At 31.7% G+C, this 60,948-nt stretch overlaps 4 protein-coding genes and 4 long non-coding RNA genes across 13 annotated transcripts; 2 read left to right on the plus strand and 6 right to left on the minus strand.

The window, feature by feature from the left end:
* Positions 1–5,166: 5,166 nt before the first annotated feature.
* On the minus strand, positions 5,167–6,983 carry LOC121129537 (uncharacterized). Its single transcript, XR_005868441.2, has 2 exons — positions 5,406–6,983; positions 5,167–5,333 (listed from the first exon to the last, which is right to left on the minus strand). It is a non-coding gene; the product is annotated as an uncharacterized lncRNA (long non-coding RNA).
* Positions 6,984–15,483: 8,500 nt separating this feature from the next.
* On the minus strand, positions 15,484–16,614 carry LOC139907237 (uncharacterized). Its single transcript, XR_011783685.1, has 2 exons — positions 16,541–16,614; positions 15,484–16,128 (listed from the first exon to the last, which is right to left on the minus strand). It is a non-coding gene; the product is annotated as an uncharacterized lncRNA (long non-coding RNA).
* Positions 16,615–23,429: 6,815 nt separating this feature from the next.
* LOC121128929 (high affinity cGMP-specific 3',5'-cyclic phosphodiesterase 9A) lies at positions 23,430–37,959 on the plus strand. 5 transcript variants are annotated; one of them, XM_040724548.2, is made up of 11 exons: positions 23,430–23,623; positions 31,403–31,629; positions 31,711–31,859; positions 31,941–31,981; positions 34,258–34,380; positions 36,064–36,172; positions 36,237–36,405; positions 36,487–36,918; positions 36,985–37,206; positions 37,267–37,395; positions 37,526–37,959. In XM_040724548.2, exons 2-11 carry the CDS (start codon positions 31,540–31,542, stop codon positions 37,640–37,642), a joined length of 1,581 nt encoding a protein of 526 aa, XP_040580482.1. In that variant the 5' UTR covers positions 23,430–23,623; positions 31,403–31,539; the 3' UTR covers positions 37,643–37,959. The 5 variants fall into 5 exon arrangements, with proteins under 5 accessions (XP_040580482.1, XP_071749511.1, XP_071749509.1 ...); XM_071893410.1 differs by having other exon boundaries at positions 23,473–23,623; positions 31,390–31,629; XM_071893408.1 differs by lacking the exon at positions 23,430–23,623 and having other exon boundaries at positions 31,408–31,629; positions 36,237–36,918.
* Positions 32,569–37,435, minus strand: LOC139907179 (uncharacterized). Of its 2 annotated transcripts, XR_011783618.1 has the most exons (3): positions 37,295–37,435; positions 35,687–35,759; positions 32,569–33,015 (listed from the first exon to the last, which is right to left on the minus strand). It is a non-coding gene; the product is annotated as an uncharacterized lncRNA (long non-coding RNA). The 2 variants fall into 2 exon arrangements; XR_011783617.1 differs by lacking the exon at positions 37,295–37,435 and having other exon boundaries at positions 35,687–35,826.
* Positions 37,960–38,171: 212 nt separating the features above from the next.
* Positions 38,172–41,003, minus strand: UbcE2H (ubiquitin conjugating enzyme E2H). Its single transcript, XM_040724549.2, has 4 exons — positions 39,872–41,003; positions 39,631–39,809; positions 39,036–39,168; positions 38,172–38,961 (listed from the first exon to the last, which is right to left on the minus strand). The coding sequence occupies exons 1-4, from the start codon at positions 40,085–40,087 to the stop codon at positions 38,947–38,949; spliced, it is 543 nt and encodes a 180-aa protein (XP_040580483.1). The 5' UTR covers positions 40,088–41,003; the 3' UTR covers positions 38,172–38,946.
* Positions 41,004–41,115: 112 nt separating this feature from the next.
* Positions 41,116–45,520, minus strand: PAN3 (Poly(A) specific ribonuclease subunit PAN3). Its single transcript, XM_040725229.2, has 5 exons — positions 44,856–45,520; positions 43,164–43,750; positions 42,607–43,109; positions 41,920–42,134; positions 41,116–41,860 (listed from the first exon to the last, which is right to left on the minus strand). Exons 1-5 carry the CDS (start codon positions 45,021–45,023, stop codon positions 41,648–41,650), a joined length of 1,686 nt encoding a protein of 561 aa, XP_040581163.2. The 5' UTR covers positions 45,024–45,520; the 3' UTR covers positions 41,116–41,647.
* A 1,304-nt stretch (positions 45,521–46,824) lies between these two features.
* Positions 46,825–48,271, plus strand: LOC121128931 (uncharacterized). Its single transcript, XR_005868302.2, has 2 exons — positions 46,825–47,231; positions 47,313–48,271. It is a non-coding gene; the product is annotated as an uncharacterized lncRNA (long non-coding RNA).
* Positions 48,272–49,779: 1,508 nt separating this feature from the next.
* On the minus strand, positions 49,780–52,623 carry LOC139904750 (interference hedgehog-like). The gene has a single exon (XM_071893285.1). The coding sequence runs from the start codon at positions 52,309–52,311 to the stop codon at positions 49,957–49,959; it is 2,355 nt and encodes a 784-aa protein (XP_071749386.1). The 5' UTR covers positions 52,312–52,623; the 3' UTR covers positions 49,780–49,956.
* Between the last annotated feature and the right edge of the window lie 8,325 nt (positions 52,624–60,948).

The following is a 60,948-nucleotide window of genomic DNA, read 5'->3' on the forward strand; positions in this document are numbered from 1 at the left end:
TCCATCTATATTTGACATAATTTTTTCTCATCTGAAATGAAGAAGACAAAATCTTTCACAGGGGTCTTTTATTTATTTATTTTTTGTAATGTTTCTTTAATTAGTTAGATTGAGTTGCACTGATTAAGTATAAGTAAATTTTTTGGAAAAAATATCCCAGAAAAATGCTCCCCCCCCCCCCGCTCGGCAAATATAATCTTGCGGACACCCTTGCTCTATTATAAACTTAACGAATAAATGACTTTTTGTAGATAATGTAAAAAAAAAAAATAATGTCTGTCAATAAATCCTATTAATATAATGTAATTTGAATAAAGTAACCAAATAGTATTAGAGACTATATTTCATCAACATGATATGTAAGGTTCGACGGGAAAATAAAGAATCTCCAAGTGGGTAAAGATAAGGAGAAATGGAGGAGACGACCCTCTGAAAAAAACCTGGGATGTGAAATTTGAGTATCTTATACATTATGTGCTACAAAGATTTATGAATTATAAGTAAGTGCGTACTTTTCATTATATTGGGTACAAGTTAGAGTGGTTTGATTTTCAACTTTTTTCAAATTTCGATAACGGCTAGTGCAGAAACCTTGTAGGTCGCACATCTCGATCAAATGATGAAAAAAGACAAAAACTCTTTACTTAGTGGATATACATTCTATCAAAAAAGTACTGGGAATTGTTAATTTAAATATCCCGCGCTGAAGGGATTTCCTAGGTTTGAGTAGGAGAACAGTTTGCTTGCAACAGCTAAATAAGATAAGTCTACTTACTTATACTCAACGATTTTACAATACAATTTTTTTCCTTCCATTCTAATGATTGTTGGGTTGTTTGCGTGTCATACCTGGCGACCCACGTCTCATCACCAGTTATGATGGGTTCCATGAACGTTGGGTCGGAATTTGCATAATCAAGCATGTCCCAAAAGACTTGCTCACGGTACTGATCGTAGTGCTGTCGATCTAAAAAAAAAGATGTTAATTAAATCCCTTCAGCGTGGGCAATTTAAATTAACAATTTCCTGGTACTTTATTCACAGAATGTAGATACTACCAAGACAATTTTAGTTATTCGGCATAAAAAAAAATTGATAGACTTTTTTCTGAACCTATATAAAGTGTTGCAAAAGTTTTTTTTGTTTTTTTTCTAAAATTGTACTATGGAACAAAGTTAGGAAAATTTGATGATCCACGTATAGCCCGCCTCCTTTTTTTTACATTTTTAGTAAGGAACGATAAAATTTTCTTATGCTATTTTCTCTTTTTGCTTCGTAGAGCAGCTTTAGAAAAAAAAACCTCAATAATTTTGATTGACATTATTCTAATCTATAACAAACAATCAATTTATGGAAAATAATGATTAATGCTGTATTTTAATCTTGATTGACGAATCAAATAACTTTTGCCTCCTTTCAAAATTTGACCAAGTTGTGCTAACTAAAGATGAAAAGGAAAGGCAATGAAAACTTACACAGTTTATTTTCTTACCACATCACAACTTTTCTAAACTAGCCGCAATCAAAATTTGGAAAAAAAGTTGAAAAACAAACCACCCTAACGCACATACATATAAAATAACAGACACATGGAAGGACAGGAAATATACATATTCAAATTTGTGTATTAAAAAAAATGGAAAACAATTTGGCTTGACACTTTTCTTTTTCAAATATTGATTTACAAATATAAAAACAATCTAAATGAAAGAGTTAAAACTCGTTTTGTGCTCTATGCAGTTATATCTTTTTGGAGTGGTTTTAAAATGATTTTGGGATCACATAGAGTTTTGAATATTCTTTGTACTCATCAATTGTTCTTTTGCTAATTTCTTCTTTTTCTTACTTATATTAGTTTATTTACAGGCAATTAATTTGTCTAGTAGCAAAATAATACAACTCTCAGAATGGTAATATTATTTGTCAATTCATAATTATATTATGGCCGCAAGAAAAACAAATGAAAAAGAAATAGCCTTGTGAATTTTTTTATGTAGCGTCCCTAAACTACTTATACGTATTTACCTTTATTAGCTCACGCAACCTTTCCTTCAAAAGAAACAGAAATAAGGTTCCAAATCATCCAGTAGTTAGGCAAATACGTCAATCATACCAACTGCTATTTATCTATTAAGTACTTCCAGACTATTACTTTCATATTAATTCTTCACAATTTTTAAAATAAATTAAATATATACATATTTTTGTAATTTTAAAAACCTACATATTATTTTATTCGATACTGTATTTCCATATTGCTTAGTAATTTTGTATTGAAAGTGTAGCCATACATTTTTATTTGTGTATGATAACCAAAATTTCTTCATAGAAATAATAAAATGTATATTTTATGTATTATACCGTGCACAGAAAACTACCCTAGAGAAAATTGTCAGTTAGGAAAATGGCCCGTATTTTGTTCTAGTTTCATATTGAGTAACAACACATTATAAATTAGTTTAGGGTCTCTTAGAATATAGTTGAATAATCTCCACCCTTTAGTATTTGGGGGTTCTTTGGGTGTATGTGATGATTTGGTGGTGGTTTTTAAGGATCCAGGAGTCCACCAAGTACCCAGTGCAACCCGAGACCTTGCAACTATTTTTTGGTATTATATGGGTTCCTTAAATGTATTGGTTGAATTGGCGTTGGTTTTTAACAATCCTACTCTACCACCGGACCAATCCGAGGGTGGATGGTATTTAACCATATTTTAGGAGGCCCTAAGATATTTATTCCTCCCTCCCTTCTTCCAATCCTCTCTATCTATTTCTTAGAAGATTGGATTGAATTTAAAAAAAATGCAAGGAAATTACTCCACTTGAAGTTAATCCCTTGGAGGATGGAACAAACAAATATATTCAGATATTTGTCATTAATAATATTAAGCGAAGTTATATTGTGTTATTAGTCATCATGAAGTTTGAACAGAATACGGGTAATTTTCTTCCATGGCAATTTCCAGTTGCAGTTTTCCTAGTACCGTATTATGTGTATGTCAAGGGATCAACAAAAAATGTTATTCCTGTTCTTTTGGAAACGGAGCATAAGTATATAATGACGTATCACTTTGTTTATTTATCAAAAAGAATAATTTATGAAATAGCCATGACGTATCAAGTGAGACGAGATAACAACTAACAAAAAAATATATTAATATAGGGTATTTTTGTGTTAGGGAGGTAACGCCGTGCATACTGTCACATCACCCGGCAGATAATACATATATTTAGTTTATTCATGCCAAATTCAAACAATAATATTAAAAAGAATATTGCGAATTAGAGAAAAAATAAACAATAGGACACTAGCGTTGTTTTCTTATGTTAGTTAATAAATAAGGTAATAGGTAACTCCCTGAATGATAATGATCACTATCACATAGAACAGACACCAGCGCCCTCAAGTAAACTATATTTATATTAGCCCAGGCTACAGAAAGTCACAGGCCCTTGCAGATAATATATATGTTTTAGTTTGCTCATGCCCTATAGATATAATCCTATCAAATTCTTTAAATATTTTTGATTTTGAAATGACCTTTTCAAAAATATATTTCCCATTCCATTCAGCCCTATAAATATTGGACCTAATATGAAGTCTGAAAACTCTAGTTGGGTCTGGTCCTGTGTGAGCGAATGCGGCACCCACTTTGAAATCAACTAACATATATTCAAAAAAGGTAACATAATTTTAATTGAAAAATCACTTATTTTTTAAAACATGGATCCTTTTAATTCATGCCTTTGTTGAAACTAGAAGTTCTCTACTAGTCTGCAACAGAGGCCGTGGTACAAGATATATTTTCATTACTTAGAAAATGAACGGATGGAACTATCAGCAGACTGCAGCCTGCAAGTTTGCACACACAACTGGATATGGATGCTGGCTGTCAGTCAATATATGGTGTCTGTTCATTTGAGCAACGTTAATTTTAACGAGTGTCATCTTAGCAAAATCCATTTGAGGATATATTTATTTGGACGATCTTCTTTTCAGCGTAGTTCATTTCAGCGACATTTTCATATAGTAAACAAAATAAGATGAAAGACGTCATTATTAACCGTAATCACTCACCAGAGCGGTGTTTAAAATCAAATAGAATAAATCTAGGTGGAGCAACTGAGGTTCTTATTAGGATTTCGTCTCAAGTATACAAGCTTCTGTGGAGGGATTTATTTAAAAAAAATATATATAATGCGTGGGACGGTATATCAATACTTGTAGAGTAGGATCTTTAAAAAAGGATGTGCATTCTTTGATCATTTTTGTTGTCAAATGTTATGATAGTAAACCCAGGATTCATGAACCATTTTTTTCTTTGTTCTAAAGTATAAATATATTTTTCTTTTTAGCAAAAGTCTTCAAAATAGTTGAGACGGACCTTTTTGGGGTATTCCTTTATCCCTACTTTCTGGAAAAAAAATTCTAAAAGTTCACAACTGTTTCCATTTTTTTTTTTTTTTTCCAGTTCTGAAAAAAATTCAAAAATTGAATTTCCAATATTCAATTTTAAAAATTTCAAAAATTCACAATTATTCACAAAACAATTAAAAAAAAAATCATAGCTATTTCCAAAAATTGTTTTTTTTTTTTAAATCGACAGCCGTTAACAAAAAATTTCAAAAATTAAAATGAAATAAAAAATTATTACAAGTTTTTGGAAAAAATCAAAACTCAATAGCTATTCACAAAAAGGAAAAAAAAATTGGATAAAAGATTAAAAAAATATATTTCAAAAATTAAAATTTTTGAAAAAAAATCAAATATTTGAAAAAAAAATTCAAAAAACCATAGCTATTCCCAAAAAAGTAATTATTTTTGGAACAATTTTTTTTATATTAAATTTTTTCGAAAAAAAATTCAAAAATCCAAAGCTATTCAAAAAAAATTAAATTTAAATGATTTGCTTTGGTGTATACATTGCTCGAATGAGTGAGAAAAAAAATGTAGTAAAAAGCATTTTTTTTTGGGGGGGAGGGGGCTTCAACCCCTCTTGCCCATCCTTACTGACTTACTTATATATTTATTAAACCGTTGGAAAAAAGATATCAATTAAAGAATTGAGAAAAATGATTTAACACTGATATAGAAGAAATCAAGAGAAATAAACAAATGAAAGATTTCATTTGATTATAAAAACAATAAAAAAAAACTATAGCAACGAAGATTATAAAGATTATTTAGAAGGATTATAATTATAAGGTCATGCAGGTACATTATATTGGTATTCATATAACTATGGAAGGCAGGCAAGCAATCAGAAGAGAAGCTCGGGTATAGAAAGTCATTTTTGTTGAAGGTCAATCATATCCAACGTTATAACTTGAGGCCTTGAATAGAAAAAGAAAAAAGATGTTACTATATCTTGGAATATATATATATATATATGTAATAACTCGTACCAACAAATTGTTCTAAGTAAAGTTTCATTAAGATTGTACGTGTAGAGGTAATGCGGAAGGAGAAGAAATGATCAAATTTGAAAAATCAATCATGATTATCATATTATTTAATAATAAGTCATAATTATAATCCGGGAATGAGGGAATTAGTGTTGTGCCCGTCCTTATTTATCCAGTCCGGTCCAGTTATAGGACCAACCTTAAGATAATCAGTACGAGAACTGATTAAAATAAGAAGTAAAGTTGAGCAGGGGCGTCCGCCGGGTTATATTTTTGGAAATTTAAAAAGAAATATTAAAAAAATCAAAAATTGATAGCTATTCCCAAAAAATTTAAAATTTGAGAAAAAATTTGAAAGATTTTTTCAAAAATCCATAGCTATTCACAAAAAATTAAATTTTTTAAAAATTTGAAAGAGTAAATTTTTTAGAAAAAAAATTAAAAGATTAAACTTTGAATTTTTTTTTTTTTTTATAAATGAAATTTCAAGTTTTTTTTTCAAGATTGAATAGTTAGAAAAAAAATCAAAAATGAAATGTGAAAGATTAAATTGTTTGGAGAGAAAAACTTATAAAATCAAATTTCAAGTATTAAATGTTTTCGAAAAAAAAGTCAAAAATCTACAGCTATTTACGAGGAATTAAATTTTTGGGCAAAAAAATCATAGCTATTCACAAAAAAATTAAATTCGTTGGAAAAACATTTTTACCCCTATTTTTGGTTAAAATTTTTTCATCCAGTCCAAAAAAAAATCTGTTTAGAACCAGAAATTCCTTAATTTGAGGAGGTACTACAGCCCCTCAAGCCCACGCCCTGCAGATGCCCCTCTTGAGTGACGTCATCATCTTTATAATCTTTATATGATATACAGGACCGAACTGGATCGGACCAAGACTGAACTGGACAGTACTGTATTCTTCAGTCCTAAATAGGAACTAACACAGCACCAATGTTAGCATACACAAATGTATGCATGTACGACGTTAGATCTATGTTAGTAGGAACGTAAAAAAAAAAAAGAGTTGAGGAGTGGCTCCTACGCTTTGATTGGCTCTGAAAGAAGAGGAGGGGGAAATTCGTGTGTTAATGGTTTATGTATTTAATAGAAACACACGTTTCTGACTAAGATATCATCATCCATATTTAAGTATGTATGAGTAGGTATCTTATGTACTCTGATGCTTAAGAAGGCAGAATGTAATTCTAGGTAGGTGAAAAATTATTCACATGATTCAAATGTTTCAATGGAGTGGCTCTAGTTTAATGGGTTTATTGGAATGGAGAAATCATTCTTTTCAACTCAATCTGCGTATGTTCGATACTCGATAATATGTATACATTTTGTCAATGAATACTAAAACAACACCTGTCAATATATTATTGTTGTTCATACGGAATTCAAAAACAATTCCTGGGTCAGGTGGAGTATTTGTAGTACTATAATTAATAGTTATACTTATAGAAGGGATATGGGTAAAGAAAAGACTAAGTTTAACGATTAGAAAAGGAAAAACAGTTGATGCATGTTCTCTTTCTTCTTTTTTGTTCATAATTTAATGAGTTGTGTGTGGGTAAACATCTCTCTCTAAAGCGAGCATTCTCACCTATCTTTTGTCTAAATTGATTTAAAGATAAATATAAATGAATTTCAATATAATTATAATGTTTTCACTGCACTAATCCTAGTTAAAATGTTGAAGGTTTTCCTATGTGCAATAGTAATTCATATTTCTACCCCAAAAAACATATAAAAGACAGCTGATATTAACAAATGCCACATTGATTAAATATACACAAGTCTTAACAATTAAATGATTTTTTTTAAATGTTTCATGAAATGGATTTACGACTATTGTTAAAAATATGTATAGCTTACGCCGTTCAATAATTATGTATATGATATCCCAACTATTGAATAAAAAATTATTCAACAGCTGACAAAATGACGTAATTACTCATTTATTAACAACGGTTTTTCCTTCCACAAAATGTTATGAGACGAAAATACTTTTTTTTAAATTAGATTTTTTCTTCTTCCTTTGAATAATGTTAGGGTCGATCCTTAACACGAGACTTAAAATTGCCTCTGTCCCTCTTGAAAATTTCCTACATTTAAAACCGCCTTTTTACAACGTATCATTATCACAAATATTACATTTCAGTACCAACATTAGTTTAACAATTGAATACACTTAGTAAAATCTCAAGTATCTTCCATCAGGTTACCAGACCTCTATCCATAGAGGGGCACTCCAAATTCTAAGAAGAGCTATTTTTTTTGGTAGATTAACTGGCATGAGATGATATTTTTATTTATTTATTCTTGATTATGTTTAATAACCTTCTTTTTATATCTCAAAAATTAATATTTTTTTAAAGAAAAGACGATAAATAACATTTATGTGATCATTACGCCCGGTAGTAGTCATATGCCTGGGTAGTAGTATATTTAAAACTAGAAGGAGCAGTCAATAGAGCGCAAACCTCCGTCTATTGTCATTTTTCCTAAATGAAATGTCGTCAAGTTTTTTCTTTGAACTTTAATACTCACCTTAGATTTTACTATATGAAGCATATTTATTAAACCTACAACAAGACACCAATTTGAGCTCTGTAATTCAATATGTTCCAAAGTAATGGTCAATTATGTATTTTGGACGTTTTGTGCTACCTTGTGACCTCTCAAAATTTAATGGCCTCTTACTGTCACCATAAATAATCTTCCTACCAAGTTAGATTAAAATCGATCAGTAACTTTTTCCGTAATTCTGGTGATAAAACTAACAAACAGAAATAAAACCATAGCTTCTTTGCGGAGAGGTAATGAACGATTGAGTAGTCATAATTACGCACTTCTATTTGATTCAAATTCAAATTGTATTTTTAGTCAATTTAACATTTCTGAGTGTTTTCCGCTAGATATCTATAGTCAGCTATTTCTCCCGATATAGATGTCGCGTCACAAAAATTATAAAGTATGCTCAAAGGTTAAGCATACATTTAAAAAAAAGTTTATTTACACTTTTGTCGAAACGGTGGTTCCAACGATTCCGTTCTGGTAATATGGACTTCGAGCATGTCGATAAAATAATGGAAATAGTCGATTTTGACCGGCTTGTGTGGACTTTTTCCATTGTCCAAGAACTGAAATTTAGCCAGAAAACTGTTTGGAACCATCTAAATTGGATAATCCTAACTATGTTAATTTTATTGTCAAAATAAAGCGAAGAACGCTCTGAACGTTTTACTTCCACTATTATTTATTTTTTAGTAGGATGGATAGGCTACGATAATAATTTACCCCTATTCTTAATTTAGCCTGAATTCTGTTAAGTATTTATTATTCTTATAGACATTGTGTGTTAATAATAACTCCAAGAGAGACGAAATAAATCAATGATGACGTCGTTTTGCAAAGATTGTTTCTTGAAACGACTTGGAAAAAAAATGGAATCAATTGACGAATTCGTTGTAAATGGCACGGATCCCTCCTTGGAATCCGCGCCGGGGCGACAACATAACAATTGCTCAAACTCTGGGACTCAGTGAGACATTCGTTTTCAAGGTTAGGGAGGACTTTGAGGCCTCTATAGGACTCAACTCCCTGCCTCACCTCAAAAAAAAAGTTTCAAACGGCTCCAAAACAATTATTACAACTTCATCTTTCTCGTATTTTGGCTTCAAAACTCGCTGGATCTGAATCTGATGGATTTTTTTTTTTTTTTTGTGGGTGAGATCGAATAACAAACCAACCGAAACTCCTACGTCAACGTCAAATACGAACTTATTAGTACAATTAAAAAAGAGTTCAAGGATTTGCCAAGGGAACAATAGGTGAAGGACTGTTTGCCCTTTCGGCCTCGTTTACAGGCTTTAATTGAAGATGAGGGTAATTTTATTGAATAAAATAAATCATAATCAGTCAAGGTTTCAGATTTTTTTTTTTTTTGTCTGTTATTTTTATTTATTTATTTCACACCAATATCACCAGTAAATGATTATTGGAGGTAAATATACAATCAACAATCTACACACATAAATTAATTAAAGTCCGTTAAAACAAATAAAAACCACACAAGGAATAATAAAATATCATATTTTACTTTTTAAATCTGATAACTGGTTTGAGAGAAAATAGTTTTAGAAAAAAAATCATTTTCCGGGCCCTGATAGCTTTTACACCCTGTATTTTTTCTACTATCGTTGGGATTGTCAATTCAGAGTTAACTATAATACTTCATTGTATATTCAGACAATATTAGAATGTACTTTTTTTAAAAGGAATGCCCCTCTTCATAGAGAAGTTCCTCTAGGAATTGAAATCATCATGAAAAATCTATTCTAAGTTAAATATAATAATTTCAAGAAAATGTATTTAAAAAAATACTAATCACAAATATTCGGACCAAATTTGAATATCCCCGAAAATGAAACTCTACTACACCGAAGCTACTATTAAATAAACAGTTGTGAAGTATGAGGCAATATTGGCGAATTACAAACTGATTTGTAGCCTTTTTTTTTTTTTCCTTTTTTGCAAATAAAATTGCCTTATAGTGCGTTTTAAAAGGAGTATTAATTATATTGTCGTTCGTTGTAAGGTGCATCTGCGTGAATCTAGTTCACCTTGTTGCAAACAACTACTTGATTTTTTTTTAACTTTTCCCATGCGGAACAAGAGAAAAATAAGCAACTTGACTTGAATACTTTATATTATTATAAAGGAGTTAGCCCAATCCATATTTACACATTGAAAATATTCATCAGTTGATTTGATTGAATCTATTTACGTCCAGTTTTTTAATAATCTTGCAACCACGACTATCTAAATGAAAAAGACAAATTTACAAAAAAAAAACACATTTTGTAGCCTTCTGTATCTTTATTGGTGCAAACTATTAATGATTAAATATATTGAATTGATATTCAACAAATGTTTACCCATGGATTGAAATGGTGATTTCCTGATTCCCCTTACCTCAAAAAACATAGTAATGGCCTATATATAACCTCATATTTTTGTTTTTGTGGTGGTCTAGAGTGAGGAACATTTCATATAATATGTACTATCAATAAACCTTGATGGTTTCATAATTATACAAAAATATTTCTACAAGCAAGCAATCATAAATAACTTTAAAAATACTATTTCTTTAAAGTGTTGTTTCTATAAACATGAAGTTGTATGTCTTCACTTTTTTTAAATGAATTTATTAGACATCCAAAGTAAGGGTATATATTTATACTTTGAAGATATTTCTCCGAATCAAAAAACATTTATAAAAATACTTAAATTATATTTTCAAAATCGGAAACATGTATCTACAAACTATATTTCATTGTTTTTTTCTTGTATATGTATCTTTTCAATGCTTAATAAGATTATATAATGTAAATTTAGACAAAAGATTTGTTCAAAAAAGCACTCTGTAGGATACAAAAACAGAAATTTCGACCTATAACGGGGGATTTCCTATTTGTGAAGGTAAAATTAGTCTAAAAGACATATCAAATGTCAATACGGGGGGGGGGACATTTTGTTGACTCGTGTAATTTTATTAATTGTATTAGAAATACCACGAATTCTAGACAAAGGCCCTTGATTTGTATAAATTAAATTAATATAAAATCAAAATAATCCTATTAATAAGGCAAAGTTTGTCTGTCTTTCTGTCTGTACAAATATATGACAAGTCACCGGGGGCACTGTCTATAGTGCTTTCTGATGTATATCATATACGTATTTTGATCTAAAATATAAAAATTTAGTCGTATCAATAAAATATTGTAGGTATATGCATATAGCATTGAACATGTATACAGGATACACTTAGTGCTCCCTGATGTAAATCATTGAAATATTTTTGATATAAGAAATGCTAATGTATTAACGAAATATTGCAGGCGTGTACATGTATAACAAGAGCACTGTTTCTGTTTGTTTTTGTTACTGGTCTCTGATGTATATGAATCTTAATTCATATGCTAGTTAATTTTTTAGGGGAGGTACTTCATGAACCCCCCTATTTTTTTTTTTTTTATTATCACAAAGGTGTATAAATAATGAACCTTGATAATTTTTGGGGCTACCAATCATGGAAGCTAGCAACACCCATGCATGTGCATATATGCTAAAATTTGAGTTAAATGTAAACGTTCTTATGTAAAACAATTTATTTAAGAAACACTTTAAAAACTAAAGTACTCATCAGTCATACCAACATATTAATTTTTTTTTCTCAAACTCATATTATTATTCTTTTATTATTGAGGAGAGGACACATCATATGGATTGAAATAAGTATTGAGTAGTTAGGTGTGAGTGTGCAAGGGCGTCCGCAGGTGGTGACTAGAGAGCTTGTATCCATCAAATGAATGAATTTTGCTTTTAAAAGAGTATTTGAAATTTAAAGTAATTTTTAATAAAAAATTAATATTTGAAATTTAATTTAATTTTCAAAAATTTTAATATTTGAAATTTAATTTAATTTTCAAAAAATTTTATTTGAAATTTAATTTTCACTGAATAACTATATACTTTTGAAAATTTTACCCAAAAAAATAAATATTTGAAAGGTAGTTTATGAATTATTATTCCAACAAATTTAATTTTTGGTAAATAGAAGTGGATTTTTGAATTTTTTTTCCAAAAATTTAATTTTTTGTGAATAGTTGCGAATTTGTTTTCCAAAAATTTAATTTTTGAATTTTTTCCCCAAAAATTTGTATTTTTGTGAAAAATTGTGAATTTTTGAAAAAAATATTGGAAAAATAATCAGAACTACTATGTTTGGAAGGCCACATGACCACACACTTCAAATAACTGAATATATGACAGACGTTACATGCGATTTTAAATAAGAATATATGTCATATGTATTTATATCTCTATGTTTATTGCACCAATATGCAACTATATTCTGCAAATAAATGCATTTTACATGTTCTTAATAAGCAACAAAGACAAAAAAAATCATTAAAAAAATGTGAAAAAAGGAAGTTTAACTCCTTTGTATAAAAAAGTTTCCTTAAAAAAAACTACTTATTGCAAATAGCTTACATTCAATAATGCCAACTGTCTGTTTCTCTCTTTGGATTATATGTGCTTCATGGTGGAAAAACTGATTTCACAAGTCTATGTGCTCCCAAAAATGCTGAACATTGAGAGAACAAAATCTCTGAAACGTGTAAAACGTACCATCGGGGAAAAGCCTCCAAAATGAATTCCCCACTCTTTGCTTGAAAAAACGGGTCTGCCTGTAAGCTCGCAGTGTTAAAGCTGCAGGAACAAGGTCTTTAAAAAAAAAAAATATATTAATGATCTATTTGCAGGCCACACTGAGTGACCACTAGGTTCCACCGGGCCGTCAGTTGCCCATCCTTGTTCTATATTATTAAAGAAAAATGTCTTTTAGACAATTACCTGGTAATGCCAGGTACTACTACAACTAGTAAAATCAGCAGCTAGTGAATCATTACACGTGAGTTAACTCATAAAAACAGCTGAGAGGAAAATCCATTAGGTCGGTGTTTATTTCAAAAAGCTAGTACGTGATTATGTTTTTTGCGTATTCTTTTTTTCTACGAACAACATGAAATCAAATTAGGATTATTGGTCACAAATCTATACGACGTAGGACTATTTCTTTACCCTACGTATTAATTATGAGATTAATATATAGCTTGTGTATTAATAAAATATGATATTAATACATACAGCAGATTTAGTTAATAACCTCTACTATTTATGAGACGATTACAAAATGACGTAATACATTTCAAATGCTTAATACCGATCACATGCTAAATTTACTCTCAGGGGGGATGATGAGTCATTTATTTGTGTTGCTATGTACTATATTGTGTACGAGTAGCTCAGACTTCTGGGCTATAACAAATGCAGGTAGGAGGGTGGGAGACACATGCCATAATAAAGTATGTATATTGCCGAATGCAAACATGGGTAGGGAGATGCAAAATAAGTCTTAAAAAGAGCATATTTATTTTGTAGAAAGGCCCAAAGGTCATGGTCACATTGGTCGGTAGTTTTTCACCTGACTTAAACAATAACACATTTTGTATGTGTTTGCGGGCTGGAGAGGCTGTAGTTCTCCAAATTAAGGAGAATATTTGAAGTTTGATTTAATTTTCTGTGAATAGCTATGGATTTTTGAATTGTTTCTCCAAAAAATTTAATATTTGAAATCTAATTTTTCAAATTAAATTTTTGAAATACAAATTTTTGCGCACAATTGTGGATTTTTCAATTTTTTTTATGTAAATATTAAATATTTCAATTTTTTTTCTTCAAAAATTAAATTTTTGTGAATAGCTTTGGATTTTTGAAATTATTTTTCTAAAAAATTAATCTTGGAATTTTTTTCCAAATAATTTAATTTTTCATTTTTTCTTAAAATTAAATAAAAAATCCAAAAACGAAGGCCCCCCTTGTTAAAAAAAATATATATATATAATCTTGCAGACGCCCCTGGACTGGCAGAGGCTTGAACATGATCATAAGGAATATTTTCGATGATAATACTTATACTCGTTTCATCTACATAGCGTAGACATAAGGACTTTATCAATAAGCTGTAATTAGCTTATTGACAAATAATGTATCTTCTCTAAAATTATAATAAAAACCACCTCTCAGACTCGTAAATTGAAAATCACATGGAGTGTGCCTATACAATAAATACATCGGAATGGGAAGATAAGGACGGAGTTTATTTGGGTGTTGAAGCAGAATGAATTTATGTTTAAAAAGAGTCACCTACTTCCTTAGATGAAGATATAGTGATATATTATGAATCAACAGCTTGTTGTGAGGGCTAAGTGACGGGTGGCTTGACTTTCTTACTTGATTTGAATGTCAACTTCAGTGATGAATTGCTATATTGGGCTTAGTGATGCAAATCGTTTGTCTATAATTGGCATTTTAAAAGAAAGAAACCCAAAATATCCGAATTTTTTGGAGGAGATCAGCTACAATCAACTGTGACAAGGGAGGAACAGAGAGAAGGAAATAAACAAGGAAATTGGCAAGAATTTGTCCGATGTCGATCCCCAATTCTACTCTGATCCAACTAAGACTTACAATTGTAACTCTGCAACAAATCCCCAGGGTTATACTCCGTCTTTTATGAGCACACAGGAATGTTCAATCAGGTTTAGAATACAATTGAATGTATCTAGGAAAGGATGTTCACTAATGAGGAATTAATTATTAAATACATCTCCTTAGGAAAAGAAAATTCATGCTTCAGATTATCAATTCCAAAAAAAACGGGCCAGCTAAAAAAATCACAAAATTTACATCACTAATTGGGATCACTTATAAAGCCAGACTCTGCAAACAATACAAAAATGTCTAAGCACCTCCTAATTCAATAAACCTACTAATGGCGGATTACCACATCTATCATCAGTGTTGCTGGATTAGCTGATTTTTGATTTTCTAGCTGATGGCTGGATATCTTAGCTGTTTTTTGCAATAGTTTGGCTGATTTTTATTGCTGTCAGAAAAAAGAAGAATATAAGCTCGATTTTGGGCGTATAAATTGATTATATTCACATTAAAGTTTTCAATGTAACATAAAACTGCATTAAGATCCTTTTTTATTATCTAAGGTTTACTGTATACATATGAACTCCTCTGGATTAAGAAATAAATAATGGGAATTGACATTGACAAAGTTTTTGACAAATTATATTTAGATAATTTCGGCAAATATTTTTTTTTTCTATTTATTTTATTTGTGCTGTCTGTCATTGTGAGCTATCATGAAAACAATCTATGGGAACTATCACAAATAAATAGTCCGTAATACGTCACTAGATTTATAAAAAAAAACATTTAGCCGATTTTTTAGCTGTATTTTGTTGAAAGTAGCTCATTTTTAGTCTATTATTTTGCTTAAACCACCTGGAACATTTGTGTGTGTGTATTATGCGTATACACGTTTAAGTTTATATATAGATTTAAACGTGTAGACACACGATAGATGTGGTAATCAGTCTTAATTTTCGCACACACTCGCAATATATGATAAAAAAAGAAGTAAATAAAACGGAGTATAATAATACGAGTATAATTCAAATCAAGTGCGTAATAAAAGAGTGAATAAGAGATTAATTAATTAATGAGTACATAGATAGCCTTATTAAGAGTAGGTCTTTATACGCTTATTGACCTTTATTTATTGTGGTGTGCGTATTTTCACACTACTTGGCGAAATATAACACTTGTCCTCAAAATTATTCACAGCCTTATTAATTTTGGTTATTTCTTATTTTTGGAGATGAAACTAATGCAGACTAATTGGATCAGAGCATAATTGACCAAAAGCTGTCATCTTGCTTCAGATCACATATAGTAAAGGCTGATACACTACGTCCATGAATACCTCCTCTGCGCACGACTTGTTCGATATTGGACCGTAACATCTTCGTCCTTGCCTGGTCCAGCATGTCCATTAAGGCATTAGTCGTGATTGGGGAGTCGTTGTTGACCTCTTGGAGTAGTTTTCTTGTGAGTCAGTTAATGCTTCCTGCTATCCATGAGATATTTCAGTGTGTTATAATACTCTGAATAACGTTACGAGGTATTGATTTTACGCAATACAAAAAGAACCGACTTATGTGGCTGGACCGAACTGCAGTCCTGTGTATTGACGCAACACTAAACAGGGGCATCCAAAGAAATATATTTTGAGGCGGGCTTAGTTTTTGCAGTTTTTTGGAAAAAAAATTATGTAATTAAATTTCAATTTTTTTTAAATTTCAAAATTCAAATCTTTGTCGGCCATTTCCAAAAAATTACATTTTTTGGAAAAAAAAATTGCAATATTAATTATTTTAGAAAAAAATTTCTAAAATGAAATCTCAAATATTTAATTTTTTCCACAAGAATTTCAAAAATTCATAGTTATTGACAAAAATTAAATTTTTGCGAAAGAAAATTTCAAAAATTCAGAGCTTTTCTCCAAAAATTAAATTTTTTGGAGAAAAATATGCAAAAATTAAATTTCAAGTATTAAATTTTTTGGAGAAAAATTTCAAGAATTAAATTTAAAATATAAATTTTTGAATTTTTTTCAAATATTACATTTTTTAGTAAAAAGCAAAAATACCTTAATTTGGGTGGGGAGCTACAGCCACTCTAGCCCACCCCTTGAATGCAACTACTGAGTAAACAAATATTGTTGTTCAATAAAGAGGAAGACCAGAGAGTTGTAACGCTTGGCTATATTGCTCTGCGTTTGTTTGACTAAGACCATAGACTTCTCAACTAGATGCTTAGACACACCGAAGTTTATTTTTATTTTAAGAATTTATTACATAACACACAGAGACAATTTTTGAATAGGCAATGTTTTTTTTTTATTAATGACAAAAAAACTTCATAAAAAAATCTCGCAAGTCCATTATAATACAAGGATTTACATATATTTAAAAGAGGGAACATTTGATTTGACTAAACCCGTGATTGATACTTTTTTTAAAACAATCAACTATGTTTTTTCCCCACAAAAGTTATTTACATAACCCTGGGATTTCCATATTTATTCAAATTTTCTCAAAAAATTGGGAACAATCCACAAATGACAGTTTTAAAACAATCAGAAAGGAGAAAAGATGCTAATGCTTACATTTTCCCTACATGGAGTTCTTAAACTTAATGAATTAACATTGAGACACAAGACAAAATATATTTGTCAACGATTATTTTGGCATGCCGATGACGAAACAAAGACAGAATGTTATGCAATAAAATGAAGTGTGATAAAATTAGCACTACAATTTTATAACAAAATATAGATTGTTGTTCTACCAAATCAACCACTTTTGTCCAATATTTGGATAGAAAGTAACTGATTTTGAGGAATAAAAGTAATTTTTTGAGGGAGCAAGGTTTAGATAATAATTCAGCCAGTTTTTCATTGTTTTTGCAACCCTCAGAACAAAGAAATCAGTTTGAATAAATTTATAGTTTCTTCTTTTAGATATTTACACATTATACCAAGTATGTTTTTAGACAAGGGAGGGTCTGAACTTGCAATTTGATCACCGATATTAGCATCTTATTTTATGCTAATCTTCTATAATACATATAAGAGACTATTATTTATTACTCAAAAAAATAATATTTAATCCTTCGCTACGAGAATAGTCGCAACATTTTAAGAGACGGATTTAGATGCAATTTATGAAAAACTACTGTATAGTATAATCCCTAATGAGATTCAAACAATTGAAGACATGATTTGGTATATTTTCTTTAGAGAAGTGAAAATGTACACTTTTTCAATGGTACAAATTATAAAACGTCATTCATTACCTTTGTTTTATCACACAACTCTTATAAAAACAAAGAAAAGATCCAAAATCAGTTGGTGATTTATCATATCAAATGCTATTTATCTCTAAAGTACTCCCAGTGCATCATTGTCATATAATTTCTTCGCAATTTTTAGAATGAATTAAGTAGGTAATTCTATGTTAACAAAGCTAAGTTTACCTGTAGGAATATTTACACGAAATGATGTCACTTTTGAAATAAAATATAACAATGTATATCTCGCAGTCATTTAGCATGTAGCATCGAGCATGTAAACAGGGTTATTGAATATGGTGCACCCTGATCATAATCATATTTTTGATTAAGAAATTACAATGTAGTTGTAGGAATGAAATATTACATGCGTGTGCATTTACCATCGAGTATGTACATTTACAAGGAGAAGTGTTTCTGTTTGTTTTTAGTATTGATCTCCTATGTATATCATAATGTATATGGATTTACGGTATACGTTATGATTTGAGTAAAATATAAGCCCTGGTATATAAAAATGAATCATCTCTCGCTAGTTTTTGTATTTAGCATCCAGCGTGTATACATGGAGAACTATTTTCGTTAGTAAGGGCTCTAGAGTCTAAAGTACTCATCAGTTGTGCGATTGATCCAACACAAATTATAATATACCAGGTGGTCCATTGAAATCTGAACACTTACTAATTCAATAATTAATAAAGGTTGAGTGATTCTAATTAATTGGTATTTAGATATGTTAAAGCATAAACAATTAGATACAAAACCAATCATATTTTAGATCTGTAGCTTACGTACAAGTCGAGAAAATGACACAAGAAAGGGATCGACAAATTTCCATTCGTGCACTCCAAGTAGTTGGCGTCTCCAGGACGACCGTCTACACCCTCTGAAAGTTCGAAACATTGGAGAGGAAGAAGGGATCTGTCAAAAAGGCCAAACTGACTCGAAGGAGTCAAAGAAAACATCCCAGGCCAATCTCCCCAAGTACATGAGAGCCCATGCAAGAGATCTCGGGGTTTTACACCAGTTTGTCCAGAGATCTATAAAAAGTGGGTGGAATGAAGCTTGTGAGTGTGGAGAGGCCACTTTTTACACCAGCAATGAAATAAACCCATCCCCTCAAAGCAAGATACTTTTGAGTTCTTTTGAACTCTTTTTTGACACTTTGGGGCTCCCTAAAGCCTTGATGCTAACCCCCTCGATTACCCCTTTTGGGCGCATGTCGAGGAGGATGCCTGCAGTGTCCGTCATACAAACACCACGGCTCTCAAACCCATTGTCAGTCAGCACTGGGACACCATGACTATATCCAAAGTGGATGCAAGGCTTTCCACCGCTGCCTGGCAGCCATAACTGCCGCTAAGGGTGATTAAGTTAACTATTAATATAGCTCATACATACATCTATTAATAGTATTAATTTTGTTGAAATTTTATTGTTAATTAATCAGGGCTAAACTAAGTGTTCCCAGGTGCAATTTGATATTTCCTTTGGTAAGTTTGAAAATTTTGTAGCATAATCGTACTCAGAATGTTTTGACGTACGAACATCATTTGTGTTGTTTATTGTGACTTGAAAAAAATAATTTGGCAAAAAAACTGGAATTAAGTCGTGAATATTTTCGTGCAATCATTTTTCACAACTTTCGACGTAGATTATCACAACAAGAGGTATTTATGAACTTAAATCTTTGTATGGCGATAAAGCATCATCCTATAGCATTGTGAAAAACTGGTTTAATGAATGCAATCGTGGTCGACGCTCACTTAAAGACGAATTCCGTGAAGGTCGTCCAAAAACAGCTGTTGCGCCAGAGAACATTGATACCGTGCATGAAGTGATACTGCAAGATCTTCAGGTGACACACCGTGAGAAAGAGGCATCCTTAGGCATTTCTTCCACCAGCATACATGCCATATTATGTTTATAAGATCATCACAGGTAACGAATCATGAATCTATGCGTATGAGCCCGAACAAAACAACACTCAACCGTATGGGTCTTCGAAAAATCCAACGAAAGTTGTTCGTGGAAGAAGCACTTCGAAGCAAATGGTCGCCCGTTTCTTCGGTAAAACTGGTCATATGGCGCCTGTTCCACTTGAGCATCGTAAGAAAGTCAATTCTGAGTGGTACATCACAATTGGTTTGCCTGAAGTCTTGGGAGAAATTCGAAAAACGAACAAGAGAAGACGAATCATTGTTCACCATGACAATGAGAGTTCTTGACCGACCAAAACGTCGAATTGATGGGTCATCATCCATACAGCCCTGACTTGGCACTCAATGACTTCTTTTTATTCCCGCACATCACGAAAAAATGCGTGGTCAACGATTTTCGTCGCCAGAAGATGTTGTTTAAAAACCATGTTTTAGAGGTGTCAACATCGGAGTGCAAAAAAAACTTTGACAATTGATTTGAGTGTATGCAAAAGTGTATAAATCATGCAGGAGAATACTTTGAAAAACAATAAAACAATTTTTGATGATAAATATACGTATTTTCATTATAATGCCAGATATATATATAGCAGCCTACGTATCCTAATGTATTTAATATTTCGAGGGATGTTAGAGCATTAATTATTGTTGTTATAATTCATCCAATAATGTATCCCTGATCAAATTAGACTCGAATTGTAGAAGTTTGTCTAGTAGTATGGACAAAACTATGCAAGTAAATCGTATTTGTTTTACACCTAAAAAAGAGATACATTCATACTGGTGTTGGGTTTCAATCTGAAAATAATAGATGGGTCTAAGACCGTTTTGATTTTTAGTCCAATAAACTAATACAATCCTTTAAAGAAATTTGATCAGGACCGCCGTCTAAAGAACATTGGCTTTAGAACAATTTTATAGATCAAATATTGATAACGTCACGTGTCTTTAAAAATTATTGAACATGGACCTACAATTAGTTCATATGAATTTAATTGTGTTGCATAAATCATATTTGTACCATTCATAAATCAAGAATGGGGAGACATTCGGTCCATAGATTGAAAGCAAAAAAAAAATTGTTTATATATTAAGATCAAAAAACAATCCATTTTTTTTTAAACGATTCAATTTTTGTACAAATCGCTCTATAAAAAAGCCCGAACCAAAAAAAATCGATCTTGGACCGAGCCTTAACACTAATAGATACATTAATACTTAAGAGAAGGACAAACAGCAGATTCGTATTTATGTACGTACATATCTGAATAGTTTGACCTTCGTTGTGGAAAAACGCGCCTTTTAAATGCAAGGTCTACGTAAAATCCTTTGAGGAATCAATAGCAGGGCTTACAAAATTTCACAAGCCCTAGTATCACTTTGGGTAGACACTCTTTAGTTTTGGTAGTCCGCAATCAAATGTACTGATACATTTTTTGTTTTTAATGTTTCAATACAAGTGATGCAGATTTAACCTACTGTACATTTTTGGAACTTATATTAATATAGAATAGGAGCAAGAAAATTGAATATTATGGAAAATGCCAATTTTTATTTCAGTTTTTCTCGTTATCCTCAGAAGTTTCTTCTTGTGTTTAATTAGCTGTCGAGTAGGAATTGTAAAATTTTAGTAGGCCAAAGGACAAAATGTACAGCTCCGGGACGTTGAGATAATAATTTTGTGAACCGTGGATAGATGACATCACTTAATTTTTTTTCTTCATAAAGTATGCAAAAAAAAAATCCTTGTTCATAATTTAGCTTGTTAATTTCATTAAAATGATGAATTTATAGAACTGCGTATATATATATAATAATAACATTAAAGTATCAGGGCGTCCGTACAGGCGGCTGTAGCATTCCCCCCCTCCCCCACCACAAAAAAAAAGGAAATAATTTTTTTTTTACTTGGGTAAAATTAACGGTCTGGAAGAAAAAATTTAATGGTGACATTGGTGACAAATCACGGAGGAGGACAAAAGAAAATCTTACATCTAACAGAGGAAGCTGAGACGGTTGGAAAGATCAATGAAGATTTTAAATCTTATCAATCCCAACAAAAATTTGTCCAAAGTTTTGCTCTTTTCTGATAAAAATTTTCGCCGTTAACGCAACTGAGAAATAGTAGAAAAGACGCTAGCTCACAACCAAAAATCTATACAATGTCTCAGTTTCAGCTAGATCTGTCTCCAGAACAAAAAATCCAGTCGGAACTATGGTATTGGGCTTTGTTGGAGTCTGCCATCCCATTTTTGTGGAAAGGAAGGAACGGCTCATTGCAGATACTGACATCGAATTTCTGGAAAAGAAAGTGCTACCCTGAGTGAGAGAAAAGTTCAGGAACAACTTTGTTTTCACTCAAAGCTGAGTTTGAGTGTCATTGTGCAGCTAAGACCCTGGCCTTCCTGAGAGACAACTTTCCAGACTTTTGGGACCTCAAGATGTGGCCACATTACTCTTCAGACGTAAAGTCCCTTGGACTACTACTCTATCTAAATGTTACTGGAGGAGAGGTTGTGTGCTACTCCTCGCAGGAGTGTCCAGACTCTGGAGGCGTCCATCAAGAAGGAGTGGTCAAGCTCGAGTCTGACTACGTAGTCAAGGCCTCGTATTCTGACAATTATTAGAGCTGAGGGTTCACATATTGAATAAAAGTTGTGGCAAGCACTATTTTCAGATGATTTTGTTAAATGAATGTCCTCACAAAACCTCGCATTTAAATTTACTTTTAGAAAATTGAAAAAAATAAAATGTGTACCTCTAGATGAGATTAACTCTATATTTTACAGCTTTATTAGCACTCCTTTAAATTCATTAATACCTAGAGTCAGCTGACATGATGTGTCTGAGGGCTACAACCTTTTTTTATGACTTCCTTTTAGTTGTGGTATTAAGTTCATCGGAATTGGGTCCTTTCCACACATCTAGTTATAATACGTGTGAGGATTTTTCTAGTTTTTTTTATATTGAATACATATTACATATATCAAATCGAGGGTTGAGAACCAAACTGTCGTAGCTCATTTATTAAAAATATTATATTAATTGCCTTAATGTCATTCTAGAAGTTACTACTTAAAAATAGAAGAAATTCAGACTCTTGGTACGAAATGAAAGCTCAGAACATGAGCTTCAAGTTAAGAGACTGGAACTTTTTAATTAAACTACCTAGACTTATCAAAAAATACAATTAAAATATGTTCTTAAGACTTTTTCCCGCTTCAGTAACCCCACAGCTATGCTAAAAAATAAAAATTGATATGCTAACTCTGACAGTTATCAATAATATTTTTGAGTAGACTAGCTGCTTAGTTGTCATTACTCTTTATTAGATTAGCTATAGGAGGAAGTAAATAAGGACACAATAAGTACTCTAATGTTGATCCCAATTATATATTGAATTCAACAATGTTATTATCTGTTATTCATGCACGTGCACACCCTTGATCACACTTTATCCCTTTATAAACCCTCCTCAATAATCAAATAATAATAACAGCATTGGAAGATATACAAAAACATTGATTATATTGCCAAATACTTTACAAAATTTCCACGCGAGAACATGCTACGAATTTACAACACTAATTAATTATTACTTAAAAGATTATTAAAGAAAAAGAAACAAAGAGACAGAGAAAGGATTGCATGAGAACAATGAACAAGAGACAATTCCAAAGACTTCGTAATTACTTCTTCTCTCATTAAAATGATCTTCTCTTCTTTTCAGGAAAAAAAAATCGAATTAGAGCCTAATCGGATTTCTATGGTAACATTTCTCTTAATCATTGCTTCATAGCATTTCTCATTTTGTGAAAGGGATCAGAGGAGGAGAGGGAATACTTTTTTGAGGACATACTCAGAGGATACAAAGGATCAGAAGAAGAAAGAAAAAGGACTTTGAAGAGGATGCTTGGAGCCTAGTTGGGAAATGTGATTAAGTATTAACCTCTATTCATAATAACTACATATCATTGGATTCAAATATTTGTAAATGCAATGGGCGTGAGACTCACTCATTTAAAATTAATTTAACACTTTCACACCCAACATTGAAATTTCTCGTACATCACCCAAAAAAAAAAAATATATATATATAATTTAAGACCAGAAGGCTTCCAACGGAAGCCAGTCACCCTCGTTATTAATCCCTCAGTGCAAGCCACAAATGCAATTTTAAGTTTAATCGGAAGCCAATAAACATATTTCTTTGTATGTATAATTCATCATTGATCCGAACTGTTTTGAAAGCTTGAGAACACGGTTTAATGACGTCGTCACACAGATCATTAAGAAATTTACCCCAAACTGATTTTAAAACTTTAGAGATCTTAGATAGGAATCTAACTTGTTGTAGGACCAAACACCTATCTCGAATCAAATAATGGGACAATGTTTGTCACGAACCCAGGAGCCGTACATGTTCCGCTAAAAAGCTTCTACGAAGCGTTATAGATTATTGTCATTATTAATCTTTCCATTTTTTCTTTATTGTTCATTATTTAAGAGATTGTCGTAGTCTCTGTAAGAATAATTCCCGCTTTCCTTTGGGGTATTAAAAAATTATATTTAAAAAATATATATAATAAAATAATAATTAATATTTTTTTAAATATAACTACAGGGTCGTTCAGTTAAGTCCGGACTACATTTAACTGTATCCTGATCCATAAGGAAAACAAGTAGAGGTTTGAAATATTATTTGCAAGTTATAATAATACAAAAGAAAAAAATCATTGAATGTGATTGCCATTCTTGGCAGTAATTCGCTAAAAACAGGGCCTAAAGTTTAGTAAGCCATGACCGCAAGGGATACCTTGTTCATTACTTGATGATATAGGCATTCAAGGAGTAGATGATGTTGTGTTAATTGGCAGAGACCATCCTCTCTAACTCCCCCTTAAAGAAGTAACCTATGGGATTCCTATAGGGGAGTTAGAGGGCCAGGTGTTGGGGTTCAAAATCCTACCTTCTCCTCTTTAAACAAGTTTCGGGTCTTGCAGGCCTTGTGAGAGGGGCCAGGTCACCATTGCCCTCAGCATTTATCCAAGATATCACTTGGTCAGGCAGGAGTGCACAGTACTTGATGGCAACCATCCTCTCTTTTGACTCAAAGAAGATGGGAGCCATCACACTGCCGTTGCTCCAAATGATCCCAAGGGGCATTATGCTGCCCGGAAACCTATTTTTAAAGACGTGCAGGTCATTGGCTCTCTCTGCAGCCAACCATTTGTCGTTCTGGATGATGTGGGATCTGTCGACAGTCCATTGTTTCTCATCCGAATAAAAGATGATACATTTACCAGTGGACTTCAAAATGTTCAGCAGTTTTCTTCCATGAGTTGCTCGAGTTGCTTTCATTTTGTCTGTAAGGATACGTCTTTTGTAGAAGCGGTATGGATTCATCCTCAGGCCAGTTTTTATGGCCCTGGAGACTGTTGTCATGCTTACTTGGTTATTTTTGGAAAGAGCGTTAATCTGAGTCCCAGGAGAAGACTTTTCAGGCCTACAAAGAATATGGGAGTGCGTTTTTGATCAGTCTAGGACTTGTGGGACTTTCTCTTACATACCCCCTCCTCCTTCCAGTGGTTCTAGACTGTGCTTTTTGGATATCTAAGCATCTTCTTGATGTATGCAGGGGTGCAAATTCGATTATGGTGTTCCTCCGTGTTTTCTACATCCTGAACACTTGTTTTGAATTAAAAGTTACGCAACTAACTAAAAGCTAAGGGTCAACCTCTCACTTTAAAAATGAAATAATCGAGAAAAAGGTTTTCTTTCTTGTTCAGAATGTAGTTAAAGATGGTCCAGATTTATTTCAACGACCCTGTATAATATTTCCCCTTCATTATTTTAGATGTAGAAGTTTATCTTTACAGCTGTAGTTCATTTTCTCCTCCCAAAATTATATAAGAGGGAGCTGAGGCTTTTAATACTAGAAACATGTATGCTAAGGCTTAAGCAAAACCTGCCACAAATAGTATAGAAGAACTGAGAAATTACAACATTGGCATAGCACAACTTCAAAATGCAATTTTCCATATTTTCATAGGAAAAAGACATTGATTATATTTAAATAGTCCAAAATATAGCTGTATACAAAAATTCTGCCTTTAGAATTTATAAATGACAATTTGTATGAAATTATTTAATCCCAAAATCACGCCTATCGTATGTCTCTTTTTTATGTATACATTCGACTATTTGAATCTAATAGTTATCAAAAAATATGAGAAATGACCTTATAAACTTATGTAAGGTCATATGTCTCGCTTCCACCTTCTCCTCGGCCTCTACAAAAATTCAATTTCTAGTTATAATATTTTAAAGCAAGCAGGCACCTTTCTGAAATAAAAAACTTATTTTGGTATGTAGTAGCTCAAAAAGATATGAGTGCAGTTATTCTCAAGCTTTTTCAATTAACAACCCTCGTCATAAAGAGAAAAGTTTTTTTTGCGAAAAAATTAGAATATTTAATAACAGCAAAAAATTTATTTGGAATGACCCTACTTACACACCCTTCCCCATCTCAAAATAAGTATTTGCACTCATTCTAATAAAAGAAGGGCCTTTCTTTTCTTTTTTTTATGAAAATTTGCAGTAGATTTTTTTTCCTCATTATTTCTCTCTCAAATAACATTTTTTTAGAAAATAAACGTCAAACTTATTTTTTAAATCAAAACAAGGGCCTACTGCAGTCACATAGGTCGCAGAGGCCTAAGTTCAACGTCATTGTTGTGATCATTTTAATAAAATGAACGGAAATCATTGAATTTTTCAAACATCAAAGGATGAACGGAAATGTGTGACTGAAGGAGTCCAAACTTGCTGATAATTTTTGCCGGTCCAGTATATCAACTCAGTACACCAGCAACACCACTGGTTGGTAGTGCTGTATTAGCCCTTGTTTACGACCACAGACCAGTCTTGTCCACCTTGTTGGTCCTTAAAGAAGGTAAATCGTGACGTCATTAAGAGTCTTTTTCCTTATTTTAATTATTCCGTTATATAATAGAATAAATTATTTTACTAAGTAAAAATATAATAGGTTTGTCTTTTATTGCATTATAATGAAAAAAAAATGAATATTTTTGCAAGATATGTGCAATGTTCTTAATAGAAATCTTATAAGGACCAACAGTCTGAAGGACCAGAAGACTGTACTGGATATAATTAATAAGGACCGACACGATACTACACCATTGTATGCCAGGGGTAGTCCTTAGGATTATATTTGTACTTTTTTTTTTTTTTTTTTGTTTGGGGGATAGAGGGGGGCTTGGGTTTTGAAAAAAAAATTGTCAAAAAATTAAAAAATTTCTAAAACATTATATCATATATTAAATTTTTGAAACAAAATTTTCTAATATTCAACAAACAACAGCTATTCACAACAAATATAATTTGTTTGAAAAAAAATTCGAAAATCCAGAGGAGTTGACATAAAATTAAATTTTTTGGAAAAAAACAGAAATTCCTTAATTTAGGGGAGAGGGATACTGCCCCAACAGCCCACCCCTGCAGATGCTCCTGTATACAATAGTGCAAAAGTAGTGTTTATAAAGAATTATGTAACATTTGAAATGCAAGATATATACTCGTAGATGTGTATACCTACTCAAATCATTCATACGTTCGATAAACAAACATAGTTTTGTCCATTACTAGACCATCTAATGTACATAGATACAAGCAGAACAAAAACTTTCTCTTCTTGAGAAAAATCCCCAAAGGCCACGCTATCATCATTATCCTCCATAATAACTTTGAAACCCCCACTTTTTTTACTCTTTGAAGGACTTGAAAAATGAAAAACAGAATTGGCAAATAAAGAAAAATTACTCACTCAGGAGTTATGTAATGTGTATAACATTGTCAGTTAGAAACGTTCCAAGACTTATACTAATATATATTATCTATAATATGTAACATGTAGATACTATATGTTAGAGCAATCACTATGTTAGAAATGAAATACGATAAAGGTATTCATTTTAAGTATGAATGTCGTATGTCCTAAGGATGTCAAAAATAGTTGTACCCTCAATCTAAGTCAGAGGTCGGGTAACTTTTTTTTGCGTTTCCCCAAAAGAATTTGTAGTAGAATTAATTTACCCCAAACTAGTTGAGGGGCTTCCACAGGATTATATACATACAGGGTAGGACAAAAATACTTGGACGCGAGTGATGGATTTATCAATACATAAATAATTTTATATTTTTGATAGTAAGCAAAAAAATAATGTTAAAAAAACATGTAGACAAGGTTTTTGCAAAAAAAAAATATCACTCAATATGACCTCCTTTGTATATAAATCCCAGCCTTTACACGTCGCCTGAAGGCCATGCAGGAGTTGATGACAAACTCCTCTGACTAGTTGTCCTATGCAGCCACAATAGAGGACTTCAGGAACATTTTTGGAATTTTCTTTCAAAAAATTAAATTTTTTATGAGCAGCTAAGGATTTATGAAATGTTCTTCCAAAAAAGTCATTTTTTGTGAATAGCTCAGGATTTTTGAAATTTTTTTCGAACAAAATAGAGAACGCGTATGGATTTTTGAAATTTTTTGAGAATACCTACGTATTTTGAATTTTTTTTTTTTTCCAAAAAGTTAATTTTTTGTCAACAGCTGTTAATTTTTAAATAAAATTTAATTTTTGGATTTTTTTTAATATTAATATTATATCTCGCAACCTTTATTCTAAAAAGAAACAGAATAAATTAAACAAATTCAAGTTAGTAATTAGTCCATTCTAGGCCTATTCTTTCCAACTAGTGAATTATTATTCAATGATTGTTGGGAATTGTTCATAGTATATTCAGAGCACTGGTGTGTGTGTGGGGGGAGAAATAGACACTTCGATAGCTGATAACAAAATACAGAGCAACAGTGACGTAAGGGCGTGTTAAAGAAAACCATTTGGCAATGACTTTTTCACATCCTCATGACGAAATATTGTTGTAATTGATCTAAATAAATATGCAAGTGCGTCGCAGGGGATCGGCTAGAGGGACTGTAGCTCCCCCATCCCTCGTCCAATTTGAAGAATTATTGCTTTTTAATAGAAAATTTAACATTTGAAATTTTCTTTCAAAAATATCATTTTTCAAATTTTTTAACAAAAAATTTATTTTTTGTGAAGAGCTGTAGATTTTTGAAGTTTTTTATCATAAAAATTTAATTTTTTTGTAAATTGTTGTGGATTTTTGAAAAAAAAAAGATTCAAAAATTTAATTTTTATGAGCAGCTGTGGATTTTTGAAAAAAAATTCAAAAAATAATATTTTTTGTAGAAAAGCTATGGTTTTTGAGAAAAAAATCTACAAAATTTAATTTTTTATGCATACCTGTGGATTTTTGAAATTTTTTTCTGAAATATTTTTGAAATTAAAAAAACGAAAATACTTAATGGAGAAAAGCTATGGTTTTTTGTTTCCAAAAAATTTAATTATCTGGAAATGGGGAGGAGGAAAGGAGCAAGTTTTTATCCATTTTCTACTACCTTTAATTTTTTGCAGACCAAAAGAGGCATTCCTACTTTTGTTCTAGGTTTTTCTCCTTTATTTATTCTGCTTGATTAGTACTTCTAAAGAAGAGAATAACATTATGATACAACAATGAGCGTTATATGTATTATATGACGTAGAATTTGTATACATATACCTAAAGAGACTAAAAAGGAAAGAGAGACAAGATGGTTGAAATAAATAGTAAATAAAAATTATGAAGATGAATCATATTCGGGATTCACCTAACCTCGATCAAAAAATATCGAATATAAATACCCTTCGTAGATGATTAGGGTTATATAATTTTGTTTTAAAATAACTTTTATAATATTTTCGAGCACAATTATGATTAAGATACTATGAACTATGGCTTTAACTATAGTTTATGTTTCTGGTTGATTCGAAAGAGAAATACATAGCCCTGTCCGAAACGACGTTATCTTCTCTTAAATTACAGAACTACGTAAGAGATGAAAAAGCGCATATACAGAATTTTAAAGGAATCATAATTAGAGATAAAAAATAACATCCTTGATAGATATACATGACGACGCCTCTTTCCCTTATAGTTTCTTTAAATACAAGCCATCTTAAATTTTCTCAAAATAGAGGCATTCTCACAAATGTGCCGCCCCCTTCAACATTAAAGTAAGCTGGAATTATTTTTCTCAAAATGGAGTCTGGATATTATATTCTTTGATGAATTAATTATCGTACGAATAATTATTCAACAAAATATTCCTGATTAATCCTTTGATGGCGTTCCAAACAACATTAAAAGTATCAAAAATTCAGCATCAGAATTGAAAAATAAAAAAAACATCGATTTTACTTCATAATAGAGGTACAGAAAAAATAGGAATTTTTGCTTTTAACTAGAAAATTTAATATTTCATTTTTTTTTGAAATTTAATATTTGAAATTTCTTTCGAAAAAATTTAATTTACTGCAAATAGCTATAGATATTTTAAAATTTTTTTAGTAAAAATTTAATTTTTTGTGAATAGGTATGGATTTTTAAATTTTTTTTGTTTGTAAATAATATAATATTTGAATTTTCTTTTTAAAAAAAAATAATATCTCAAGATTTTTGGCAACAGCTGTGAATTTACAAAAAAAGTTTCTATAAAATTTATTTTTTGTGTGAACAGCTGTAGATTTTTGAAATTTTTTGAGAATAGCTATGGATTTTGGAAATTTTTGTTTGAAAAAAATGCATTTTAAAATCTTTTTACAAAAATTTTTAATTTTTGGAATTTTCTTTAAAATAAATACCTAAAACAAAAAAATATATATATAATCCTACTGACGCCCTTGTGAAGGTTATACCTATATTTATACAATACAAAGCCTATAATTAACCCAAAATATATCAATGAAATATTGAGCATTTTATTTGAAATGCTATACGGGTTAAATTAAGTCTCCTAAATTAAATGAAGGGCCTTAACTATAGTATATTTTCTTGGGTAAGTCTCAGCTCATCCCATAAATTTGGCAACAAATTGCTAGAATTTTGCATATTTTTTCACTTTCCCTTATATTTTGTTAAGATTGTCCTCGTGTTGACTCACCACAAATATACATTGATCTTACTATGTACCAGGGGAGTCCTCAGGGAAGGGGCTGTAGACCCCCCCCCCTTTTATTAGAAAATTTAAATTTGAATTTTTTTATAAACTGATATTTGAAATTTAAATTTGAATTTTTTAATAAAACTAATATTTGAAATTTAATTTAATTTTTTTATAAACTAATATTTGAAAATTAATTTAATTTTTCAAATTTTTTTTTTTTTTTGCAAAAATTTTTATTTTCTGTGAATAGCTATTTACTATGGATTTTTGAAATTTTTATCTCAAAAACTTAATATTTTGTAAATATTTGTAAAAAATTTAAACAGCTGTGGACTTATGAATTTTCCTCCAAAAAAATCAAATCTTTTGAGAATAGCTTTAAAAAAATAAATTCCACAAAATTTAATATTTTAATTATTTTGGGCATTTTTTTTAGTGAATGGCTGTAGATTATTGATTTTTTTCCCAAATTTCAATTATATACATATATATTTGATATTAAATTTTTGAAATTTTCCGCAAAAAAAAATCATTTTTCAAATTTTTTTACAAAAAATTAAGCCCATTAACAAAAAAAAAAATCCTGTGGACGCCACGGTATATATTTTATTCGCACAGAATTTATTTCCAGGGATTTAAGGCAAAATGCTGAGGATATGAGGAGCGCCTTTGTGATAAGCATGAATATGAGAGCAATGAGGAATATACAACATACGGTTGTATACCTTTGTTATGGAAATTGAGAGTCTATACCAAGTCCAGGATTAAATGTTTTCCAACCTACTGTCAATCATGGGAACAGGTATCTCTAAACGTCAGGGTCATTTATACTTGCTCCATGATCGCAAAGTCATTAAGGCAAGTTCTGAGCCATCATTAGCTAATATATGGCCAAATTAATCCAATTATATTTATATATAATACAACTGATGTCAACAGGTTATGTACGACCGTTACAGTTCCCTACGGGACATGAATGATCAGATTGCCACGTGTGTGGGCTTAACGCGTTTCACAAACATCGTATTGAAATCCAAGGATGGAACTCTTATTGCCATGAGTCCTAGCATGCTCAACAATACTCAAAGGTTGCCTCTCTCTCGTTTTAATCATTTCAAATATTATGTAATCTATTTTCATGTATTTTCTATACCTTCGGAATAATACAGCAATCCTTACAAAGTCCATATTAGTGGCTATAATTCGAATTGTAAGTATGTGCTAGGTTAAGGAAATATAAATACATATATGCCTTGTACAAGTTGTGATTTCTATACAAGTTGTAACCTGTAAAAACAGATTGTACAAGTTACAATTACGTTTTATTTATTTACTACCAAAGGGTTACCCAGTGTTGCTCAGGGTAAGGAGAGAGCGGGAAATCACATTGACAATGGGTGATATATTTGCTTCTTATTAATTATACATTCTTTTGTGGGGACAAGCATTAATAAGCACAAATTTACCAAAAAAGTAGACAATAGCATTTATTGGCATTGTAAATAGGAACCATAGCCTATCAAGATTTTTTAGTACTTGCAAAACTAAAAAAAAATATGGAGAATAATGTCGTCGATACAATAAGCCTCGGTATCTGGTTCACTTTTGCAAATATTGCAAAAAAAAAAAAAAAAAAAATTGCAAAAATTGAATATACTATATAGTCTATGTAAAGTAAAGGATTAAAATTTTATGACGAAAATACATCATTTTATGGCATTTTTTCTTAAGAATTAAAATTTGACGTTGGATAAAATTAAAGACAAAAAAAAAAAAATATTCAAAAAATGACAGATATTTCAGTTAAACACATATTTTTATTTTTCAAATTTATATACAATCGAATTTCCAGACAAATTTCTACAAACTTTAGTTTATATACAATTCCAATATTACATCCAGTGTACATCCATTTTTTTGCACCTGAAAAAAACGAAGCTGCAATTTTAAGCGATTTTTGTTTTATGCCCATATATTTTTGGATTTGGAATAAATGTTGAAAACGTCCTTATTCGTATAATTACATATGTAGTTGTTTTTTGAGACACAAGTCACTTTGTTTATTTTTAACTCATCCTCTTATCTAGCCTCCTTGAGCTCCAAAAACCATTTTTATGTGTTTTTGTTATATAATCCTCCCGAAAATCGGTATCCATGGAAAGTTTCAGCCTCCTAGGTCCAACGGCTTGGGCATCCATAAATGACACACACACATAAACTGTATGCTATTACTTCCATTTTGATCTACAATTAAAATTACTTATTTATTATGTACATAACCTATATAAGCCATTTTAAGTTTATAATGTGCCTCACAATTGGTACTTTTCATCAAAATGATCCAAAATTACACCATTAAGGAATCAACTATCCTTTATCCTCATTACAAGTACGGACTCTAAGCAGAGCCATTGCTAGAATTTGCCTTTAGGGGTATGGGGGTAAAACTATTGCAATTTGTTTTGAAATTTTATTTGGGATGATCAATTTTATACTCTAGATGAAATGGACATTTTTGTAATGACAATTTTTTTTTAATGACCTATATATTTTCCCTGGTTATTAACAACAAATTGACAAATCCGTAGTTGAAAATAATATGATCTCCCCGGATGGTAAAAAAAATACTAGCAAAAATAAACTTGTTCACACTGACAATTGTAAGAATGTTCTAGCAAGAACAATAGGAATGAATGTGGATCCTCAAATCTACTCCAAGTCCAAGAAGGACTAACGCTGATTACTCCGTAACAAATCTTTAATATTGTTTTTCGTCTTTCACGCACTTGTAATTACTTTATACTTATACAAGGGTGTAGGGGCGTCTGCAGGGGCTTTATCCCCCCCATTTAAGGATGTTTTTTGTTTTTACTAAAAAATTTAATTTTTCAATATTTTTGCTTACGGAAAATTACATTTTCTGTCAATAGCTTTGGATTTTTGAAATTTTTCGACAAAAATTAATATTTAAAAAAAAAAAAAAATTATGCATGAAATTTAATTTTTTCCCAAAAATGAAATTTTTGGAAAAATTGAAAATTGATATTTTTTTTTGGAAAATTTGAGTCAGCAGCTATAGATTTTTGAATTTGTCAAACTTTTATCCCAAAAATTGTGGTTTTTGGATTTTTTTTCAAAATAATTCACCCCCAAATAAAATAAAAAATAATAATAATTCTGCAGAGACCCCTGTTATATGTTCTCTCTTCAAGAGTAATGATAACAACAGCTTTGAATAATAGAAAACACCTATTCGGGTAGTAACTACGAAAGGCCCCAAATCCTCTTTATTCATCATCTCACTCGCTTTTGAGTTGGAACTTGTACAATTTGCGTATACCAGGCACACGTGACAACTTGTACATGCATCATATGTTATATAATAAAATAACAGAATAAAGGGAGTTACGTTTAACAAGTTACAGGAATGCCAATGGTTGGAGGTAGGAGGGTGATTAACGATTTTTATTTATTTTTACTCCATAGCTAGTGATATCATTGCCGTTACGGTGAAAGAAGTTGGTAAACAATTTCATAAAGTATTTATGGTTGAGGACATGAAAAAGGAAGTTATCCAGAAAATGAATGCATTAGAAAGACGTGTTGATAGTGAGTAGTAACTAGTCTCATATCTAATAGTTCTCTCTTTCTCTACCCCCTCTACATACATACTGTCATGTCTGTCTCAAACTCTCTGTTTCAGTCATAACGTCTCTCCTTGTTATACAAAGACCATTTCGTACTTTTTATTCCATTGTAATATTATGTTGAATGATTCCTATTATTTATATGTAAGTAACATAGCACGCCCTCTATTAGACTCAAACAACCACAACAACAAGTTCATTGAGAACAAAGACACATAAATATAGTCCTAATAGAAATGAAACTTGCTCTGACTGGCTTTGTTTCAAAACTATAATAATATCATGCAAAACATATTAATTATTTAGTTATTATATATGACTAAGAGAATCATGAAAGAGGGAGAAGAAAATTATCTACTCTCGCCTGTTCATCTTTTTTTATGAAAAAAAAGTTCAAACCGACTAACTTACATACTTAGTCATTATCAAATCATAATACGTAAATATAGTTCTAGAGTACTGTCTGTATTTTCTTTACACAGTCATATTATTTCCTTACTACAAGCTACTTACTACCTGGCGATGGCCCAAGAAGTAAAGTAGTCTTGAATACAATCAAATTAAAACAACTTTCATTGTCATTGAGAAGTTTTTTCTTTCGGGATCCCGCTTTCCCTGGATTTATTCGTGTTTTACACCCCTTAAACGTTTATTTTATGCTAAAAGTTTCATTTAATTACATATAATCTACAAAAAATGACTCTTTACTCATTTAATATTTTTTGATGCTGGTTGGATCAGATTACGGAATTCAAAAAGCACGGGGCTCTTAAAAAACAACGACCAGTGCACCACCCTTAAGTAGTGCCAATGATAAAAATAAAGAACATGAGAATATATTATGAAAGTAGAACTAACTTAAAAGGTATCATTTCTTCTGAAAATATAAAAAGAAATACTGAAATTCCACAGTATTGATTATATACTAACGGGATCCCGATATTTTCTCCTACTTGGAAAATTGTTTCTGGGGGATCCCACTCAAATACAATTTCCTGGAAAATGGTGGGGGTGGGCTGGGGGGCTGTCGCCCTCCCCAAATTAAGGATTTTCTACTTTTATCTAGAACTTTTGGGAAAATCATGCAGCAGAACAAAAAATTGAATATTTGAAATTTTTTGTGGATAGCTATTGATTATTGAAATTTTTTCCAAAAAATTTAATATTTAAAATTTAATTTTTCAACTTTTTTATGAATAATTATGGATCTTTGAAAATATGAAATGAGATACCCGGATCAGAATTTATAGGTTATAGTATGCCCGTACTTAATAAATCATTCAGCGATCCACCAAAACTGGTGGATTAAGGAACAATCACTTGGATAATAGAGTTGCATTCCTATATAAAATTATGAATAATATCCTATTATTCTACTTTCTCTCTCAGTCTCTCTTCTTGAGCTTCGCAAGAAGGTATGATTGCTTGCTTTGTTGCTAGGCTAGGTTAGATTTCATTTCATAGATTTTAATAATCACAAAAACATTTTCCCCTCTTCCTTTACATTGTATGTACAATATAAAATACAACCCGGAATAAAGCATTTAATGTATAACAGTATAACAAAACAAAGGGTTAATTGCTATATGGACGTCACTCTTTAAATTTCATTTTTGTTTAATATATATATATATATTATTCACAGAGGAAGGACGAAGATTAGTTGAGATGGAAAAGTATAAATTAGACTTAGTGGAGCTTCGTGACTCCATTTATAACAGATCCAGAAACACCTTGGACTACAATAGGCTCAGGTAAACACATCATGAATGAGTGTAAATAATAATAAAAATCCTTCTCCCTTTGTTGCTATTAAAGACCTTGTGTTACGATGCCTGAATATTACTATTCTCCAACATCTGAGAAAGAGACCATATCATCTCATAGTCAGTCATTGCCACAATACAACAAATATAAACTATCAGAAGAAACGAAGGAAGCTCTTAAAACACCAGGATTCAATATGTGGCAATGGGAGCCGAACGAGGTGAAGTCTTATATACAAATTCTTTTTTGGCTCAAAAAACAAAAACAAAAAAATATCATATTATGTATCACTTATTTTCAGATGTTAATTCTTTTAGAAGAAATGTATTATGAGTTAGGGATAGTGGACGAATTGGAAATCAATCCAATCATACTCAAAAAATTTCTCATTCGAGTTCAAGAGGGATATCGAAATAATCCATTCCACAATTTCAGACATAGTTTCAGCGTCACTCAAATGATGTATGTCCTCATTCACACTTGCAAGTTGAATGAACACTTGTCCATAAAGGACTTGTCTGTTTTAATAACAGCCTGCATATGTCACGACTTGGATCATCCAGGATTCAATAACACTTATCAAATAAATGCTCGAACAGATCTATCTATCCGCTACAATGACATGTCCCCTCTGGAGAATCACCACTGTGCCATGTGTTTTAAAATACTTTCAATAGCTGAGTGCAACATTTTCGCGAATTGTGGAACTGAAGTGTCCAAGGAGATCAGAGGAGTAATTATTTTTTTAATCGAGGAGCCCTTTATATTTTCATATATGTACATTTTATCTTTAATTAAGGACATGATCATACTAATTTTGGCAACGGACATGGCACGCCATGCTGAGATCTTGGATGCTTTTAAACAAAAAATTGATGATGGATTCGATTTTAAATCCGAAGAACATTTGAATTCTTTAAAAATGATTTTAATCAAAGCTTGTGACGTCTCAAATGAGTGTCGAATGACAAATGTGGCGGATCCTTGGGTAGATTGTCTTCTGGAAGAATACTTCCATCAGGTAATCTACAAAAATCCCTCCACTTACACTTCATAAGATTCTAGAGTCATTATTATATAGTCGGACATTGAAAAAAAAGAAAGCTTACCTATAGCTCCTTTTATGGATCGGGATCGTGTTACCAAAGCAACAGCACAAATTGGTTTCATCAGATTTGTTCTTCTTCCGCTTTTTGAATCTATTAATAGGGTATGAGGACTCTTTAACATTCATTCTTAGAATAACAGGGCCTAAACACTCCCCCAAACACTAATAATTTTTTTTCTCTCTTTTCATAAACAATACAATATATAAATCTATACACAAACAAACACTTAAGTTATTCCCCGAGATGGAAGAACTGGCCTTGGTGAATCTCAGAAACTCTTTGGTCTATCATGAAAAGTTAAAAGAAGCTATGGACTCCCAAGAAGCTGATGCTAATAAACAGACTTGAGAAATATATCAAATACGATTATTTTATGCATTATATATATTAAAAAATCCGCACAATTAATTGTAAAATTTTTCAATATAAGCATTTTTCTTCACATTTGAATAATGATGAAGAAATACATTTAGTTTGTAGAGGCGATAGAAAATCAAACAGTTTAAGAAAGGCAGCAGGCAGGCAAATATACATACATGTATTATGTAGTAAATCAATATTTGGTGTATTGTATATATATATATATATCTTTTAAAAGAATTATCAATTAATTATTTTCATGTATATATTTTTTGAAAAATAATAAGTGACTTTTTAGTTCTGTATCCGTTGCGTATTTTTTTCTTTCTGTTCGTCACCATCTTTGCTGTTGACAAACAAAGACGGAGTAGTAGGTACGAGTCAGAGAGAAAGAGAGAGAGAGATACTAAAGGGTAGGAGTTAAGAGTTCTCTTTTTTCCATGGACATGAGTGATCTGCATACACAAAAAGGAAGATGACTGTGTAATTAAAGAGAGAAATAATTATTATCGAATAATACATTCATTTGTATTTATTCACAAATTCTCTCATTATTATTCTCAAGAATTGAATATAATATATATATATATATATGTACTTCAGATACACAAAAAAAATAATCACCAAAAAAAAAAAAAATATTTACAAAGATGTGAATTTGTCATTATTGAAAAAAAAGCAAACTATAAATGAGAAAAATATATATATATAACTGCATTTTCTTAATGAAAGTAATTTGTATAAACTTTTTTTTTTCAAATGATTGATCATGACGATAGTAAAGATGGAGGAGAACTTCTTCGATTTCGCACGGGGAGAAGCTTTATATATAATAATAATAATAAAATCGGCGAAGATTTCTTATTCAATAATAATGTTAAGAGCCTAATAATACTATCGATAAATTTAAAGCGGTCACACACACACACACATCTACGATATATTGATCTTCCATTTTGTGTGTCTGTGTCTTGGGTATTTTCCTTCATCAAATATCCATTGAAACGAGAAATATGTATACGAATTACGAATAGATAGAGAGAGAGAGAGTGAGAGTAGAGAATAGGGAAATATATCATGTATATACATCAATATAAGTATATATCTTATTTATCAGTCAGTTAAATATCTTTAAGTTTTTAGATTTTTTTTCGGTATGAAGAAGGGAGAGGATGAGTGAGGGACTTGTTGTTGTATGTGAGACTAGTGAGGACCGAAAAACTTTTTCCAAGGAGCCGAGATGTAAACAATTCTGCAAATTTATTATTTTGTTACATAGGGGAGTTCCTCATTTAAAAGTCCATATCCTGAAATAAAGAGAAAATAAGGGGGAATAACAAAAATTAAGATGGATCATGTGCGATAGCTTGGGTAAACTTACTTGAGCTTGATCGTCAGAGAAATCAGACATGCTAGACTCATCGTCTGAGCTTGCTGAGTCGTCTTCTCTTTTTCGTTCCTCAGAGGCATATTTGCGGACATATTCACTTACTTTCTTTTTGTAATCTTCTGGTCTAGAGTAAATAAACGGGATTATGGATTAATTTAGATATTATGAGTAGGTACATTTCCCTCGTATTTTGTTCATTTGAGGAATGTTATTTTCAGCGAGTGTCGTCTAAGCAACATTTATTTGAGCGAGATTCTTTTCAGTGAACATTACAGGATGAATGTGATCCAATTAAGACGCCATTACTCATCAGAGTGGTGTCTAAAATCAAATGGGAGAAGTCCAGCACATCAGTTTCTGTGAAGGATAAAAAAAAACTCAGAGTGCGATGGCGTTTAAACACTTGGATCGATGCGTTGGACCTTGAAGAAAGGATGCACATTCTCGTGGTGAATGAAAACCTTCTTATTTGTCTAATAATGACGTCATTCACCCATCCATGAAAATGTAGGTGAAAAGAAACTCGCTCAAATGGATATCGGTGAAAAGCAGGTTGCTCCAATGAATGCATGTATTGGACCCCTACCTATGAAGAAACATGGCGGCAGCATCTCCGTTGAGGGGATCCGTGGGATTGGGATAGGTTAGTAGCTGTGGTAAAAAGGATTCAAATATATTAGAGAGATCGTATAGGGCCGTCCAGGCTTGATTGATGACATCCAGACACACAGTACCGGAGACTTCGTCAATGTTGGGATGAAAAACCTTATAAAGAAGTAGAAGAATGCATGATTGATTAATGACTGAATCAATTATCTCCAACTCACTTTATTAATAAATCCTATAGATGGCGACTTGAAAGGATATTGCTCTGGAAGATGGACCCGGACATCCCAAGCCCCACCCTCATAGGGGGTCCCTTTAGGCCCGAAAAATTTAACTATGAACTCATCCACCCTCTCTAATATCGTGACTTGATGAGAGTCCATCAATTTTATTACATCTGTGTCCATTCGTCTTTTACCCGTACTTGGAGAAGACATCTTTTCAATGTGCTACTAATTGTCTAGTTATTTGTCAACCCTGAGGATGGATCTCCTCCAAAAGGAATTGAGTAATGGACGAGGGAATAGAATCCAGAATGCGCTCCACACCACACTCGCCCAACAACAAGCAGTAGTAATTTATATGCTCAAGTCGTACTTTTCCTCTTCTTTCTCCCCTTTTTTTGTGAGAATTATTTTTTTCAATAATGGAAGAAAGAAAGAAATAAAGAACTCGGGATGATAAAGTAATAATAGGGGGGAGGGGAAATCACTTGATTCCCATTTTCCACACAACGAAATATTCTTCTTCAATTATATATCATCTGTATATTCATTAATTAATTCACTCGACACTATAACAGAACTGACAAAAAAAGGAAATGATAGAACAAGACAAACTCTTCCAGCTACTTCCCTTTATGAAAAATTTACACCATACACGAACACTTCATTAAATAAACTGACGTTCCTTTTAACTTTGACGTCTATCCCATTTTCTTTTAACTTTTTTTCCCCTTCTTCTCCTTTGAATTCTGTCAATCAGCCCACATGCCTCTCTCTGCCTTAATTTAACTCTACTCTTCAGCCTACTAGATATACAAATAAATAGACCTACGAAGCCCCCGGCCAGCGAAAAGGACTACTCTCCGCAACAGCAGCTCCCTCACTAAAGTAATATTTCTTTTTCCCTCTTCACTCATGCAGCAGCAGCAGCTATCTTTCCAATTATTCCTTCCTCGTTTCTTCTTTCCTTCTTTGTTCAGGATCTTTTTTTTATACATATAATATAATATTATTTTCTACTAAAATATACACATTTATATATATGTATATGCATGAACATACAACACACTCTATTACTTCTTTGCTAAGTAATTATGCGTAGAAACAATTCAAGCTCCTTACTTCCTTCCTGGCCTTATGAGCGTGCTTTATAATAATAACAATAAATACAAATAATGTCAAAACCAGGATTCAAGGTCAAATTAAATGGTAGTACAACATAAATGTACTGATGATCCAACTTCACTTTTTTAAAAGATTTTATTTGTTTTTATCATGGATTTTTAACAACGCTTTAATTTTTTTTTAAATGCATTTTGTTATTTTTTTTTTCTCTTTGAATCTTATGTTTTTATATTTTTTTGGGTAACCTCCATTGCCAATATAAAATGAATAGATGATAGTAGGTGGGACAGAGTGAAACAAAGAAAGACATATATAAGGGACAATGGAGGATATGGTTTTAAAAATCCTTATAAAAAGAATAAGAAAGGAGGAAAATATTTGAATATTTCACTCTAAAACAAAGAGACAGACAAGAATAATCTGCCACTTTTTTCAAAAAAAAATAAATATTTATGTATGTCCGTATATGATAACTTCTGAAAGAAAGAGTTCCTCCTCTTCTGTTATTTGGTAAAAGTATTACGAGGGAAGAGGAAATGCCCAGACTTGTAGTACGTCCTACGCCAGGAGCAGCATGAGTTGTACAAAAATGGGGGATGCCCTCCTGATCATCTAAAGAAAGGAAATGTAATGAATGGAAGTATGTGGTTACGAAAAGTGAGATGAAGAGGATTTATTGGCCAAGACACATTCATTAAATGACTGCTCCAAGCAACGACGCAACTCCTGGTAACTCACAACCAAGACGTTTTGCTCATCTCTGGACATTAAACAAATTTTATCCGGTACGCCAGCATCTAGTTTATTTAAACAGGAGGTGACATGCGCCATATCCAACCAGGGACGGTCATTTTCCATAATCTACACACACATAAGAAATCTCTCATAGATTGGGTTCAACCAGTAATTAAGATACAAACCTGATGGAAAACATAGTCTCGAAAAAGTTTCAACATGTAGCGATCACCATATTCTGCCCATTCGTAGTCGTTATTGAGTTCGGCTCGATCCACAATCGTACAAACCTTGGTCAAAACCCTCAATAAACGACTTGATTCGATGTCTTTAGAGAGTTCAGCCTCAATTTGATCATTTCGCTTGTAAGCTGTATCCAGCTGAGTATAGAAACGAGCCCCTAAAAAGACAAACGCTGTTAGAGTCGTATATATAAATAAACATAGTTATCCAAAGATAATTAAAGTAAATGAAAAAAAATAAAATAAATTAAATTATACTTAATAAAAATTGTTATTTTAAAATATTATTAAAAAAAATAATTTGACCTGATTCGCTTACAGAATGCAAATTTGTTTATATTGCATTAAAAACAAATGAATAATCCCTATAGGGTCATAACCCCATTAAATGTAAAATTACGTAAAAACAAAGTTAATTCTGCTCTAATAAAACTCGTCAAATTCATTAATAAGTTACCAACTAAAAACAAAGATAGATTTAAATTATCATCACTATTATACTAGACATAGCAAAGGTTTATTAGGTATGAGTGTAATTTGTACGTAATTATGAAAAGTCCTACTAATGTATGTACTTTTAAGACAACTTAGTTAAAAATATTAAATATTTTCAACTCATTCAAATCTCACCAATCATGGGCATCAAATCGTTTACACTCTTTACTCGAGTTGGATTTGTGAGTAGATACATGATAATACTTCTCATGTCACTACTGTAAGTGGATGTAACTAGCTCCATCGAACTTTGAAGATTTTCGCGTTGAATAGCAAGAAAAGAATTGCAAGCTAGAGCAAGAATAATTTTCCCCAGTGAAATGAGATCTTCTTGTTGATAATGAGCAATTGCTGCAGTTGGGTTACTTGAGCTCGGGTCAAAGGTAAGTATATCAAATATTCCTCCACAATTCAATAATAAACGACTGGAGTCGAGAACAAGAATTTTAGTTGGATCCAAGGTTCGATAAGCAAGACCAGCAGAATGTATTTGTCTTAAAGCGGAAGTCAGTTGAATGATATACGTCCAAATAAGATTTTCAGGAAGAGGCACTCCAATTACACTCGTCGAAGGAGATTGCATATGCGAGTGGTGCAAGGATTGATTCTTCATTTGAGAGAAGGGCCTGCTTCCATCCCTTCAAAAAACTTATCTTATTAAATAAACAAATCATTTAAGACACTGTCCCTACCCGTATGGATCCAAATATGGTGAACTGGAAGACATTGCCGCTAGATGAGCCATATCAAAGTGCTTCGACATTAGAGTCTCAGCACCAGGATAAAAGTCATAGACAAATACCATAGACTGATCACCAAAAGCCTTGGTCGTAAAAACCTGTATTAAAGAAACCACATTGGAGTGCAATGTCCTCTTCCATTGATCAACTGAGGCCATACACTTGGTATTAATTAAACGAAAGCCATGGACTCGTCGAAGACAAACAATTTGTCCATTTTTCACATTAATTGCTTTATACACTGAAGTTGCGTAACCAAATGATTGAGATTTGGTTTGATGAGGATCTCGAAGCTCAAGTGGAGTAATGTGCTGGAAATGATCTATTTCACGAGGAAGATCCGGGTATGAGTCTGGATCAGCTCGAACTAAAGATATTTGCTGTCTCTTAAGAATTTTACATTTCAACTCATTTTCTTTTAGAGCCTTTGGATATGAAGCCATAAGATTAGCGACATAGCTCGGGGTTCCTACGCAAACAGAATAATTAGGTATAAGAACAGATCCACTCGCTCCTTCATTTCCCAGTAAACCAGAGTTCTAAAAAAATTATGTAAATAAGTGAATAAATAGCACATTCATAAGAAAAATATAAAGGTCAAAAGAGAAGGCTCTTGTAGTACAAACAGATATTATCCATAGGGCTCTCTCTCTTCTTTCAAATACCTACAACTCCTTACACAAATAAATTAGGACAACCAATAATAATATTATGGAAAAATTATGTCATGAGAGCCAATTGATCTTTTAAAAACCTTTACATTAATGGCATTTTAATTCTTGGAGCATACTTTATTCAAGGGAATTGAACAACATATTTATTTAGAAATAATGAGCTAAGTTTTGCAATAGGAGGTTCATAAGTGAGCAGAATGAAAACACTAATACACTTACAAGGCCCTACTTTAGAAGGAAGGAGTGGAAAATCTATGAAAAAATGGCTTAAAGGCACAAGTCAAATACAACAAAAAATAAATTGTGAGCTTCCATACCCGATTCACGTACAATTCGAGGCAAACACATATTACATAATTAAACACAATTAATTATTTCAATATTAAGTTGGATTTTGTCAGTTTTTTGTATTTATTATAATTTTAAACTACTTTTGGGATGAATGATATTCAACTTAGAATATTGTAGATTTTGTGGAAGTACAAAACTTAATATTCCTTATAATATGACCATAATTTAGTTGCCAATCCCCCAAAAAATAGTATTTCTCTAGTAATAAGTTACACTTATTATCCTTATTTTCGAAGAATGTAGAGTGAACTTGTTTGAAGCATGAATCTTAATTGATCCAGATATGGAAATATTAATTATAGATTCATCAATGCTCCATCAAATGAGGTATGAAAACTCAGGGGATTGTTATAAAATGGAGCATTTGGCTGACTTTTTGTAATGATTTGTTGTTGAGGGATATTTGATGAGGATTAAGATTAACTATGCGATACGAGAAGCCTAAATCCTGTCTATTGGTGTCTAATGGACATAAAGTTCAAGGTAGACTGGAGCTAAAGCCCAAAAGAGAAGAAGCGTTCATAACTCCAATGCCCAATATGCTGGACCTCACAACCGATTAAAGAAGCCCGGCGTCCACAGGAGGGAGAAAGACATTAAGGAAGTGTTTGAGTATTACCATTTCATTTCCACTGTAGAAGTAAGTGGTTCCTCCGTCATTGTAGCAGGCCAAAGCCTCATCCGGAGAATCCACATAGTCGTCATTAGAGGGCACAAACTCAGGAACTCCAGCTGAAAAATTCATGGTACTTAAATCCACATTTTTTGATGAGTAATTCAGGACCATGCCCTTGAGTCTATTATTCCTTGGGAATTGGAATCTGTCCTTGAACGTCGTCGAGGTCTCTCACTTCTATCAGAGTATTAGCGACGCTTTTACTTACTTACTACTTTACAAATGATTGCCTTCTATAGGTTTCAGCACTCTCTTTCCCTTCTCTCCGCTCTCTCTCTCTCTCTCTTTCTATTTCTGTTGTCTATTTTTTTCTCTTTCTCTCTCTTTCTCTAGCTTCCTCTCTCTATTTCGAGCATCCCCTTTCAAGAAACGAAAAGGGGTTGCTCAATAAACTACACTACAAGATATATTCTGACATAAATACACAATTAATAATGATTATAGTATTAATTAATTCCCTTCTCCGTCTCATTGACTGAGTCATCCATCTACAAACAGTTTAAATACAAGCTATCTACATATATTATGTATGCAAATTTTGAATAATTTTAGCGAGGGACAGATGATGGATCACTTCCTGAATCAATTCTACATATATGTACGAGACTACACGTTCCGAGCGTTTTGAGGTGACGTCAGCATTGTTGATGTTGGTCTTTTTGGGGGTCTCAACGGTTTAGTTTTATAACATTAAAAACCCTTTTTCATTCATACTAAGAAAATTAGTCGCCTATTGGATGAAAAATTAGTACCAACAAACAAAAGGTCTTAATTCTTACTTTTTCAAAAATATATCCCTTTATTGCCTAGTTTTATTATAAAATCCGACCCTAATATATACTTAAAATATGTTATTACATCGTTATACGTTATTATCGTTATATTTAGGTATTAAAGATAAAAATTGACTTTTACATTTGCAAAAATAAGATGCTTTTGCAGGGGTGTCCGCAGGATTTATTTTGGGAGGATTTGGTTTTGGATTTTTTGAAAAATAATTACAAAAATTAAATTTAAAAAAAAAAAAAATATATCAAAAATCCACAATCATTCACAAAAAAATTCAAAAATTGATGACTACTCTCAAAAAATTTAAATCATCCTCAGCTGTTCCAAAAAAAATTTCAAATATTACAATCTTGGAAAATGATGCAATTTATAACGTCCGTAAAAATGCTCTATTATATTATAATTTATATCAACCCTGTTACTACAATTAATATAATTTCAGAGGGAAAATAAATGTATTATTCCATTGATAGGTTAGGTATACTGACAAATTATTTACAGAATTGTGGTTTAAATATCTACGATTAAAGTTAACTTATTTCTTCAAAATAAATTTTACATCCCTTCGAAGGTTTTTCATTGTCCATTTTTTTTCCTACATATTTTTTGAATTATTTATAAAATAAAGATATTAAATTATTTAAAATGTTCCTTAATTATAGTTAGTCGAAACTCTAATATCGTACAAATCAGGATATTCAATTCATTGATTATTTAATTTTATATACAATTAATGCTGATCACTAATGCATTTAAAAAAAAGTTGTTTTTGAGCTATTTCATGCACATGGTACAAAATATGTAAGAACCATTCACAGAATTTGAGTCATGAGTCATAAAATAGGAATATTTTATCCATGGAATACTTATTTTTCTTTATTGCACAGAAGTTGATCAATTAATTGAGACAAGTATTGTAATGAACCATTCATAAAAAGTTTGCAAATATTGAAAAAACATGCTAAAGTCATAATCAACTGCAGAAATATTAGAGGTGAGTTCCCATATTTATCGTACGTGTACAAGTAAACAACGTGTTTATGAATAGTTTATTTATATTTTAAAACTTTACTATAATCTTCAAACCTTAACTATTTTCGCCATCAAAATGTTGAGGTTCTGTAGTTTATTATGTTTTGTTGCCAGGATAGTTGTCAGTAAATATATAAAGGGAGACTTAAAAACACTTATTTTTGATTCACAAAACCTATGGACCCTAGTAGTTAGGACTTTGAATTCCATTGAACATTGAACCATTGTACAGAAGTCAGCACAAATAAAATAATGCGTTGTATAGAAAGAGAGAGGTGAGAGAAGAGTTGGAACTGTGTGGAAAGATATTTAACTCATGGTCATTTGGATGGATATCTCCTACGGAGCAATCGAATATGTGGAATGCATCCTTCTCGTTGTTTAGAATATCCAATTTACACTCTCTTCAATGTCCTTATCTGTTGAAGGGATCTCGACTTTTAAGGTGATTCCATCTCCATTAATGGAAGGGTAGTTCAGGTGCCTCTTCTTATCAAGGTCTGTGATAGTGACTTTCGATATCGTTAATCATTGTCACTACACATATTTGACCGAATCATTGTATATTTCTACATATAGGGACTATGGAATACTATAAAACGACAGTATGATCCAATGAAAGACTCACGTGAGGAACAGAGAGAGCTCTCATCCTCCATCCACAGCCCCTTCTTTGAATTTCTTTTTAGTCAACTCTACTTCGTCCCCTACTCTAAGAATAAGAGTCCTTCAGTGTTTAGATGTATGTAAAGGAGAAATCACTCATCCCAATCACATTTAGAAGTTGCCTTTTGTGATATACGGTCTATATAGATAGTTCTATAACCTCGACTCTTCAAGCTCACGCCTGTTTTCATTATTACTACAGAGTCTCTTTTGTGATTGGAAAACAATTGGAAGATGATTATAGACTCGTACAGATAATGTGCTTCTCTTTTGTCGATATTTTGGACTGCAAAGCATATTCTTTTCTCCTATTACATATAAATAGTTATTTAGAACTTTTAAGTGATTATGTGTTTTAAAAATAATATAAGACCGCTTAAATTCTGTAGGCTTATATTGAAATATCTGAATATCATAGCAATTCCCAAATGTATTGAGTCGGGAATCCTCTTTTGAACAACTAAATTGTGGGTCACCTTATTGGAATATTACTCTACCAAATAACTAGGATCTTAAACCAAATAAATTAATTGCAGATAATAAAGTTATTTGGAACATTTAAGTGATTATGTGTTTTATAAGTATATAAGAAACTTCTTAACTTCTGTCGGAATATCTTAATGCTATTGCATTTCCCAAACTTATGGAGTCGGGAATCTTCTTTTAAACAGCCGAATTGCGTGTTACCATATTGGAATGTTACTCTCGCAAGGATCTATCATCTCACAAATAAATAAATTATTAAATGTTTGCCATACAAGCTAATTATATACTTTTTTTACTGAGAAGAATAAATGATAATGCAATTGTTTTAGTATTTATTGAAAAAATAATCAAACATAAATGATATTCTTCAAAATTTACATTCCCTATTGATGAGTTCTCCGTTATTTTATTTTGTTATCTTATAGATTCATTTGGTTTTATTTTGGGCATGCTGAGGCTATTTCGTTATTGAGATTCTTGTCAAGCGAGCAGAGATTTCAAAATCCGTCCTATAATTAGTTGCAGAACTATTATTATTGGTCTGTATTACAAACTATTCCAAGCAATATGAAAGTGGGGATGCTTAAGAAAATTTGATTTCCCTAGTTATTATTAAAATATACATATATCTCTAGATAATAGTCAAAATCACAAGAAAAATATATTCGATTATGTTAGCAAGATAGTAACATTGAATTCTATATTTATTTTTTATTCAAGATACATGGCAAATCAAGATCTTATTGTTAGTTTATGTTTTTCACTTGAACATTTCATGTTTTGTACATAATATCCACTTATTCTTAATATTTCATTAATTTCTTCACTATACTGATGGTTTTATTATTATATAATATACCTTAAATTAAGAGAATGACGTATATCCTCTACGTAAAGAAAATATAATGAAAAATACTAATAAATGCAGTTGTTCAAAGTTACAAGGTAATTAAAAGACAATAGTATACTGTATTCCTTATCCTTTTTATACCTACAAGGGTATAGTATGAAAATAAGATGCAAATTCCCTATTAATTATATAGTCTGGATAAGAGAAAGTGACATTAAGAGTTACAATAAAGTAAACACGTTATTAGTTACTTTTGTCCTTCTAAAATTTAATGTATAGCAGTAGTTTTTTTTCCTCCAATCAACAAACATTTTAAACCACAGAACTTCTTCATTTTGTAAGGTTTGAAGAATATAGTTGGTAGATTTTTTATAAATTAAGTGTCTAATCCCAAAAAACATAGTTTATTATTGTCTTTCGAGTGACGTCATGAATATAAGCTATATGTTTGCTTTAGACACATAACGCCTAGTCGTTTCAAATAAAGATTGGTCAGAGGAGAGGCTTATATTAATAATTTATTCTTATATTTTCAAGATGGAATCCCTGACGAATGATCAAAAAGATTTTGTGGCCGAGTGTGAAGTGGAATTCAAGGATCGCTATACGGACAAAGATAAAGAATATCTTGTCGTGCGGAAAACGTTTTTAAATTCTGATCCTCCTGTTGTTTTTCCTTGGAAGAAGACATTTAAGGACTCTTCGCCCAGATCGACTTATAAACGAAGTTATAACAAAATGTATCATTCATCATAAATCTATACATTAACTGCAGTTTTTTATGAATATCCATAACGGCGTCACAACTTAATTCTCTAGTAGTTTTAAGTTTAAATAAAAATTGTATATGAATTATTCCTTAATCCCTTGATTTGTTCATTCTCAAGCAAGATTGACCTAAATTTATTATTAACTTAATTCTACAAGTGATGATTTGTAGGTAAAGGAATCTAAGACCTTATCTGTTACTGAAGAATCGATAGTATGATAGTAATTTAAATGTATACAGTTTTATGATATGTTGATAAATGACTTGAGAAGTAATTCAGTATTAAAGAAACATGTTAATTCTGTTACAATAAAAAAACGAATAACAAGTTATATATTTCAATCTGATGAAAATGTCTATTTGAATAACAAAGGTCTCATAATACTGAGCTGATTTGAGCATATTCTTTATATAAATAATTATATACGTATATAGTTGTATAAAAAGAGAAATTATAAAATTTCCTCGCTTCTCCGCGTCCTCTTCCAAGAAGAGCCGGATGGCTCTGCCATATATTCCTCATATCCCAAATCCTTGTTCTTGTTTTCAGGTACATGTTTAGAGTGACCCACAGACGTGGAGGAGGAATTTAATGTAGAACAAGCTTTGTTAGAGAAGGATGTTTCACATGTTTCTGGGATATTTTGTACAGAAGAATGAACAGAGTCCATGTTTGTGGATTGTCGGTTATGCACTGCAGAGCGAAATTGAGAAAGGGATGCGTCCATGTATTTTTCATGAATAGCGACATTCGTGTCGGAATAGGTTTTAATTGCTTTCCGCTTTTGAATATAGCTCATGACGGAGCAACTTATGATCACAAGTAAAACGATCAGTGCCAAAACACCTCCAATGAGTAAATAAAGTCTCACTTGATGTTCCATAAGTGTGTCGTCTTCACTGTCATTATTTAAACTGGAATCATCATTCTGAAGGGAAGGTTTGTTTGTAGATGAGGATTTAATTCCAGATGATGTACTTCGTCGCATTACTCGAGACAAGGGAGAAACCCCGGCAAAATTGAAGGCCTGGACTCGCATTTCATAACGAAGACCAGGCTGTAAGTCCTCGATGACATATGAATGGGATGAGCCCCCAATTATGGTTATTTTTTTGAAAGGCCTTCCTTTTGAAATACCTGGTCGATACAAAATAAAATATCCTTCAATATCTGCTAGTGAACTCATTTTCCAACCTATTCGGAGAGAGGTATCACTCATGGGAAGAAGATGTGTTATAACAGGAGCAATTTTAGGTTTTTTGGACCGTAAAAGTTTCTTATTAAATTTAAATTTTTTTGATAGTGGTCCAGGTTGATTGTCATTATTTAAGTAGACTGCTACGATTCTAAACCTATATTTCCTATCCGAGTGTAACCCTATGATTTCAAAGTTCCTTTTATTGGGCTCTATGACTTCGTCCAATGTCTTCCATTCGGATCTCTTTTTCCCATGAAATTCTCTGTATTGTATTTTAAAAAAAGAGATGGCAAGTTCACTATCCTTGTTGATATCCCAAGAAATCATGGCTGAGTCTGGAGATAGCTGAGTAATATTTGGTTTTGAAGGAGGGAGAAACGTGGCAGCATCTACCTGTAATACCTCTAGAGGATAATCCTCGTAGTCTTCATTATAGTCGTGACCTTCATTTTTGTTTTGAAGAACACGAACTAAGGTAACAGTGTAATTTGCATTAACAATATTTATAATGAAGCATTGGTAAAACCCTGAATGTGAGTTATTAACTGAATGAATATAAAGATGATTGGATCTCTGGTCCAGTAAAGGGAAGCCATTATGATACCATCTAATCTCAGGAGAAGGAACTCCACTGCCAATACATTTCAGAGATAGACTATCTCCGTCTCTTAAAGTCTTGTGTGTTTGAGGTGTTTTAAGAAAAACTGGAGGAGTATTAACAATTAATCTAGTTTTACGTAAAAATTGCCGAGCGCCATCATCGACTATACACATGTAGTCCCCTTGATTTTCTTCAGTAGCATTTCGTATTTGGAGTAATCCATGGGAACTAGGAACAATGGCGGTGGAGTCTCCAAATCGAGACCAGGATATGAATGGATTAGGAAAACCGGATGCAGCACAAGGGATTGTGATGCTCTCTCCTTTATTAACAGAGTATTTTCCTTTCGGATGATAAATAATCTGTGATTTTCTTCGGTTTCCATGTGAGGGTATGACTTTTAACTCAACTTGAAACTTGGAGTGTTTTTTCTGGCCAATAATATGGTTTTGAACAGAGCATGTGTAGTTTCCATTATGTAATTCCGGTACGACATTCTTAATAAAAAGGATTTCACTATTTAAGAGAACTTCCGCTTCGAGATAGATTCCATCTCTATAATATTCAACAAATCCAGGTGGATTACTGTATGGAACATCACAGTGAATAATCACATCATTTCCTTGAGTTACTTCGAAAGAAGAATTTTTACCCTCAGAGGAAAATTCTTTGAGTTCTGCAATGGACAAATTTGCGGGGAGCGTAGCAATGGACTCTCTCCCAATACATTGATATTCCCCAATTTGCTTGGAGTAAATGTCTTTAGTCAGTCCTAGTTCGAAGGAGAGATAATTCTTGGATATGGTGTATACTGATAACTCCTGGGCAGAAATTAACTGGCCTTTATAAGTCCACTGAACGAATTCTTCGGATATATTTGTTTTACAATTAAAGTACACTGTATCACCGGGGTTCGCAACCGAATTTTGAGGACGTTCTTCGAATCCGATCCAAGCCCCTTGGGAAAATGTGAGCAAACATTCGAGCACAAGGAGCAAACGAAACATACTTCTTGAGAAAACATTTGGGGGATCTTTGCCGTATTCGCTCAGCTTCTGGAGGGGCGCTTTGATGTCATGGTGAATATGTACATACTCTGTTTCTGACTATTTCTGTTCCCTTAAAAGTTCCTCAATGCACTACTACTTACAACGAACTCAACTCGTTGCAACAGAAATCATGTCTACATTTCTTTGAGTGAATGTGTGTACTATATATAAACGACCTATGTTATATGTATGCTAAAAATCACTTCAGTTTTTTTTCTCTTCTTTCTGTACCTTAGCCAGTCGTAGTACTTCACTTGAAACTGCTACAACACAACTACCTGCCCGACAACCCATTTTTCTTCTTTCTTGAAAAAAATAAAATATATACATATATATGATGAAGGTTTACTGTAGTTGTACTCATAGTCGTTATGAATGAATATATTTAAAGAAATAAAAATTCCGTGCATTTAAAAATAAATAAAAAGTGACTGTTTCTAACCACCATAACAGTTGCCTATTTTTAAACAATGAATGATGCTGCTAATTTATAGGTACCTACATCCATACATGCGATTTCATGAGACATATAGGCACCTCAAGATGCAGAGTGAAATTATTACAGCTAAATATTCGTACTCTGCTGCAAAGGTACCTTGTTCAAACCTGTTGTTGGTCAAAATCTACGCGTACACAATTCATAGGTAGTAAGCATGGAACATATCTCTAAATAGTAAATATATTTAACGTATATAATATAGACTTCCATAGGCCATAAGTACTACTCTGAACGGCCACCTATAAACTTGTTTCAATAACTCATTAACTATATAGTTAGAGACTTTATGTCTTCAATCTACTTCTTTTTTGTGTTGCAGACCTTCTTGAATATCTCTTAATGATACATTTAAAAAATATGTATTGATTGATATTGTGGATCGTTTCAAATACCACCATTGGTTTCCACCAGGAAAATAACAAAAGTTTCGATCAAACTTAACTATAATTTATACTTAATTTGTGTTAAAAGTTCAATTAAATTATAGCATTAATGCTGATGTATTTGGCAAATATTTACATAATTATCAAAGAATCCAAGACAAAGGATCTCATTTTAAATATAATTGATAAATGAATACTAGGTCAACCCACCGTTTTCTCTTCCCTGTACATGTCTACTTTTTAAATCCTGTTCGGTTTTATGATAAACAAATGTTTCATGTTAAAAATTGACTTGAATAGAAAATATGATTTAAATTAAAAAGGAACAAAAATCGGCAAAATTTTTACTTCAAAATATGATAAAAATTTATTTCCTAAAAAAATCCCCGAAAATGAAAATAAATTTGATCAGTCCTGGTTGTACTTTATATAGTATGGCGTTTGTAGGTTTTAGCACGTTCATTTTGTTTCTAATTCTAATCAAGAACGCAAATAATTAAAATAAATTTGTTAGGTTCGGAAGAGGGGTGCCAGTTTTGGAGAGGATGAATTGAGGGTACTTGTCCTAGGCAAAAAAAAAAAAGAGGTCCCATGCAAAATTACTTTAAAGAAAAACAGGATTCGAAACTATTATTGTTTTTTTTTAAAGATACCAAATTCATTTTCAAAAAAGAAACAAAAAGTACAACAGAACTACTCTTCACATAGAGCCCAGAAGTGAAAGCCAAGCTCTGCCCTACCTGCCTCTTCCCTATGGACGATCTCGTTTTTTATTTTGAGATCGCATTTAAGTGCAAAAAAGATATAACATTATTCCTATCACTAAAAAAAATCCAACTGTCCGGGATATCGCATTATTTATAAGATAATGGGACATCATCAAACAAAAAAAATATATTCTCCACAAAGGGGGTGAAAGTTTACATTTGTGGGAGCTACATCAATAAATTAAAAAGAATTTTCCGTTATAATTTATTTTTATTGTGCCTCATATACAATTTTGAATTTGAATTTACAAAAAATAAGTATATAACTATTTTATTAATAAAACAAGATTTGTATGTGTGTCGAAATGTTTGAAAAACAGTCACATGGTGCAACGTATATAGTACTCCCTGATGTATATCATAAACAAATTTTGATTTAAGAACTAAAAATGTAGTTGTATTAATGAACTATTGCAGGCTTGTGCATAAAGTATCGAACGTGTATACAGAATGTACTGTATATAGTACTCCCTGATGTATATCATCAGACTTGTTGATAGTCGTTGAAAAGTGATAATCGTTCATCGTTTAAAATCATTCATGAACGATAAACGATGAAGCACTCTATTAAAACATGTATAATTGTGTTTTATAATTCTGAGATTAGTTAAAACAAAATTTGTATAAAAAGTGAACGATAAACGATTAAATGAATTCAATATGAACGAGTAAGTGAACTAAACAAATTCGAAAAAGTGAGCGATTACAGTGAACTAAACGATTGAAAAAGGTGAATTACAACAAACCGGTAAATCACATATAATATATTTTGATCTAAGAAATAAAGTTGTAGTCTTATTGATGAAATATTGCTGGCGTGTGCAAGTGGACAAGGAGAACCGTTTCTCTTGGTTTTTGTTAGTGCTCTCTGATGTATATCATCATTCTTATGCATTTACAGTATATGCTAAGGGCACTCGTTCTTTGGAGTCTCACGAGAGACTCATCAGTCAGTCTTTCCATGGGGCATAATCACGCAACACTCATTTTTGTAAATGTACATTTATGAAAAATTCAAGGCCCTTTTTTGTTGGGGGGGGGAGGTTACATCTCCCTCCCTGCAGACGCCACTGAAAGTAACTACATCAACTGGTTCAAGTATATGATGTCATATTGCTAGATATGAAGGATATTAGGTAATCCATATATATATATAACCTTATGAAAGGAAATCCATGATTTATGTGGAAGTCGTAAATGGAGCTACTACGTAATTTACACATTTCATGTTTCTATTTGGCATGATGATAATAGGTCAACGTGATGCTTGAGTAGTTGTGATTTTCATCCCAAATTTTTAGACTATTAGACAAATCTTTTCTTCAAATATAACAATTGAAACATAACTTTTTTCATCTGTAGAGTGTATCATAAACACAATATTGATCCGGCATCAACAAAAATAATTATTTTTTAATTAATATTTCTAAGTTACGAAACCCAAGAATTATAAATATAGTGTATAACTTTTATTTGATTTAAGAGACTGGAATATATCTTTTTTTTAAATAAATAAAAATAAAAAAGTAAGTTTTTTGGAAAAAAATTCAAATATTAAATTTTTTGGAAATTTTTTTTTACAATCCAAGGATATTTACAAACAATTACATTTTTGGAAAAAAAAAATCAAAAATTAGTTTTTCAAATATTAAATTTGTTAGAAAATTTTTCTAAAATTCACAGCTATTCTTAAAAAAAATTTTTTTTTAAAATTAAATTTCAAATATACTAATTTTTGAAAAAAAATTCAAATATTAAATTTTCTAGTAAAAAGCAAAAATTTCTTTATTTTGGGGGCGGAGGCCCCTCCTGCCAACCCCTTGAAGACGCCCCTGCAATTTCTCTTTCTATTATTGTGATGATCCATTTCAGTTCCTTTACGTGCAAATTGCAGCGATCCTAAAGTACACTAGATCAAAAATACAGTGTAATCCACACTCAATTTTGAAAAGAATCATTCTAGCTTACTTTTTTGTTATCGGGCCACATTTTTGCTTATCGTAGTTCTAGTTACCCATACTTTGTTTTCTAAAAATAGGGCATGTGACCCAGATTACTAATTAGTTATCATTGACGGTTTTATGGGTTTATCTAAATATTTATGATTCTTGATATTTTGGAACTTGCATTTTTAAAAATATTTTATTAATTAATTTTATTCTTACTTAATTTTTTATTTAAAATGTATCTTAAGTAGAATGAAAATTGAATTAACTGTCAAAATACCGAATATATCCTGAATTTATATAAAAAAACACTTCTGGATATGATGTAAAATAGGAGGGCATACCCGGAGAAAGGGGACCGTTATATCTAGATATAAGTTTTTTATAAGAATGGAAGGAGAAGGTGTGAGTGAGACACTTGGTACACCTGAATTAAGAACCTTCTTAATATCGGATGCCTTTTTTATGATTTTGGAAGGAGAAAAGGATATAAAGAGGATAGCTTTATATATTTAAAATAGCATTAGTGTAGGAAAAATTATATATATAAGCATATATATTATCTTATTATGCATTTTTAAATCAATTTTTCACCAAAGATGGGCGAAAATTCTTCTTTTAGAGGAAAATGTTAATACACAACGACTTATTAAATAATGAACAAAAAAAGAGAAAGAGCGAATGCATTAATCGTTTTTCATTTTTTAATCGCTATCCTTAGTTTTTTCTTTACACATATCTCCTCTTTAATAATAACGTAAGCTAAAAACAATGGAGAATTAATAATAAACAGGGAAAAAGGGGGGGGGGTCTAAAAACCATTCCAGCCTTGCGCCGTCCTTGATGATATTTGGACATTTTCCCATCCAATGGTGTCCTTCTTTTTACAAAAATTGATTATCATGCTCTCAACTATTAATGTCTTGATAAATAGAAGTACAACTCGGTGGATCTAAGGTAAACATCGTACCTAAACTATTTTTAAAGTATGCTAAGGAATTAATAATTGTTTCTTATCTGATTTTGAGTACTATCGTGTTTTTTTTTGTCCTTAAAATGATACATGAAAGAGTTAAATTCAATTAATCCCCTGCAGAGTACTGTTTAGTCTGCAATGTTAAATTTATGCATACTATAATTAACAGTCTATAAATACATACTAGAGCTGAAAGGCGCCCAGATCGTTAGATATAGGGTATTATAAATATGACAGACGTCTATAGCCTATGAGAAGTGATCAAGAGTAGCTGGGATTGCCACCGATTTTTACCTGTACAAGTTTAGTATTTAAAACAAAAAAGACTCATACAGTCAATAGTGCTGAAATAGCATCAAAAATTTGAAAATAACCGAATATGGAAAATTGATCGAAATTTGAGCAGTATTTTATACATATATTCCCTTAAATTGATAACTTTTATTACAACTTAAGGTGATGAATCTGCATTATCAATGACAAAAAAACAAAAAAAAACAGAATGTGAACACGTGATTTTCAGCTAGACCAGGGGTGGGCAACCTTTTCAAGAGCATGCCCATTTTTCAAAATGCAACAATTGTCGGGGGCCGCACAACAAAACCCCGATTTGGTATTTTTGGCTTGTATTTAAATTTGTAATAACAGCATATACAACTTGGATATGAAACAATAAACATGCATGTCTTTTATTTATGAATGACAGGAGATATTAAATACATATTTTTATAATATTCATAGTTCGTGAGAAGCTTGATGTTGGATGTTTTTAGCTAATTGGTTAGTGTTTGGTTCTATTCTTGATGTGCAAAGACGCAAACTATGCAGCAAATGACATTAACTTAGATTGCTTCTCAGTTTGCTTTTCATGTGTTTCACTTTGGAAAACAGTTGCTCACAGGCATAGGTACTTCCAAACATGCATACTAATATTCTGGCGAACTGCTTTAAATTACATTAATATACAGCTGGAGATACTTATAAAAGTCAATTAGGCTCATCTATTTGAAATTTTGTATGAGAATGTCATCCTCTTGCAGCACATTCAATTCAAGCTGGAGTTGTACAGCTGCTGAGCTTATCTCACATGTACAAGGTAATGAGAAGACAGTCATCTCACTTCTGAGATCTCTAAACTCTGTAAAATGAGAGGAAAACACCTCCCTATGTACTGTCACTCTCTGAGCATAACTAACGAGGATCTCATTGTTGCCATTAAAGACAGACTAAGGGGGGAAAGGTCAACTTTTTGTCCATAGAGCTGAAGATCTCATTCAAATGTTCGTAGGTGCTTAAACAAGTCATTTACCAACTTCTTTTGTTCTTGAAACTTGACATTGAGCTGAGATAATTTTTGAGAGATATCATTTAAGAACGCGAGGTCCATTCGCCAGAGAGGATCACACATTTCTTGAACCTTTTTTTGTTTCAACTTCAGGAATAGAATGATCTCATCTAATAATAACCAGAAATGTTGCAATGTTGTTGCTCTGCTAAGCCGGCAAACCTCTGTAAAATAAATAACATCATCAGACTGGCTCTCAAGGTGTCTCAAGAACTCCTGTGGTATAGTCCTCGTGAGCGTAAGTAGTTTACTGTTTTTACTACAACAGAGTTGATATGATCCATATTGATAAGTTTAGCGCTCAGGTTCTCCTGGTGATTGATGCAATGAACGGCAATAACATCTGGCTTGAACTCACGTACTTTGGCAATGAGGCCATTGTGACAGCCAATCATAGATGGTGCACCATATGTACCTAGTGATACACATTTCCTGAGTTCCTATTTTCTGTAGTGATGCTTGAACACCTTCAAATATATCTACACCTCTTGTAGACAGCTACATTGAAATCCTTATCTACAGCTCAAATAAATACAACGAGCTGTGCTGTGTCTCAGATATCTGTATTCTCATCTAATGCAAGTGAATAACATTCAATATCACTTAGCTTCACCTTTAATTGATATGGTATGTCTGAGCTAATATCTTCGTCTCGTCTGAATATAGTGTGGCGTGAAAGAGATACATCTGAAACACTTTTTAGCATTTGTGAGCACTTTACTTCAGTAAATTTCTGTAAGCACTCTTTTACTATTTGAGCATCAGAGAATGGTTTTTGCTGTTTGGAGAGAATTTTTGCAATCTCAAAGCTCCCTATAGTATTGTCATTGTCACCCTCAGATGATCGGGTTAACACTTGCTGCTGCCCTTGTAGGTTTTTGGTCAACTTTTCTGCAAGCTGTCTTTTCTCCTCTATATTTTACTTGCCATACTTTTCACCATGATTCATTTCAAAATGTCTCTTAACGTTGTATTCCTTAGTTTGAGCTACTGAATTCAACCAGAAGTTTTTTTTTATTTACTGATGTAAAAAAAAGTATTTATCCTTCCATTCAGTATTGAATTTCCTGTTTTCTTCAGCCACAGCTCTTCTTCTTTTAGTAGCCATGATAACAGACAGCACTTCATTATTAAACCTTTGGGGACCGATGGTACATGAGAATCCCAGCAACTTAAAATTTAAATGATATCAAGTACACGATGACTCGATAAATATGTAAATCACTCTTGTGGATTAAATCCATAAGTCTCTACTGTTCCAAAAAGAAGGAAAAATATCCTTTTTCACGTGTATTTTTGTATACATAATCTCTTAGTTAACACTCTTTGCATATAGCTTATAACTTTTTCCTGGATTTGTATAATATTAAAATAATTTTCATATTTATTAAAATATGCTTAATTTTTTTTGCAAGTAAATATCTATAAACAAATTACTAGGAGAGGAGGAAGTGCCACAAAATAAATGGCAAAGGGCAACGTGCGGTCTGCGGGCCTCACGTTGTCCACCCTTGAACTAGACCTTTTTTGAATTACGAAGTGAATGAAACAAAATGGCGGCTACGAACATAGATAGTAATCGGATTGATTTTTTAACATAGAACATACAGAGTTGGGAATTGCTGCATTCATCATTTGAAACTAGAAATTAAAGTTACCGATAATAAAATTTATCATTCTATTTTGAAATTTAAAAACAATATACAAAGCAATTCATGTTAGTACTGCGTCGGTATGAGACCCAACATGAATATATTGATCATACTTATCCAAGAAGGGGAAAAGCGGAGGATCAGGGGTGATAAATAACACGTTGCAACAAAATGAAGGTCTTGGAACGCCCACAGACTGAAACCTATATTTATTGATGTTATTTAAGCCGTAGAACACGAATAGGACCATTAATAGTTTCAATCCATGAAGGGTTTGGCCTTTAAAGCCTTTTTCTAAAAATCAATTTTGTAGGGTATAACTAAGAATCAGTGTCATCATATTTCGACATGAAAAAAACGATATATGTGAAAGTCAAAGTAAATAATAAATTGATAAAAACATTTCAGCATTTAAAAAATGAATTATTTATTACGTTATCTTGATTACATTTAATCAAAATGTATATAACCACAAAAAAATCGAGTGAAATGAAGGCCCTTTGATGCTAATATCTTTTTTATTTTTTCCTCAAATGCTTTAAATCATAGCTGAACTTATAGAATATACCTTATATATCAATTTAAAAAAAAAAGTTCTATATAAGGTCGATTTTGATTGATTTATGATCAATTAAGCTTACAATATTTATTAATATATGTATATATAATAAGCTGGTATGGTTGAGTGAATATATCTTACTTTAATATTCCTGTATTTCTTGCGTTTTGCTCTTATAATTTCCCTCAGAATCAGACTTAATAAAATGAATCTGCCTTATTTTACAGATTTTAGATGCCATGCTTTACTAATATATAATTATTCACAGTGAGTAAATACTAATCAATTAATTTGAATATGAAGCATATATTAACTTGTTTTAATTCCCTTACATATAAATTATGTAATTGTATAGACTCATAACTTTTTTATTTTTTTCGTCGAAATCTTATTGTAATCTATATTCACGCAACCTAATACGCGTTTTTTTTTTTTAAAATAAATATTATAAACTTAATTGACCATAAA

The sequence above is a fragment of the Lepeophtheirus salmonis genome, chromosome 14 (genome assembly GCF_016086655.4).
Source record: "Lepeophtheirus salmonis chromosome 14, UVic_Lsal_1.4, whole genome shotgun sequence".
NCBI lineage: Eukaryota > Metazoa > Arthropoda > Copepoda > Siphonostomatoida > Caligidae > Lepeophtheirus > Lepeophtheirus salmonis.

Bases quoted from the DNA above. Each gene is read 5' to 3' on its own strand.
- LOC121128929 (XM_071893407.1), top strand. From the start codon at position 31,540: ATGTTTTCCAACCTACTGTCAATCATGGGAACAGGTATCTCTAAACGT. The intron at 36,173-36,236 runs GTAAACACATCA...TTGCTATTAAAG, and splicing joins TTGGACTACAATAGGCTCAG to ACCTTGTGTTACGATGCCTG. The intron at 37,396-37,525 runs GTATGAGGACTC...CAAACACTTAAG, and splicing joins TTTTTGAATCTATTAATAGG to TTATTCCCCGAGATGGAAGA.
- UbcE2H (XM_040724549.2), bottom strand. From the start codon at position 40,087: ATGTCTTCTCCAAGTACGGGTAAAAGACGAATGGACACAGATGTAATA. The intron at 39,810-39,871 runs GTGAGTTGGAGA...CTTCTTTATAAG, and splicing joins CTATAGGATTTATTAATAAA to GTTTTTCATCCCAACATTGA. The intron at 39,169-39,630 runs GTAGGGGTCCAA...TATTTACTCTAG, and splicing joins GCCGCCATGTTTCTTCATAG to ACCAGAAGATTACAAAAAGA.
- PAN3 (XM_040725229.2), bottom strand. From the start codon at position 45,023: ATGGTCCTGAATTACTCATCAAAAAATGTGGATTTAAGTACCATGAAT. The intron at 43,751-44,855 runs GTAATACTCAAA...TAATTTTTTTAG, and splicing joins TCTACAGTGGAAATGAAATG to AACTCTGGTTTACTGGGAAA. The intron at 43,110-43,163 runs GTAGGGACAGTG...AGTTTTTTGAAG, and splicing joins CCATATTTGGATCCATACGG to GGATGGAAGCAGGCCCTTCT.
- LOC139904750 (XM_071893285.1), bottom strand. From the start codon at position 52,311: ATGTTTCGTTTGCTCCTTGTGCTCGAATGTTTGCTCACATTTTCCCAA.